The sequence below is a fragment of the Sardina pilchardus genome, chromosome 22 (genome assembly GCF_963854185.1).
Source record: "Sardina pilchardus chromosome 22, fSarPil1.1, whole genome shotgun sequence".
Taxonomy (NCBI): Eukaryota; Metazoa; Chordata; class Actinopteri; order Clupeiformes; family Clupeidae; genus Sardina; species Sardina pilchardus.
In genome coordinates, this window is record NC_085015.1 from 6,540,644 (window position 1) to 6,612,732 (window position 72,089).

General features: G+C 40.0%; 2 protein-coding genes across 3 annotated transcripts; both read left to right on the forward strand.

Moving 5' to 3' along the window:
- Nucleotides 1–16,964: 16,964 nt before the first annotated feature.
- Nucleotides 16,965–29,154, forward strand: LOC134070392 (complement factor B-like). The gene is made up of 18 exons (XM_062526732.1): nucleotides 16,965–17,098; nucleotides 17,372–17,569; nucleotides 19,613–19,798; nucleotides 20,513–20,686; nucleotides 21,101–21,184; nucleotides 21,875–22,017; nucleotides 22,254–22,401; nucleotides 22,784–22,915; nucleotides 23,092–23,187; nucleotides 23,414–23,548; nucleotides 24,206–24,318; nucleotides 24,478–24,616; nucleotides 25,342–25,480; nucleotides 25,904–25,983; nucleotides 26,845–26,936; nucleotides 28,163–28,292; nucleotides 28,487–28,536; nucleotides 28,744–29,154. Exons 1-18 carry the CDS (start codon nucleotides 17,038–17,040, stop codon nucleotides 28,915–28,917), a joined length of 2,274 nt encoding a protein of 757 aa, XP_062382716.1. The 5' UTR covers nucleotides 16,965–17,037; the 3' UTR covers nucleotides 28,918–29,154.
- A 1,684-nt stretch (nucleotides 29,155–30,838) lies between these two features.
- Nucleotides 30,839–55,983, forward strand: LOC134070393 (complement factor B-like). 2 transcript variants are annotated; one of them, XM_062526735.1, is made up of 18 exons: nucleotides 30,839–30,988; nucleotides 34,061–34,276; nucleotides 35,455–35,640; nucleotides 36,311–36,484; nucleotides 36,880–36,957; nucleotides 38,218–38,357; nucleotides 38,650–38,794; nucleotides 41,384–41,515; nucleotides 41,625–41,708; nucleotides 42,195–42,329; nucleotides 48,560–48,660; nucleotides 48,907–49,042; nucleotides 50,374–50,506; nucleotides 52,347–52,426; nucleotides 52,674–52,768; nucleotides 52,937–53,069; nucleotides 55,460–55,509; nucleotides 55,685–55,983. In XM_062526735.1, exons 1-18 carry the CDS (start codon nucleotides 30,928–30,930, stop codon nucleotides 55,832–55,834), a joined length of 2,229 nt encoding a protein of 742 aa, XP_062382719.1. In that variant the 5' UTR covers nucleotides 30,839–30,927; the 3' UTR covers nucleotides 55,835–55,983. The 2 variants fall into 2 exon arrangements, with proteins under 2 accessions (XP_062382719.1, XP_062382718.1); XM_062526734.1 differs by lacking the exon at nucleotides 30,839–30,988 and adding an exon at nucleotides 32,074–32,228.
- The last annotated feature ends 16,106 nt before the right edge of the window (nucleotides 55,984–72,089 follow it).

Sequence of the window (72,089 nt, forward strand, 5' to 3'; positions counted from 1 at the left end):
TGACTTGGAAAAAAATAGGATTTGTAAACTGTCGGAATGGGGGTACTAAAATGTGTCGGATTGGCAGCATGTCTAAATAGCAGCATGTCGAAATAGAGGCATGTCTAAATGGAAGCATGTCGTAGTGGTGGCATGTCTGAGTGGCAGCATGTAACCACTTTGCCAACCTAAGAGATCTGCTGACACAGCTGGATATTCAAATGAAACCAGCATGAAGTCTCAGTCCTTTCTCTTGTTACAAGCCCTATTTAAGAGTGCAAAGACATAGCAGCCCTCAGTTGGAGAAAGACTAATCATAGAATAGAGCAGGTCTTGACTGTCATTGTCACAGGTGCAACGAAATCACATCATGCAATGTAAGTAACTTATAACCTATCAATGTCGATGGAAATACTTGCCAAACTCTACATGATTATAGTATCCCACCAAGATGCCAGCTTATTCTTTGTGTTTTATATTTTATCGAAGGCAGATGACTCCAAGACTCATGATAAAGTCTGAAGATGTGGCTGTGAACTTCACCAGCATTGTAAACCACACTGAAAAGATAGACCTCTTCTGCAACAGCATGCTTGCGGGTCCTTTGGTATGGGGTGCCTTCAGTTTGCCCATCTCATTGGTTGGTGTGTTTGCTAGCCTTTGGCTTCTGTGGGTGCTCGTTCAGAGGAAGCGTAGTGGCTTGTCCAACGACATTTACATACTCAACCTGACCATCATGGACCTGATCTTCGATATCTCTGTTCCTCCATACATCTTCAGTTACTTCTTCTGGCAAAGTTACGTTCATTTCAAAATGTCAGATTTTTTCTACTGTCTCAACGTGAGTGGACGGCCTCTGTTTATGGCCTGTATCTGTGTGGACTGCTACATGGCTGTGGTTTTCCCTGTTTCGTACATGAATTTGAAGCATTCACAACATAGGCTTGTGGTCTGTGTATTAGTCTGGGTCATTACATTGTCCTCTGGGATTATAAATGTCTTCGATTTTTATATAGATTATCCTATTCTATCAGTGACGCCGTTCATCTTGTCCCTTCCAATCATCACCTTCTGTGATCTCTCCATCCTCTATAATCTGAGAAAGCCGGATCCTTCTGGAAGGAGCGACGTTCACCCACAGAAACAAAGAGCTCTGCAGGCCATTACCAACAGTTTCATCGTGTCTGTAGTGTCTTACCTCCCTCAAACGGTCACGTATGGCCTCTCACCACTACTACCGTTGAGTTCACAGGAAGCCTTTTGTTTTATTGGTTATCCTTTTTCAATTGGAAGTGCGCTTGGTAGCGCCATCATGTCTTTGCTTCACTTGGGGAATTTGGGCAGCTTAAAGCTAAAGAAGTGTGGGTGTATCAAAAGAGTTTAAACTAAAACTTGTTTTAACTTAAATTCCAGATGTTTGAGTTTCTGCAAGTAATATTGACCGTGTAGCAGTCATGTACTACTGATGGTCAAGATTGTTTCTTTTTTCTTTCCCGTCATCAATTTTTGTGAATTTTTGGTCACATGAAATTTAGTAGGCATATAGCACCACTAAACGTTTGTGGAAAGTTTTCGTTTGGTCCCCATTTTTATGGTAGGTTTGTCTTAAGGGACCACATCAACCTTTAGCCCATAACCACTCATTTGTGATTTGCACTCTTCTGGTAAAAAAAATGAAAATGCAATATTATACTGCTTCGATGACCGTTTTCTTCAGTTGAGATGGAGGTACCATATGCCAAGTTTTGTGGAAATCTGACCTGAGGGTGTCGTACAGTAAATCAATGGCAGAGACTATTTGCACCCGGGTGTAAATAATGAACATTACTATTTACACCCGGGTGCAAATAATCAACATTACTATTTACACCCGGGTGTAAATAGTATAATAATCAACATTACTATTTACACCCGGGTGTAAATAGTGTAATAATCAACATTACTATTTACACCCGGGTGTAAATAGTGTAATAATCAACAATACTATTTACACCCGATGTCTCCATCCATGTTCTCTGTCAATAGGCCTGTGTATTTACCAGCTCTACAGTAGGCTAGGCCTAATTTAGTTTTGAACAGTTTTTAGCTGTTTTGCCATGTCTGGGTTACTTGGAAGTGATTATACAAATATTAGGCTAATGAGTGGTCATGTGGTAGCTTCATCAAAGACAAGCTACTTTAAAGAGTTGTTTTCTGAGTTGTCTTCCAGGCAGCGCTGCCACTGTTGACTTAAAAGCACTTAATCCTACTCCTAACCTTAACCCTAACCTTAACCTAACCTTAACCTAACCTTAACCCTAACCTTAACCTTAACCCATGCCTAAGCGCCTTCCAGGCAGCGTTGGGGGCTCAAAGTCAAAACACAACCTTTCTGCTAACAACTACTGAAGCCTACTTATACTTAACTGTACTCATAACTGAAATAAAACCAGTCAATCTTTGACAGGTTCAAAAAGCACAAACTCTTATTTGCCACGAGGTAACGTCATCTAAGAAAAAAGAAGTCATCGTGCGTACTTTGGCAGGCAAAAAAAAACACGTTTCATCTGAGATTTAAACTCAATACCTCGAGCATGGCAACCCGGTCACTTATCCACTGTAGCTACTACGCCCCGATGAAGAAGAGCGGGAGAATACTAATTATTGACTCACTTATTGTGGTTGCTAGGTAACGGTAAACAAAACTACAAGATCGTATTTCTTGATTTTGCTTGCAAACGGACGGCTTTACCCGTTCACTGAATAAAGTTTGTGGAAATTTAGCACCACTTTCCCATCTCAAATATAGTTTTAATAATCCTAACTTGTTAGATTTAGGTAGGCCATCTCCTGCCAAGATGGTCCCGCTATGTTGGATAGCACGCATTTCAGGTTTGGGTGCAAATAAGAAAATGCCTCCATTCCACTATTTACACCCGGGTGCAAATAATCACTCCGTAAATCAATTTATGTGTAGTGACTCTGCACCCATCGGCCTGTAGGTGGTGGATTGGAGCAAAGGGTGGATTGTAGAGTTGATGTTGAAATGTACAAGACATTTTGTTTACACACACACACACACACACACACACACACATTCATAAATTCAACTATTTTTGCGAAGGGAATGTTCAGGACTGGGCAGCAGTCATAATTTGTACCATTCTGCGGTACGTCTAGTTGTGTTTGGTCTTTAGCTCTTTTTTGTAGCTGTTGTAGTAGTTGTTGATCATGCAGTGCTGCAGCATACAGTTAAAAGGGAAGATGGATAATGAGAGCAAAGGCAATAGAGTTCCAGCAATGTCTCTGCTTGGACTCCTAAGATAGGCAAAGTATATAGAAAGTTAAGTTAAATATAGTAAATAAATCATTATTGCTCAATATGACTCACTCTTCTCCTATACTGTATATTCATTGTTTATTTTTCATTAGATTATTGCTTGAATTTATATTGTTTATTGTTTATATTGCTATTCTCCCTACAGTAGTCTGAGCAACTTTTTAAAATTGTTCACTGTTAAATTAATTATTGTATTGTTTTTAATTTGTATGTCGCTTTGGACAAAGGCGCCAAATAACCATAACCATAACTGTCTAGCGTGGCATTTCTAATGTGTGCATGAGAGCTTGAGATTGATGCTGAGTGTCACACCAATATGAATCATCAGGAATTGAGTTCATAGTCTTTCATTACTTCATGTACAGTATGAACAACACGTCAACTAAAGCATTGGTGGGTAGCATAACATCATAATAATTTATGATTTTTCATGTCTGTCATCATCTCCGTGGTCCCTCAACTAAAGTTGTGAATGGTTAAATGTGTTCAGAGAATGGCAACAGACCAGACCAACTCAGAACTTGACCAGCGATGACCACATTTTTAGCAGAATAAGAAATCATCATCACACTTGATAAATCATTATGATGTGTCCACTGAACCTAAAGCTTTAGTTGATGTCTTGTTCATGTATGAGGTCATACATTTACATAGCACTATATCAGACAGATGCTATTCAAATCTAAACGTTGACAGTCTACACATATCAACCGATGTGTCTTTACTTCTGGTCATAACCTGCATGGGCTATCGTACACCAGGTAAGGTGAATACAAGTGCAGCTTCACAATTCTAAATTATTGAGGGAAAAGTTTGGGCTTGCTTAATTTGCTTTATAAGCCAGTCTGTATTTTGTTCAGCATTAGCAAGAAAGTGTTTCATTGTAAATGAGATCAACCTGTAATAACTCCAGTTCCCATGTCTTAATGATATTTCAACCTGTAAGCCAGTTCACCTTACCCACAACATAGAATGGAGCTAGCTGTTTCAGGCTAGATACATTTAGTATACTGCATTTTTAGTGCTACATTCAAACTTGTATCATGTGTGCAGGTGTTGCCATGGCCACTGAGACATTGCCCCCAAACTTCACCAGCACGGAGAGCAGCGTTGTAGCTTTTGACCCCTTCTGCAAAGAAAGGCTTGTAGGTCACTTAGCTATGGCTGCATTTTGTGGGCCCTCAGCATTGGTGGGTGTGCTTGCTAGCATTTGGCTTTTGTGGGTTCTTGTCCAGAGGCAGCGTAGCGGATTGTCTAACAACATATACATGCTCAACCTCACCGTCATGGACTTGATCTTCAGCATATTTTTAATTTTCAGTTTGCTGAATTTCTTTTTCTGGCAGAGCACTCCGATGCTAAAAGCAGGCATCGTTTTTGAGTGGTTTAGTCTTGGCGGGCGCCCCCTGTTTACGTCCTGTCTTTGTATGGACTGCTACATGGCTGTGGTGTGCCCCATCACCTACAGGAAGGCCAAGGACAGCAAATACAGGGAGGCTGTCTGTGTGTTGGTCTGGATATTCACCTTAGTTTATGGCCAAACCATTGTTTTGAATGGACACAATGTTAATGTCCTCCATCTTGTGATCCCATATGCAATATACCTTCCGCTCATCGCCTTCTGTGACATCTCCATCCTCTGTGCTCTGAGGAAACCTGGTCCTTCTGGAAGAAACGACGTCCACCCACTGAAACAGAAAGCTCTGCAGACCATCACCAACAGCCTGGCCATGACGGTGTTGTCCTATCTGCCTCCTCTTGTGTGGCTCTCTGTGGTGTCCTTGCTGTCCGCAAGCCAGGAGCTTCGGTGTGACATGGCCCCAAGCTTGATCGCCCCGTGCCTCGGGAGTACCCTCATGCCGCTGCTCCATCTGGAGAATCTTGGCAGTTTGAAGGTTCTATGGAGCCATGTAAGATGTGGGTGACTGATCACGTACAACTTGGGGTGACCATAGTGGCCTATCTCCCCTCCAGTGGTCGCATTCGGGTTCTCAAGGTTTTATGGAGACATAAGAGATCTGGATGACTGCTTATACGGTCTTATACATATATATATATATATATGTATATATTTATATGTGTGTGTGTGTGTGTGTGTGTATATATGTACAGTATATACAGTGTATATATATACATATATGAATATAATGCATGTTAATATTTAAATTACATTTATTCATACATTTTTAAACAACAATTATGCAGTTGTTAGTATAATGTGGATGTTGTAAAAGCATATGCCTCTTTTCTTTACTTTTGGTGATTGTATGTTATGCTTTCCGGTGTTTGTAAATGATCATTGTGAATTGTGTGGTGTTTAATGTTCTTGCCCATCACATACAAACTGTGATTTCTCAACATTGATTGTATGTACAGTAGTAAATAAAACTGATTGATATTGATAGACACACCCAATCGTATTTTGTTATTTACTGTAACCTATCCAAGGGCATAGGAAGAGTCATATACAGTATATATATATATATATATATATATATATATATACTGTACATACTGTATATACTATTTTCATTTTCAAAAATGTTAATGCTCTATTATTATTATTATTATTATTATTGTTGTTGTTCTCCACAGTCCATGTCAAATGCTCAACCCAACACCGCTGTTGTTATTAGCCTATAACTATAAATAACTATAAAACACTTTTTTTGCTGTAATTACTGCTTTGTAAAACACACATTGTAAAACCTACTGTATATTCATGCCAATAAAGCTCATTGAATTGAATTGAAATTGAATTGAATATGAACGCCACCTCAGTCAAAAATGACATAACAATGGTGAATGAATGCTCTCCACACATAGTATGCGTGAATCAAATAATTTAGCTTAAAACCAAAGGGACACTTCACCAATTAGCTTTAAGCTTTGTATCTTTAGAAAAACAGTCATGTTTTGGAATGGTCGTGCATCATTCCCTCAGTTTGCCTTGAGATGGGAGAAATATGGATTTCAATGAAACCCACGAATAGGACTTCCTGCTGTCAATGATGTAAAATGATGATTTGTACGTCATTGAAAGCAGTCTAACATTGACATCTGTATTTCTCCCATCTCAAGGCAAACTGAGGGAATGATGCGCGACCATTCAAAAATATGACTGGTTTTCTAAAGATACAAAGCTTAATGCTAATCGGTGAAGTGTCCCTTTAAAACCCATTAAATACCACTCTCCTCCTGGTCTGAAATATCGACCTGTATAGGCAAAAACATATAAAAAAAAACAAAAAAACAATAAAAAAACAAAAAAATATATAATCTAATAGAAAAGTGGTCTGACTGATGTACAGGGTTTAACATATTCATGTAACTAAAAGGCCAACAGGGGAAGTGAAAGCAAAAGATGAAACAAACAAAAACATTAAGATGTAAAACTCATCAAAAATCATCAAAGGACATGTTTGTGTGCACTTCAGCAAATAATGGCAATATTAGCATGGCTGGAAAGTGTGACACAAGCATTGCTATGATGGGTCATTGATCAGCCAGTACAGCTGATGGATGGAAAAACTCAATGTAAATATGTCCAGAATCACAGGGGCCTTACATTTGGTATGAAAAGCTGGTGACCCTTGGTGATTTACATGACATGCGTCTGTCATGGACAAAGTCATCGCAAGCTGTTGCTCCAGGCAAAGCATCAGCCATACCACATTATGTTCCAGCCACTGTCAAAGATCAAGTCCAAGAATGAACATGCGTGTGAAAATAGCCTATGCATGAGGATGTGTGTGTGTAGTTTGTATTGTTTTGCGGATGTGTACAGATAACCTACAGTACAGTACAGTATAGAGTCAGGCATACTGTACGTAAACGTGGGTGCTTTGCTCAAATGCACTTACCGTAATTTCCCAACTTAGCCACGGCTTATACTGTACATTGATTTTGCTAAATTTCTTCAGCTATGAGGTTAATATAGGTGTCAATAAGTGTGATGATCATATATTGTCTGTCCTGTGAAACTCCACAATTCTTCAATCAGCAATCACTGATCAAATAGGTCAAAGGCACATTTACTGTATTGGCTTTTTGTTGAAGGCAGTACAAAAGCAAACAGTCCAAGAAGTTTGTCTACAAAAAAGAGCTACCATCTTTGTCCATATAAGGGGATCCGGTATCTTGAGAATTTTCCTATGGGAAAATGATTTTGAATAATCGCACCAGTTAAAGGGATATTCCACCATTTTTGGAAATAAGCTAATTTTCCATCTCCCCTCGGGCAAAACAATTGATATTTAACTTTTTCCCGTTCATCCAGCCATTCTGTGAGTCTGGCAATACAACTTTTAGCTTCAGCTTAGCGTACTGTAGATCATTGAATTAGACCATCATCATCTCGCCTGCTAGTATCATGCTTAAAAGTTACTAAGATTTCTGGTCATTTCCCATTTAAAACTTGTCTCTTCTCAAGTTAGAAAGTGCAATGAAACCTGCCGAATTTCTAGGCTGATCTGTCATGGAACCACACTCTCATCTGGCGTAATGATCAACGCACCATGGGCGCAGCCGCAGTGATATCACAAGTTGTGGCTAATCGTTGGGATATTATGGTAATGGCAATGCACACTTGCTCAATGTCTTAATCAGCGTCTTTGCCCCTTATGTGCTCCTGGATATTCAAATCCGAGGCCACTGTATGTTCAGTCACTATTTTCCACTTGTGAAACACCTGATCAGTGGCCATCCATCAATGGGCCTATTCAAATGAAAACATACAGCCCTGTAGCCCCCTCCCCTGCCACAAGCTCAGTGCTCCAGTGAGGGGGGACGCAGGAGTCGTTCACCAGGGAAACCTGCACAAATCCGGTAGGTGTTCTGCTATGTTCAATCCTAGTATGGTTTGTGACGTGACTCCTCAGTATTTTAGTAACCTTGGTATATCCAAAATGCATTTAAAGAACCTCGTTCTTATACTTTACACACATCTGCCACCCTTGTAAATATGTTATATCTCCCTACAATGTTATGATTGTCAGTTATTGTTCTGTAAGAATGATATTTTATGTCACGTACATGTGTATTTTCAGACAGACGAAACCTATTGGTCGAACAGAATTCACTATAAATCAAATTTTGCCATGAGAAGGAATACGTGTCAAAGTTTACATGCACTAGAATACATATTTGCTGCATGCCTTTTTATTTGTTCCATGTTACTCCATTAAGTGTGATGCACCTCTGTCCAGGTGGGATTATGGCTCTGGACCCTCTGCTATCGAACTTCACCATCACTGCGAACGATACCGACAGACTTGATTTCTATTGCACGGAATATGCTTCGCCTTTGGTGTGGACCGGCTTCGGCGGCCCCTCGGCGTGTGTGGGGGTGCCTGCTTGCGTGTGGCTTCTGTGGGTCCTCGTCCAGAGGCAACGCAGGGGCTTGGCCATCGACGTCTACATGGTCAACGTCACCGTCGCGGACCTGATCTTTAACGCTTCTATTCCTCTGGCGATCGTTAACACTTTTGTCTGGAGAGACGATTTGTTTCTGGAGGCGGGAATGATTCTCTTCTGTCTCAACACCGCCGGGAGACCTCTGCTTACTGTCTGCACCTGTTTTGACTGCTACGTGGCTGCAGTTCACCCCATCATATACATGAAAATGAAGCACTCCAGATGCAGGCAGATCTCCTGTGCATTGATCTGGGCTCTGACCGTCGCCTATGGCCTGATATATGTCTGTCAAAAGCAACTGATTCATTCTCCACTATTCATGACACCTTTTATTGTGTCTCTCCCAACCATTGTTTTCTTTGATGTGTCGATCCTTCGTGCTCTACGGAGGCCAGACCCTTGCGGACGGCGAGGTGTCCACCCGCAGAAACAGAAAGCTCTGCGGACGATCACATGCAACCTGGCGGTGACCACAGCGGCCTATCTCCCTCCAGTGGCCGTGTTTGGGTTCTCATCACTGATGCCCATGAATCCGCAGAGCTTCTTCTGTTACCTAGCAGTTCCTGCTGGCATCCCCCCAGTGCTGATTAGTGCTATCATGCCTCTGCTCTACCTCAGCAATCTGGGTATCTTGAAGGAGGTGATGGGGATGTTTACAGAGTGTTTACATTTAAAGTGGCTGCATGGCTAAAAGCCACTAGAATTTGAATGTTTCCCTGTGGAATGACGACAGCTGTAATGCATCTTGTATAAAAGCGGGGCGCGAGCGGGAAAAAATAGCTCAACCTTTGAGGTTGTTGCTTATAGCTAAGTTATGGAGATAGGTAGCTAAATACGATGTGTACAGCATCATAACATATCATGCTGAGGTGTTTTTCTCTGCTCCCACAGTATAGTATGGTTTTCACCATACTAAGCTCAATCTTTTCAGATTGAACATGTCTGGCGAGGCTGCGCTTTGTTTCTACTGCACTTCGCGTCGTTTCGTTATCGTCATGTCACCAGCCAATAGCGTGCCAGGACTAGAGTATGGCCATTTCTGATTGAAGCCAAAGGTTCTGGCAGCCAAAATTCAAATACCCCGGAAGTTCAGGCAGGGTTCACCCAGCCTACAAATTAGAGATTATTCTATTGCTAAACAACGGAAAGGGTGTGTGTCAAGTTCTGAGAATTCTCATTCTGCTGAATCTAACAACTCCAACATATTCCAATGACTGTAGCAATTACAGCAAGCTTGCCTAGAGGTCATGAGATGGATTTCACATCATAAAATCAAATCGAGATGAGATATGAGTCCTGTGAAATGCCGCCTGTCAACAATGAAATGGGAAGAAGTTATCATTTTGTTGTGAATGTCAGGTGATTGTCTAATTTCATTCCAATTTTGCAATGATCATGGAGGATAGGCTGTGAACACCAGACCACTTCTCAAATCTCAATTGTTAGCAGGTTTGTCTGGGTTCTCCCAGGCTACATACAGTAGAGGATGCTCTGATGAAGAATCAAGTTGTCACCATCATTAACACAGCCAATTCAGCGATGGAAAAATGAACTTCAAGATGGTCCACACATTATTACATTTACGTAACTTCTAAGAAAAAATATATCTTATTCACAAAGTCTCATGTAAATTACTTGTCTCAGAGTTCCACTTCACAGGGCCAAAACATAGAAAGGGTCTTACAAATCTTTGGGGTTTTTAGGTGTGTGCGTGTCTGTGTGTGTTTGTGTGTGTCTCTTTGTGTGTGTGTGTGTGTGTGTGTGTGTGTGTGTGTGTGTGTGTGTGTGTGTGTGTGTGTGTGTAATGCTATCAGAATCCACAGCAGTGGAACAGAAAGGAGGCACAGTAGTTTGGCTGCCTGCAATGAAAATTATACTTACCTCCCAACACCTCCGAAACACTCATTGCGAAAATGACTCAAGGATGGAGTTAATGACATGGTTATGAAATTGTGTGTGTGTGTGTGTGTGTGTGCACTGTATGGTTTAGAACAAATAAATATAACTAATAAGTCTGAACTCAGTCTGGGTCCTCTACTCACTGCTGTAATCTATACTGTCTATCTGGCTGGCTTCCATCAACATCATGACAGTTCTCATTTCATGTAAATCGTTCAGGCCTGCTCTTGAAACCTCATGCTTTCCATACTCAACCCAATCCATCATGCTTCTTTAGTTGACATGAAGCTTGTCCTATTCCCTCATGATGTGCTCATAAGCGATGCAAAACAAGATGATGCAAGGCCATTTAAAACTTTTGAATAAATATAAATATCTACCAGAGTCGAACTTTAGTTTAAAAGCATAATAAGTAATAATAATAATAATAATAAGTGATACTTCAAGAAAGGTTTCACGTTATGTAGAGCCTTCTTAGTGCTTTGAAAATATCATTTTTGATGTGATCATGGAAGTGCCCCTAGCACTCCCATTCAAAAGACCATTTGACAAGAAAACGAAACTACGGTCAATCTAAAAAGTGGCATCTACGTTGTAATGCTTGTAAAATGCGTAATTATGGTTTTGAACGAAAGTCTGACTTGGGTACAGTCACAAAAAGACCCTAGGTTGCATTTTGGCGCGAGTGTTGCTTTGACACAGGACACTTCACTAATTAGCTCGTCTACCTGGCTGAGGAGTGCTAATTAGTGTCAGCTGATTTAATGACTGGTCGGAGCAAATATGTGGCAGGACTTTTGTTGCGTTCGACGGCATATGGGACATTGGACTTATCCTACCTCCAACTAAGAAAGGTGCACTGGAATGCCTGTCGAAGTGGAACCTCCAACTGGTGAAGTCGGGGGAGCTCGACCTACCCCAACCTACCCGACCTCACCAATCAAATTGGAGGTTAATGGCGACGCCCATGGAGTCACTCATCGTGAGAGATAAAACTTCAACGAATAGGCTATAAACGTTATTTCTCTACGTATAGGGTTGTTTTAGACAATGCAATTTTAACATAACATATGGGTAAAATTTTACCAAGTTACCCTACATAGCGATATGCAGCGCTTTTACGGCTCCAGAAGAGTTGGTGAAGATGTTTAAGTTAGAAGACCGCTATCTGTCAACCAATGTTACCTAGTACATCCATGCTTTTTGTTAACATTCCACTTCAATTACTTGGAACGCTTCATTTTGGCCTTTAATTTCTGGCCCCTCCCTGCCACAGCTTACTCGATCTGCAGCATAGGCTATTTGATTCACAAAATGCGTCCCCATAGGCTGCAGTGGGAATAGTGGATTCAAGGCTAGCTGTAGGCTAGGCATGTTGCTTCTAATCTTAGGTGTAGTAGCAGTAGGCTAGGCTACATTGTAGCTAGATGGGTAAATGACGAAAACAAATGGCACCAGGAGACCAAAAATATTTATTTGATCACGGCAAATAAGTCATTTGCTTAGTGAATCGGCCCGGACGATGGCAGCGCAAAGCTAACTTGACCTTATGTGACTCAAACAAATTGTGTAACATACATGATGCTCTCAAAGCTGTCCTCTTTTTTGCCTACAGCACTTTGACATTCAAATAGTGTAAACGTGAAATACATCCTCACTCTGCACTGTGCTCTTACAACAAACCCAGTCAGGAGCGTACAAGGACTGTCTGCTGTCTGCTAAAGCTAGCAAACACATCAGGATCACGTAAGTCAAATGGAGAACCAGAGAAACAGTTTACCACTCTAAAGGAAATAATCAGGTCCATTGATATACAATCAATGCTCTCTTTCTCTCTGACGAGAATGATATATATCGTACATAATTTCCCAACTATTAGCTGCGGCTTATACATTGATTTTGCAAAATTTCTTCAGCTATGAGGTTAATACCCGGGGGCAGTTAATATGGTATTAAAATGCTTTTTTTTTTTTTTTACTTGCATAAAACACCTGTGGCTTATACACAATGCGGCTAATACACAGGAAATTAATGTATATCGTACATATCGACACCTTATTAAACTTATCGCCGAAGTCGTTTTTTTTGCATAAATCTTATCCTCTTTATGCCTGTCACCTCTGGTGTCTCCTGAAAAGTTGGAAAAAATGGCTTGGGCGATTAGTTTAATAAGGCGTCGATATGTAAGTCTGAGGAGATGGGTATGTATCGTACTGTACTTGTGTAACTCTGGGGTAGGGGATAAATAAGCTCATTGCCCTAAAAGTTGGCGTGTTCCATTGAGTAGAATCAGGAATCAGACTGAAAAGCTAAACAATCTTCTGCCTTCAGTTATTTGTCTGCTAAGCAATCACAACTGTAACCGTAACTGTAACCATAACCGTAACCGTATCCGTAACTGTAACCGTAACCTTATTTGTGGGTCCTTTGGTTTGGGGCAACTTCTTTGTGTTCTGTGAATGTGTGGGTGGGTGTGCCAGCGGCCAGCATGTGGCTTCTAACAATAACTTGTCACTTTTTAACTCTCAGTATTTTATTGAATAATGTTCCCAGGTTTCATCATGGTGACACTGTCCACCAACATCACAAGTGTTGCAAACAGCACTGAAGCTATTGATTACTTCTGCACCGAGCTGTTGGTGGGGCCGCTGGTGTGGGCCGGCTTCAGTGTGCCCTGTGCATGTGTGGGCATCCCTGCCAGCGTGTGGCTTCTGTGGGTGCTCTTCCAGAGGCAGCGCAGCGGCTCTTCCAACGATGTCTACATCCTCAACCTCACCGTCATGGACCTGATCTACACCGTCTCCAAGATTCCAGATGTGCTCAATTATTTTGTTTGGCGAGACACCTCGTTTTTACAACTAGCCGTGTTTCTGGAGGGGTTAAGCGTCACTGGACGGCCGCTGTTGATGACCTGCGTTTGTGTGGACTGCTACTTGGCCGTGATTTTCCCTATTCCGTACATGAAAATGAAGCAGTCTAGGCATAGGGTGCTAGCCTGTGCATTGGCTTGGGTTTTCACAGCGACTGAACGCCTACTGTTCATGTTTGTTGGGCAGCTGGAGCACAGCTTTTACTGGGAGTTCCCTCGTCTCTTGCCTTTTTTCGCCATTGTCTTCTGCGACGTCTCCATTCTCCGAGCTCTGAGAAAGCCAGATCCATCAGGAAGGAGTGATGTCCACCCACAGAAACAGAGAGCTCTTCAGACCCTCACCAACAGCTTCGTCATGGCAATCCTCTCCTATCTTCCTCCGTTGGTCTCACAGCTATGCTCGTTCCTGATCACCAGTAGTCTGCAAGAGGTGTATTGTGTCATCAGTACGCCTCTTTTGATTTCAACCATGCTTGGGAGCACCATCATGCCTTTGCTGTACTTGGGCAATCTGGGGAGCTTAAAGGGTCTTAAAAGACTTGTGAGGGTTGGTAGTGTGTAAGACCTGTAATGCATTCTTTTTATCTGTGGAAGCGAGTGTACTGTGGGGCATCTGAGTAGTTGTAGGGGCAATTTCTTAGTTTGTTTGTTGTTTCTGGAGTTGTGAGTCAATGACGCAAGACTTCTTTAACATTTAAAGAGGACATAGAATGGATGAATTGAGTATTGTACTGTGTTCTCTGATGATAAAATATTATTCAACTTGAACTCAATTGCAATTTTACAAGCCCAATTAAAACCTTATATTTAGGCTGGGTATTGAAATGGTGCTTTTGACTAAATGGTGCCGCTTTGTTCTAATTCGCCCATTTTTAGTGGCTATTTTTAAGTTCAAGATTTTCATATGAAGGAGGGCACAACCATGCCTCATGTTCATGATAACTATTTGGTTATCCACAACCACTCCTAATTAATCAAAACCAAGAAAAAAATGGTTTCCATTCTATGTCTCCTTTAAGTTAGTAACGTAAAGGGTAGGTTACATTACAGATACTCTGTAGCAATGTTACAAACATATTCAAATTCCGTGCAGTCACTGTTGCGTTCTAAGTCTAAGTCAGCATCGAACATTTTTACGTAGTTACGTCAGACAGTTGCCTGTCATCCAACAACCAAATAAGGACATAAACATTACACTGTTACAAACATACAACAGTCCTTTATTCCTAAACTTAAATAATAATATAGACATTAACACATTTATTTTACATTATGGCTGTAACGGTAGTTATCATTTTTATATTTATAGCATTATAGAGATCATCAGCCTTATCATTAATAAAGGAATAAATAATATAAAATAAAGAGATGTACTGTAAGTTGTGTGTGTGTGCGTGCGTGCGTGTGTGTTATAAATGTATAATGTGTTAAATCCTCTCAGTTGAGATAATCATGTTGAGAGTGTTCGTTACTGTATCCTTCCAGAGTACTACTGTGCACTCTGGCCTATATGTCCTCTTATACTGCACTACCTGTCTGTATAGTGTTCACCAGGGTTTCCACGGATCATGGCATTTCTGGAATATCATTTGCAAAGTCTTTTGGAAGTCAGAAAAATGTTGTGATGGGATATTAGGGAATTTCGATGAAGCAGTTTAAAACTTATTTTCCAAAATGCGTTAATATGAATATATTTCCACACATCATCTGTTCATTAGGTTTACTGCTTGCTTGAGTTGCCCAACTTCTCAACTGTTCAATACATCTCTGGCTTTAAAAAAGTAAAAGAAGGCACCAACAATCTTTCCCAAATCTCGTCAAAGTCTACTGATGTATGGGTATGTATACTGTAAGTTGGAAATGAGTGTGACAAGGGTGAGTAGGTGACTGGCTTTATACCAGTGAACAGGATCCAGTTGTCTTTATCGCAGATACATTTGTGTGCGTGGTTTCCCAGGAAGGAAACAAAGGAGTACAGGCTTCAATCCGCAATACTGAAAACCACATTACCTACAGTACATGCCCGTGGTAGCGTAAAAACAGTTGTAGGTTCATTTCCCGACTGCCATTGTTGCACCCAACTCTGAGTTGTTCTACGTTGCTAAGTCGTTAAGTTCAATGGGAGGGATTATGAAGAGCCTAATAATAATAGCCAATAAATAGGAGTACCTTTACTGCAACACAGTTCTGCTAAGGTCGCCCGAATGGACAGCAACGGCCCTCGGGCTTACAGTTAATGAACATGTGTGTTATGTCTGAACGTTAGGTTACTGGGCTTCCCTTACAATTGAGGACTTTTTGTGTTTTATACAAATGTCTCATATACCACTCCAGCAGCCTTTATTCGGTACATGTATGTGTACCTGTTTACAAATGGGTTACGATCATCTCTGATGAGCCATGTCGACTGAAAGTGATGTCACATGGTTTCTAACAAACTACACAATTTCTATTACACAAGTGCTGTTAAGCAATTTGTGATTCTCCAGGTCGGGGGAAAGCACACTGCAAGGGTGGCTCAGTGTAGAGAGGAAGGCCTGGGCTGTGGCTGTCTTTTGCAAGTGAACTTAATGTGACCTTCCCTAAACGATTGAATGTGCATGTCCAACAGTTCAATGTTCCAGTACTGAAATGTACTTTCTGAAACATTACATTTCACCCAAAAGTCAAATATCCCTAACTTTTAGCGAGAAGTGTAGGATTCCTGCATTGCATTGCATCGACAATATATTTCAAGTGACTAACGTTAATTCAAAACAATAACAACAGCAATAACAACAACAACAACAACAACAACAACAACAACAACAAGAGCCAGAACTAGAAGAATAGTTGTTTTTCTAATATTGTAGTATTTTTTTTATGTTGATATGAAAGTTTTGTCAGAGGTAGTTGAAGTTATTGTTAAAACCATTGCTTGAATGTATAAAACACTAGATGTTGAAACACTAGAATCAGGGTTGACGGTTCTCTTATAAGTGTGTATTGCTTCATCAGAGTTTTTTGGAAAGGACAAACGGGCAGCTCAGATGCCAGATTTAATTTGAGCTGTAAAGCACACAGCCTCAAGCATGAACACAGTCATTGCTTTATGACGCTGTTTGTAAAAGGGATTGGATTTTTTCGGGAATAGATAAAGTGTAACTTGACGTAAACAAATAATATTGGCAGAATTGGCCCAAAAAAAAGAAGGGAAAACGATGATGATTTCTCCCTCTCACTACTGTTAACATCAATGGTATTTTAAAGGGTCATGAGAGTGTTAAGCCTTCTTTGGAATTGAATAAATATATTGAACTTTAAGTTACCATTAAGAAATTAATTCTCTCTCTCTCTCTCTCCCTCTCTCTCTCTCTCTCTCTTTGTCTGTGTGTTTGTGTGTGTTACTGTGTCAGTTACTGATCAGCCTTGTGCAAACAATTGCCACATGACCATAGGCATGTTCCTCTTATCTTCTGGAGAGAGAGAGAGAGAGAGAGAGAGAGAGAGAGAGAAATATCAGTGAATGGCATAGTCTAGCCTGTTCATTAGTGGGGTAAACCGAGAAGGAGACGGTATGGCACTCAATTCGTTGTGTACTTTATTGGCTTTAATCACAGGAGCTTCCATATTATCAGGTATGCTTGCTTTTAAATGATTAAATCGTTTGATTATTCAAATTGTATTTAATATCTGTGCTTTTGCAGTAGCTTACACTCTCATTCAGAGAGACTCACAGAACACAATTGATGGGACACACAGATCTCATGAGGAAACTCAGGACACGTTATAAGCTGAATTCTATCTCATTTGCACTCACAATGTAGAGGATGCACTTTTTTAACCGCATTTAAAGTGTATGTTGGTAATGCATCTGAACAACATCTCTCCATAAAAACCTGTCAATCTAGGGGTACTATCACAGAAGAACTGCACAGACACTGGCCTGTCCATTAAGAATGGGACTTATTCCCTTAGCAATGGCTTTGAGACCAACAGCGTGCTGACCTACATCTGCCCATACGGATACTACGCTCCGGTTCAAAGCCGTCGCTGCCTCGCCAGTGGAAAATGGAGACCATTACCAAAGGGCCGCTTTGAGTGCAAAGGTAAGTAGTGCCCATGTTGAGCCATGTATTAAATGGCCGTGTTTCCCAGATTCGTTAAGAGGCTCTTAAAGGGATATTCCGCCATTTTTGGAAATACGCTCATTTTCCACCTCCCCTCGAGCAAAACAATCGATATTTACCTTGTTCCCGTTCATCCAGCCATTCTGTGAGTCTGGCGATACAACTTTTAGCTTCAGCCTAGCAAAGATCATTGAAACGGATTAGACCATTAGCTTCTCGCCTGCTAGCTTCATGTTTAAAAGTGACTAAGATTTCTGTGAATTTTCCCATTTAAAACGTGTCTCCTCTCAAGTTAGAAAGTGCAATAAGACCAACTGAAAATGAAACCTGGCGTTTTTCTAGGCTGATTTGACATGGAACTACACTCTCATCTGGCGTAATAATCAAGGCAACTTGCAAACTACTGGCACTACTACTGCTTGTTGTCTATGGGGACCATTTTCAGATGCTGCGTACGATATCACTGTGCCTATGCACGTTTGCAAGTTGCCTTGATTATTACGCCAGATGAGAGTGTAGGTCCATGTCAAATCAGCCTAGAAAATCGCCAGGTTTCATTTTGAGTTGAAAAATTTTCAAAAAAAAATTCCCAGAAATCTTAGTCACTTTTAAACATGAAGCTAGCAGGCGAGAAGCTAATGGTCTAATCCGATTCAATGATGCTAGGCTGAAGCTAAAAGTTGTATCGCCAGACTCACAGAATGGCTGGATGAACGGGAACAAGGTAAATATCGATTGTTTTGCTCGAGGGGAGGTGAAAAAGGAGCGTATTTCCAAAAATGGCGGAATATCCCTTTAAGTGCTAAGATCTTCTGCGGAGCGTTCTTAGAAGATCTTAGCACTTAAGAGCTTCTTAACGAATCTGGGAAATGCGACCATTGTCTGTTACAGTGCCTATTACTTTATTTAAGTTCCGTTAAGTAATTAGTTTAGACTTACTACTTCAGCAACATAAAATCAAATTTTAAATGTTAAAATCCAAAAACTCAGAGCTACAGTATGTTTTTATCTCACCCCCTCTATTGAAGAGAGTAATCCTTCTATACTCAATATACAGTATACTATTGTTTAGTACTTTGAATACTGTATTTGACCAAATGGGACCGTAATACACTCAGAAACAGTGATATGAATCAAGCCTTAAAGAGACAGAACACTGTTAATTTTCACTGTGTAATGACAGTGGCTGCGTTTCCCAAAGTCGTTAAGAAGCTCTTGACGCTAAGATCTTCTTTGGAGCGCTCTTAAGAACGCTGTGAAAGAGGAACGTGTTTCCCAGAGTCGCTCTTAGCTTAAAAAGATCTTTCACTAAGAAGAAAACGTAAGATCGAGCTGAAAATTTCATTGAAATCCATTCATTGCTTTTTGAGTTATCTTTCTAACAAACAGACAGACAAACAAAAAGACAGACAGACAAACAAACCCTGATGAAAACATAACCTCCTTGGTGGAGGTAAAAGCGGGGACATAGGTAGTTTTTCTGCATTTTCCCGGGGACGGGCAACCAAAAATGGGGATTGGCCCCTGAAACCGGGGACGTCTGGTCCCCCTATACAAAGAGCCATATCTGTCGATGTGTTAGCCTACTGTAATCTGCTGGTATGAGCAAATTATGTGCATAGCGCCCGCTGATAGAGGACAGCTAAGAATGACGGGGAACAAGCGGGCGATGGGGTGGGGTTGGGTAATCCAAGTCCCCATGGACACCTGCACACAAGATAGTATACATTGTAAGTGTCAAAAATGACACATTTATGTGTTAGTTCAGAGACAACAGATTTTTGTAGATTGCTGAAATGTGTCTGTCACCTTTCACCCAGTCACACAATTGTTGTGTGAAATTGACACAAAATGGTGTCGTCTCGAAGCTAACACAAAATGTGTAATTTCAACACATCACTTTAAATAAAGACACTTTAGCCAGTTGCCACTATACTCACCACCAACACCCCCCTCTCTTTATTTTAGAGTGATATTTGTCCTTCTTGCATTAGACTGTGGTTTCTTTTTTCTTTCCAACAGTGGTCAAATGTCCTGATCCCCTGGTTTTTGAAAATGGAGAAGTCACACCAGCTCAAGGCAGGTACTATTTTAATGACACGACGACGTACCGGTGCTTTTCTAACTACGAACTCTACGGGTCTGCAACTCGTACCTGCAAAGCCAACGGAAAATGGAGTGGCAGTACACCTATATGCAGCCATAACAGTGAGTCTTTTGTTTCCAATTGTACACAGTGTCTGACAACAAATGAAGTCAGGGATAATGTATTGTCTACCTAGCCTGGGTGTTCCCATCCTGCCTTGCACGGTGATTTCTGGACACTAGCACCCAAATTTTTGCCTGATGTTGGCGACCAATCACAGAACAGGGGAGAAAGCAAGACCATGATGAGCTATGCACAGACGCATTTGATAGACATCCGTGGCGCCCAATGAACGGATCTGGGCATTTTTTCAAATACGAGAAAATGAACGTCTGGTTGCCAGACCACGTCTCATTTGAGAAGTGGTAGGCACTAGCCAGGCTAGTGTCTACCGGTAATTATTGGAAAAATGAGTCCCGACAGAATGAACAGAACCCCTATACGCGCAGTAGTAACCTACTGTATTAAGTGTACTAAAGGTACAAAGTATGAACAGAACCCCTATACGCGCAGTAGTAACCTACTGTATTAAGTGTACTAAAGGTACAAAGTATGTGAGTGAGGAGTCCAGTATAATAAAAAAGAAAAGAAAAAATGCATTGGATTGCTTTAATAATACATATCATGGATAGTTCTACAACAAAACTCTTTACTATTTTATTTGCATACAGATATTTACAAGGTACTGTATATATACAAAAATATATTTACAAAATCTTTACTAAAATGTATAATATCAGTCACATGGTGGAATTCGCTTCAATGTTCCCTCCCAGCTGACCACTGCCCAGACCCCGGGATACCTGCGGGCTCCCGTAGGACTGGACACATCTTCAACATCGGGGAAAAGGTCACTTACCGCTGTGAGGGCAGCTTGAAGCTCATTGGCCCGAGGGAGCGTACGTGCAAGGAGAGTGGACTATGGACCGGCCATGAGCCTGAGTGCCAATGTAAGCCAAACTGACAACAACGCTGCTTTTTTTTGTTGTTGTTTTTTTTGTTTTTTAAGTGTACTGTTGGGGGATTTTTCTAGCCTGACCAGCCAGACCCACATCAAAGTGTACTGTAGGGTCTGGGAACTCACCGTAGGCAGGGCTCAATCGGAGGGTTGGGATAAACAGTTGTCTTGCAAATTCCCTCTCCACGCAATGGGATAACGCTAATCATCTTCTTGTTTTCAAGTAGCATGATGCGTAACCGTTGCAACTTCTAGTCTGAATATACTTAAGTCAGCCTTGAAAGTTAGCCACGCTTTGTTAGCCATTTGTCTAACCTCTTCCTGATGTACTGTATGATATGAACATTGAGGAAATTGTCAATGTTCACATCCTTACTCTGATAAACTGTATGTTTCCCCCTTGTAGTTGATTACACATACGACACACCAGAGGAAGTATCTGAAGTGTTTGGGAGTGCCATCAAGAACAGCTTAACAACAGCAGAACTGGGTGAGTTCTGTCTTGTTCGGGAATTACTATGTTTGTGTAGGTATATCTAGTTCTCTGCATTTAACCCAATTCAACCGAATTAGTGAACACACAGCACACACACAGTGAGGTGAATCACACAACCCAGAGCAGTGAGCTGCCTGCCCAACCAGCGGCGCTCGGGGAGCAGTGAGGAGTTAGGTGCCTTGCTCAAGGGCATTTCAGCCGTGGACTGGTCGGTTCGGGGATCGAACCGGCAACCCTCAGGTTACAAGCCCGAAGCCCTAACCAGTAGCTTGCCACTTACCTGTTGGTGACCCCCGATCCTGGGATACGTGTCCTGATGCTGAGTGCAATGTTCAGTGATGCATGGCTGATTGATGCTGAATGCAATGTTCAGTGATGCATGGCATCGCATGGTCACAACTACTGTAGAGAAGCACTCCGAGAGGGCAGACCTCCGCCAAGCGAAAACATAACCGCCTCCTGTATCAAGACGGTGATACAGATCAGATCACTCCCGAAATGTTATCGTTTCTTCCTTGGGTAAATTCAGACCTTTCCTGAAAATGTCATTGAAATCCATCCATAACTTTTTGAGTTGTCTTGCTAAAAATCAGACAAACAAACAAACAAACAAACCCAGATGAAAACATAACCTCCTCGGCGGAGGTAATTTTTTCACATCTGCTTTCTGCCTGTTCATGCCAGACCCCAACGAACAGGAGGGGAAGAAAATCCGTCTGGATAAGGGTGGGAATCTCAACATCTTCATCGCCCTGGATGCGTCGGACAGCATTGAGGAAGAACAATTCAAAAAGTTCATAGAAACCGTGAAGAAACTGATTGACAAGGTGTGTTGCTTAGCAAATTTCATTTCAAACACTTATCGTACACTGACCATGAATATACTTCAGTAGGCCTATCTATATTCAAAATGAAAATAAATAATAAAAAAATAATTAATTGTTTGTTCATGGATGGATACATGGGATTAAATCTGACTTTATTGCGTTTATGATTATACCTCAGTGTATTCTGTATAGTTCCAGTGTTGTTGTTTTTGTCACATTGTACTTTTATCTTACAGATCAGCTACTATGAAGTAACGCCGAATTATGGCATTTTAATATTTGCCACTAAGGTTACAACAATTGTTGACATAAAGAATTACTACACAGGCAATCCAAAAAGCCTGGCAGATGTCATGAAAGATTTGGACGATTTTAAGTTTGGTGGTAAGCAGGTTTTGTTTTTCCATTCACCACATGCATATGATAAACTGAAACTGATATCTACCCTCTGAACAGGGTACTGTAGAACAGAGGTTCTCAAAAATGTTGGTTAATTTTTAGTAAATTGTGAGTCCATTTTTTCTAAATTGTGGTGGCATTTTACTAGGTTGTGTTCACAATTTAGTATATTGTGTGCTTACAGTATTTTACGATATAAAGTGTGCTCATTTTATTTTTGTAAAATGAGCGCACAATTTAGTAAATTGTGCTCACAATATAGTAAAAATGAGCACACGATTTAGTAAAATGTGCACACGATTTAGTAAAATATATCAAAAATATCTAGCAATGACCCTTACAGGACTCCTATCATTCCTTTTGACAGAAAAAGAAAACGATTCTGGAACCAACATCGGAGCAGCCTTTGTAACAATTCTGGAGGATATGAGCTTCATAAAGACACGAAATGAGGAGCAGTTTATGGGCAGCAGCAATATAATCATCATGTTTACTGATGGTAAAAGAAATATTCATTCTCCAACATAAAAATACTCTTTGCATATGCATAGAATACATACATTTCTATATATACATAGAAATGTTCTTCTGTGTGTATATTTATGTGTTTGTGTGTATGTATGTGTTTGTGTGTGTCTGTCGGTGTTCACTGATGAAGTTATTGTGTCTTTCAAGGTGAATCCAACATGGGCGTAGATCCAAAACGACCGGTGAATCAGATCAAACATTTTGTGTACGCAAATAACAAGGAAGAGCGTCAGAAATATCTAGGTAAAGTACCCTCTCTCTAGATAGATGTGCAGGTTTCCAGCCTGACCTGCCATATCAGGCAGGGTCATTTAGTTCAGTTAGAATTCTAAACCTTCTAGATTGGATTTTTCTTCTATCTATATTTATCTATCTATCTATATCTATATCTACTGTATCTATCTATCTATCTAGCTAGCTTTGGGCACCCTGATTTTTTCAACACAAGTTGCCATTCTGTTTTCCACAGATATATACATGTTTGGTGTGGGACCCGACGATCGGGAGTTGCTGAATGAATACGCGACACTTGACAATGAAGGAAAACACGTGTTTGTGTTGAAGGATTTGGACGAACTCCATGAAATCTTTGATGAAATGATTGGTATGGCTTTCTTTTCCAGAATACATGTTCTTGTACCCATATGGAAAATAAAAATATAGAAAAAACATATATGCCAGCAATGTGTTTTATATACAAAACTTGTATGATTTACTCTTGAAAGTGGCTCCTTTCTTGTTTTCCTCATACAACGTCATATATAGTCCTTACAGGTTACAATGTTTTATATGTTTCAGGTTACACAGATTTAGCAAGGATCTTGCAATGGTTTCACTGTGAATTGCTGGCATATAAGTTTTTTCTATATCTTTTCCATATGGGTATTGGCAACATAGGTCTATTACATTGCATCCCTTTAAAGAAAAACAGCAACTTTTGGGGAAATTACCCATTTACCTCCAGTTAAATTTGAGGATAAATATCTCACTCCTCTCTGGGCGTGCAGTCTGATACGGTTAGCCTAGCTTAGCATAATTCACTGGAAGTGGGCTGCAACAGTTAGCCTAGCTTAGCATAATTCATTGGAAGTGGGCTGCAACAGTTAGCCTAGCTTAGCATAATTCACTGGAATGACACCTTTCAGTCCACTTTAACCCAAAAGTTGGTGTGTTCCTTTAAGCTCTGTGTTCCTGATGAACGAGCGGCCGATGTTGTTGTCATATTGCGTGCCCACCTAACTGTGTAGTCTTCTACACGTAGATGAGAGCACCAGTGTGGGGTTGTGTGGACTCCATAAGGACTACAACTATAATGATGGAAGAGAGTCTACCCTACGTCAGCAACAGCCTTGGCTGGCAAAGATCACGATCAATGTTAGTAGGTTTGTTGAAAAAAACTAATCACCAATAGGATGTATAGTTGTGTTTGTACAGTATATTGAATGTGTGTGTACAGTATATTTGTGCATGTATATTTGATACGATGTTTACCCCAGATAGTTGGTCTTCTTTGACCCTCGGTTCTCTCTTCAGCATGCAGAAGGACTTCCATCCAAGTGTCTGGGCTCTCTGGTCACCCCCCGCTTCATCTTAACGGCTGCCCACTGTTTCAAGTTTGGAGACACAAGCCAAGGGATTTCTGTTGACATGAACGAAGATGGAAAATTCACAGGTTCCTCAAACACCCCATTCATTCATAAAACATTGATTTAATAGCAATATATGCATGGTATGCATTGGTTACTTGACGGATGAATATATAACACATTCATAAAACCGTACAAAAATGCTTCATAAAATACAGTGTTTAGGGCTGAGGGAGGCAACCTTCATGCACTATGTTGCGTTACTGTGGAATACTGCACTATGTTGCATCACTGTGGAATACTGCACTATGTTGCATTACTGTGGAATACTGCCGGTCTGTAAGGCGATTTTCTTCAAAATAATAATCCCCTGGCACTACAGTACATGACTTGGCATGGCCCTTCCACTGTAATGCAAAATTCTGTTGTAACTGATATCTTAGGGTTTCCATAGTTACTTTTTAGATAAGTCAAAGTCTATTACAAGTCTTCTGATTTACTTGAACATGACCATGATGCTTTTATTCCTCTTTTTTAAATAGAGAAAATGCTGGATTGAAAGGCACTGCTATTTGTAGGCCTACACATCTTGTTCCTTATCAACTTCATTGATTTTCCCCATTTTATTTTGATACACAAAGAAGAAATAAAATTAAATTAAATAAACGCAAAAAAAAACCCATTAAGTGAAATGTTATTTATTTGTCTTCTAAAAGTATACAACAATTATTACACCTTTTTCCCCTACTTATGCTTACTATATGACTGGCGTTAAATTCACTCATTTTGAATTTGTTGCTTTGTGTCCTAGTGCTCAAGGTGGAGAGCTACATTCCTCATCCAAACTATGATTCATCAGCCAAGAAGGATGCTGGGATACCAGAGTTTTTTGACTATGACGTGGCACTTATCAAACTTAAGAAAGATGTCCGGATATCTGTTGACGCAAGGTTAGTTGCTACACCAGTATCAGAGTATAGAGAGAGTAAATTCAACAACAACAACAACAACAACAACAACAACAACAATCATAATAATTATAATAATAATAATAAGAAGAAGAATTATTATTATTATATTTATTATTATTATTATTATTATTATTATTTAAAATGATAAATTATATGTATGTAGTAGCTCTCATTCTGCTGAGAAAGATCTTAAAGGGCTTCTCAAGTAGACCACTGAATAAATTAAAAGAGGTCTAGCAATAGGTGAAAATGGTTAGTAGCTAATATGAAGCAGTGTGAAGAGGTGTGAAAAAAGTGTCAGACTACATTGTTCCAGATTGTTCAAATTGTTAGCCATTTTATATGTGCCAGATGAATGCTGTCAGATAGATTGCCTTTAATGTCGTTTTGTTCCCTCTTTAGACCCATCTGTTTACCCTGCACGGAGGAAGCAAGTAGTGCTTTGAAACTTTCCGGCAGTAATGTGAAATGCAAAGACCATGGTGAGTTGATCAAGGAAAATCGTCACGGATACAACTGCAACCCAGGGCTCTCTGAAGAACACCATCATAAGCAGAGGTCAAAAAGATCAGAGGGGTAATTCCATCAATCTCGCTAATGAAGGCAGCGCTTAACTGAAATAGCCTAGCTTGAACTAGCATAGACTTTCACTTGGAACTTTTATTTATTTAGTTTTGCTTGAAGGTTAACCTGCTACAGAGTTCTGTGGCATAAATTCCCATAGTTACCAAGCTGGGATTCATGTAAACCACACTAATGGAATGGAATTCTCTCTAAATTTAGTGAGACTTATTGAAATAAGCCAGGTTTAGCCTTTAGTGAGGTTGATGGAATACTCCTCATGCATGCACAGGCCCATTAATCATCTTTGCACTGTAATAGACTTCTGAAGTTTGCCTACAAAAAAGGACCCAAAGCTACCATCTTTGCCCATATAAGGAGACCCTGCAGATAACCGATGCTAACTACCGTACATATTGGAAGTTGCACTGCAAGTTCGCTCCCATGTAGCAAGTTCGCCGTCTTAGCGTACCGAAGATCACAAAACCCATCCGAAGTCAGATGACAAAATTGTGTAGGGAAAAACGTTTCCAATGTTATTTTCCCATAATATTGCAAAATACAGGATCTCCTTATATGGACAAACATGGCAGATTTTTTAAGGCGAACTTCCCAGGTTAAGCAGCCAAGGAAAAAGCAGACTAAGAAGTGCGGTGTGTCTCTGACTATATAGGTCTAGATTGGGGCATTGATGTAGTGAGTTGAGGACACAAGACCCTTTTCTCTGACATGTACTGTATGTGTAATGTATATTCTAATTTTGATACATTTGCTTTCCACAGAGAAAGTGTTATTAAATAATGAGTATGAAGATGCCAACATAATGTCACCAAATAGGGACAAGAAAAGTCTCAAAATCAAGCTGGGAGCCTCGGTGAGTTCGCACTTTTAAAATACAATGATTAAAGAGACCCTATGCAACTTTCTGCAGGAGACGATCGCTCCTTGTTTACATCTGGAAGTCTGAGACGAAGAACCACGCTTGCAATTTATATATTTAAATACAGCCTATACATGTATAAATATACACGCTAAAGCTGTCGTGGAAGCTCTGCAGAGAAAATGCAAGCATAAAACGAGCGAAAACGAACAACGAAACCGAAACCAGAGATGAAATCACCAATCCTGCATAGTTCCTCTTTAAAAATGCAATGATTAACCTACTGTACTGTAGCATTAGACCCAAACACAAAATGAAAGAGCAAACAAAGTGAGGACAAATCCTTGGTTCGTTTCAAAACTGGAGGAAATGCGTGCTGGTTCACTAGATTGTAGATCAAAGAATTTCGAACAGCACTGGTTCAACAACGAGTTCGCTGTCGATAGAAAACCGCCCAAGATGTGGTCTGGGAATCAAACATACATTTTCTCGTATTTGAGGCATGGTTTGCGAATGCCCAGAGCCGTTTATTGGGCGCTATGGATGTCTATCAATTGCGTCTGTGCGTACTGTAGCTCATAGGCTCTCCAGTCGTATCAATTAGTCTATGCCAGATGACACACTGTACGGTATTTACTGTATGTAACGCATTTTAATACTTCAAAGTAACATTTGAGAAATGAACCTTACATTTTTCAGTGCTGATAGGTGTGTATATTTGAACCAAAGCAAAATACAAGCTACGGTGTGTTGCTTAGATGTCATCATCGTCTTGCTGTCCCTCCTGTTCTGCAATTGGTTCCCTACTGTAGCTAGGGTGAAAATTAGGTCCATGGTTTCCAGGCTGTCTAGCAATGTGAATGAAATCACACGCAAGGTAGCATGGATGTACCCACGAGTTGGGAGCAACATGCCTGTATTTACTCATATTGTCCGGAGGGATATACAGATCAACTCATGAGTTTCATTTGCACATCTTTTGTTTGTTTGCTTGTTTGTTTGTTTTTCTATTTGCATAGAACCCTGTTCTGCAAATTATACACAATGTAGATAATACACAAGAAATGACTGTATTTTTAGTGCTGTCAACAATTATTCAATACAGTTATACAGTAATTATGCACAGTAGCTTCTTCAGAGGTAAAGGATAGTGTGTAAAGATGTCTTGCATGATTTTTAAGAATATAAACTTGAATGATTTATGATGTTTCACATTGTAGAGGGATGCTTGCATTGAGGACGCTAAGAGAGCAAAAGACATGACAGCTCAAAATGCAAAGGACATTGTGACAGACAACTTCCTGTGCACTGGTGGCATTGAGCCTGTGACAGATCATGTCGCATGTAAAGGTATTCTGAATTCATCTTCTTCTGTATCTCTCTCTCTCTCTCTCTCTCACTCACTCACTCACTCACTCACACTCACACTCACACTCACACTCACACTCACACTCACACTCACACACACACACACACACACACACATGGACTCATGGACTTACCTGTTTGTTTGTTTTTCTTTTTTTCTTTGTTGTTTTGCACAGGTGATTCTGGAGGAGCACTGTTTAAGGAGCGGTATTATCGAACAGTACAGGTTAGAATATATATTCATCTATACAGTAGATAATATTTCAGATGTAGTATAAGCAATCCTCAAGTTTACAGTGTGGATTCCAATGTATGAGAAATTACTGTTTTTTCTGTTTGGTAATGTTTTTGTTGTTGTTGTTGTTGTTGTTGTTTGTATGTTTTTGGATGTGTTACCTGATTGATACCTGACTGATAATCTCTGTCTTTGAAGGTTGGAATTGTGAGCTGGGGTGTGGAGGATATCTGCAAAGATAAAGCCCTTGTACTTTCCCGTGAACACACTAGAGACTTTCACATCAACCTCTTTAAAGTGCAGCCATTCTTGAAGAAGCATTTGGGAAATCATACACAGGAGGATTACGCACCTCTCAACTTTATAGACTAGAGTTTCCACGGCTTATGTGACCACAATTTTTTTGTTTTTTTGTTTTGTTTTGCATGTCAAGTTTTTAGTAGCAATATACTGATTGTTGTTCCACAGCGTTGCAATTTTTTATTCAAAGTTTATAATATATTTTCTTAATGAAAATGTGTATTGCTTCACTATAGTTCATTTAAATTGTTAATGTCATATGTACAGTATACGGTGAAATTCAATTAAAGACCGCAGTGAGTAAATGTCTGTTGTCTTTTAAGAGGTCATTCATTCATTCATACACAAATTCTGTAACAACATATTCTCACACTTTGCTTCACAAACACAGCTACTACCATCCAAAACACACATTCAAAGGCATAGTCGAATCATAGTCAAATTAGAACAACAACAAATAGGAAAACATAACATCAAACGTTGTTGTCAGTTGTCAAAAGTCATAAAAACAAAAGTGTGCTTATTGTGAAGTGAAGTGTGTGCTTGTCTGACCTATTTACCCTGTTAAAATGGGTGAGAGAGAGTCAAGTCATCTCAGAAATGTGTTTCTTTATTATTCTTAAACTACTCTGAGGTCGTCTACATAGATCAAATTTCATTTAATTCGAATATCTCTGGTCTTTGCCTGAAGTTATTTTATTTCATTAAAATAGTCATAAACAAATGCAAAGCAAAGAGAAAGAACAGATTATGATAACTAAAGTATGATTAAATAATCACTTGAACTGCCCAGTTTTCCCAAACATAATAATTGGCATTACAGTTCCAAAAATATATGCATATTTGTCCAGTTTGTTGTTGTGTACATTTATTTATTTTACTTAAAATAAAATGGTATTTTGATAGTATTTTTGCATTAGATTACAATTTCATCTACAATATAAATGTTATACTGTGTACGACTGGCTTTGCATGTTTGAACTGGACTGCATTGCTAGTGTGTTATTTTTGGTAACTTGACCGCTGGTCATTTACACATGCATAAGATAAGATAAGATAAAACTTTACTTGTCCGTAAAACGGAAATTTGGTTTACATAATCTGCCAAATGACAAGACACAGACACACAACATATCATAAAACATATCAACATACAGTACAGTCAACATTCATTATAAAGGGTAGTCTGTATTCTATTTAAAATGTTTAAAGTGTTCAGATGATCTCCTCTGGTTTAGGAGTGTGATGGAGTGTGTGGCACAAAGGAGTTCTGGTATCTGTTTCTGTGGCAGGGCACCCTAAAGCGCCTCCCAGAAGACAAAAGCTCAAACTCACTGTTCAACACATGAGCTATAGTAAAAAAAGTTTGTGCACATCCCAGGTCAAGGTGCAGAGCAAGGGTAAATCATAAAACATGGAAAAAGGTTCGCACACTTGAAATCCTTCTTTTTAGTTTTATTTTATTTTCTTCTTTAGCACAGAATAATGACGTTTCGACCGTGTGGTCTTCAGATTCAACACATGAGCTGAACATGATGGTGCTGTGGTGCTAAAAGTCCTTTTTTTGCACACACCACGCTCTCCTGTTTGTTTTCTATGGGTGCGTGATCCAGGGAACTTTTAGAAAAATAAAAGATGGTTTGCATTCCAAAAAGTTTGCTCATTTATTTTCACTAGAAAACAGAAGAAAAGTTTTTGGAGTGCGACCAATCTTTTATTTTTCTACTTATGCATGCTGACAGACTGGAGTCCCAGACGTGGACATATAGGCCTACCAGAGACACACCGCACTTCTTAGTCCATTTCATGCTTCTCCATAAGGAAAGTATTTACTAGTAAAAACGCAGCCATTTTCTAATGGTACTGTAGACACTGTCATACTGAATGCTATCTCTCTGAGGTAGGCTACCATCGGTCATTGCACAATGGCGGTTACGGGAAAGGCATCCAAACTCCAGTTGATTCACCCGTTACAGCGGGACATTGGCAGATACTAGCTATCTACAGGAAAAATTAACCTCGCACTCCAGTGGGCTGAAGTGATATTATTATGTAGGTTAGCTGTCCAGAGATTGACTCAGCATGGCGAAAAAATGTTTGTGGACTTTGTTTACTTTGATCATACTGTCTTCTCTTATGCTAGGTAAGTTTAAACTGCGCAAAATCTAAATATCAAGCCAATATCTCAATCTATAAGTATTTTAATGGTTTCATGTTTTTTGTATTAGCTGCAATCCACTGCACATTAATGAGAGAAATGGGTTAGTGGTTGACTGATGTAGTATATAGCATAATTTGTTTTGTACTCACTTTTTATTGTATTGGTGGGTAACAACATGTGCAGTATAAGGTATTGTAACAATACGGATACCTTACATCCCACCCTCCAAAATGGGTGCAGAGCTTTACCAATTCAGATCTGACTCTAGAAATAAGATAATGTAGGCATGCAGCAAAACCATTTTCTATCTCCCATGCATCTATCAGAGGCTTTACTACTGTGGGCCAGATGTACTAACGTTTTGCGCACATTTTAGGCGTAACGTGCACGTTATAGCATGGCGATGGTATGTACAAATCGGCCGCAATGAGGGAAACGCGCAGACTGCCTGCCGTGGGAGCTGAGAATGGCTATTTGCGCTTTTCCGTGTCATGCATATTAATTCCTGGGCGGATCAGCTGAAAATGGGTGTAACGCGCAAGTACAGGGGAGGAGAGGTGCTAATCGCGATTGATTAAGTATTCCGCCATATGTATGAAACAGCGCACGTCTATTTTGCGTTGAAAAACTTCCGCCTTCTGAAAGCAGGTGTAATCCAAATTGCGGTTAAATGCATCTATTAGAAAAACGTTTGGAGACAGGTGAATCAATATTCAGAGCATCAGTTTTCTTCATTGTACTATGTCAAAAGCAACCTTAACTTTAGTTTGCCTCTCTAAAATCGTGTTTTCTCTTTCACGACATAGCCTACACTTCCCAATCTGTTAGACAAGCATTAAGTATCCTTAGTCTACGTGCAGTAAATAGTTCACAAGTAGACTATTTTTTTAAGTGGATTATTAGAACTGTCAGTTACTGCAATCACTGTTGCACAACTTTTGTTAATAAATAATACATGAGTGCTCATTTTGAATGCTCCCGCTTTAAAGATACAGTTTGACATAGCGGTTGCATAATGGCTCTTTCGGGAAATGCACTGGAAACCCAGCTGAACTCTTGGTTAAAAAGTGACAGAGCCGATAGTGACAACAGTCAGTCGGCTCATGAGTCATGACACATAGAATCTCCTGCGCTGCTGTGTCCAGAGATTGTGTCATCATGGCAAGAATATGTTTGTGGACTTTCCTGTTTACCCTGATCAGAGTGTCTTGTCTTGTGCCGGGTAAGTTTTGACGAATGACAAATGGTATCCTTACTGTATGTCTGATATATCACTGTGTGATGTTTATGTCTCTCATAAGAATTATCTCATTCTTTTTTTCTTCAATTGGACACAGATCAAACGTCGTAGTACCATATAGCAAATCTTTGTCCTTTTTTCTAAAGTGCTAGATGCCGTTTTTGACTATATATGGCATGAGATATGCCTCAGGACTTTCTCCAAAACTATGTACTGTTTTTAGATGCACTTAATGAAGCTGGGATCCACTTCATCTTGATCTCACTCTTAGCACAGCTGAAGCCATCTCTTGCAAATGTGTTTTCATTTTTCACTTTTTCATTAGATAGGATAGATTAGGATAGGATTGGACAGGATAGCCTTTAATGTCCCCTAAGGGCAATTTGGTTCACCCTCAATTCACTCAATTCAGCACAATTCACTCAATCAACATAAAATGGTTTAACACCATTTTCAAAACATTTCACACAGTTCTCATACATAATGACTCCAAAAACTCTATTATTTGATTAACTGTTTTGAACAATATTTCTTCACAGCTGATCGATATTGCTTATAAAATTCTGAACTTGTAATATCACTGTGTGGATCTCCTTTGCACAATTCAATTCAATCAGCAATCGTTCATTATCGATAAGAGATAGCGTTTCTATGTGTTATTTGCAAGCGTCGAGAAAAACTGTCACTCTTGACAAAACGGCATTTTTGTTCCAGAACTCTGCTCTGTTTACAGTACACTCCCGTTACATGGCGGTGTCTTCCTGAGATACACGACACAACAGCACCGTCCTGTGCATGTAAACAAGAACACACATAAAAACTAAAATACAAATAAAATAAATAAGTGTAATAAGAAAATAAAATAATAATAATAATAAAGTCACATATTAGTCATTATTGTGGCAATGAGGTGGAAAGTTGTAGTTTAATGGCCTCCAGTCCTGAGTGTCTCTCTCATTTGGGGAGATTAACCTGCCACTGAATACACTCTTCAGCTCATCTATCATTTGGGGGATAACACACACACACACACACACACACACACACACACACACTCTTCAGCTCAACAAATCTATCATTTAGGATATGACACACACACACACACACACACACACACACACACACACACACACACACACACACACACACACATACTCTTCAGCTCAACAAGTCTATCATTTAGGGTATGACACACACACACACACACACACTCTTGAGCTCAACAAGTCTATCATTTAGACTTTTAGAGGATGACAGATGCTGCTCAGGATACTCATCAGTATTTTCCTGTATATGGTTTAGTGACAAACCTGGGTAAATTAACTCAGAGTAAGGGGCACCAAGTATATGGTTTAGTGACAAACCTGGATAAATTAACTGGGTAAATTAACTGGGAAAAACCTGGGTCAATTAACTGGGTAAATTAACTGGGTAAAACCTGGGTAAATGAACTCAGAGTCAGGGGCAAACCTCCTAATAGAAAAGTTGTATGGCTTCATTCTCCCAACAAAACAATGCTATATATAGGTCTTTTATTGTTGGAGGTTTATCACTTACTCAGACTTAACTTACCCAGGTTTGTCACTAAACCACGTACTTGGAATATCCCCCTTGTAATATCCTGCAAATGTTTGATTGGTCACATTGTGCGCCACCATGTGGACGGATGTTGTAATAAATATGGAAGCGGCTTGAAACGCTCAAGTTTGAGCTCCGATTATTCTGTTTAGTTTAAGACATTTGACTGTTACTAACAGGTAATGTTACACCCCTGTTAAACTTCAGAACTTCTCATTCTAAACTCCATTCCATAGGTGCAACCGCAGACAGCGATTGCTCAAGGGACAACCTGTCTATTGAGGGAGGACACTACACTCTAAGTAAACAATTAGAGGCTGGCAGTGTGCTTGTCTACCACTGTCCATCTGAGTACTTTTCTCCTGTCAGAACTCGACGTTGTCTGGGAAATGGGAAGTGGGATCCTCTTCCAAAGCGCTCGAGACCTAACAGACCTGGACTCCAGTGCAAACGTGAGTGCTTTGCTAAGATGACAAAGAATGATGACAAAGATGACTAACATGACAAAGTACAAACAAACTTACAAAAGAGTAGATCCACCGCGCTTCTGCAGCATTACATCTGGTGCATCAGACGAGAGAAGGGGCCGTGTAGATATACTAAAAGTAAAGACTCGGAGCAGCACAAACTGGATTTTAATTAAGGTGCACCTTACACTGGTGGCCTACGCCCAGTGCGTAATGCATATGGTGGGAGCGGCGCCATTGGTCCTGATTCGATGGATTTTTCATCATCACATCAGCTTAATCAGTTTGTTGGAAGTAGTCATTTTTATAGGTGAACTATGCAAGTTTTTTTTTAGATTAATTTTTCTTAACTAATCAGCTTCGGAGTCATTAGAATGGTTAGTTGACTTATTTCGGGTTGAATGACGGCTGTCTCGCTTCCCCCTAGCGCCTCTGAGCGGAAAAAAACATGCATGCAAGTTTGTGCCACCGGGTCCAGCCTCACGACCATGCTCATGAAAAGGCAGACTGACCAATTGGAAGTGTTGTAAAATATACACACTAAAGCAGTCTAGGGGAAGGTCTGTAGAGAAATCTGCAAGCGTAAAACAAGCAAAAATGAAAAGCGAAAGCATGGTTGCCATGGTTTCCCTTTACTGATGTGTAAAGATCAAAGATTGGAAACACAGAGGGGCGGAGTCACCCCGCGTTCACACTGTCTTCGTCCGTCGACGGATCTCGGAGGTTGTGTCTGCCGTATGTGTATTTGCATACACGTGATCTGATTGGCTGACGGATCCGTCACTGCCTGAAAAGTTGAACATTTCTCAACTTTCTTGACGGAGGCAACGGAGCTGAAGAAACGGACGGACCCACAATGCATTTCGAGTCCGCCCCATGCAAAGTGAATGAGATCCGTTGACGGACGTAGACAGTGTGAATGCAGGGTCAGAGAGTCAAAATCCCACCACAGACAGAATCTGTTCCAATCTTTCAGTCAACACACACGATTCTGATTAGCACAAACCTCCAGCCAGATAGATCCGCTGCTTGGAAAACTTGCATTGTGTTCAGTGCACAGGTAGCAATAGGAGGTTTAGCATAGCAGCAGTAGAGTGCACCTCTCTACCGTTTACTGACACTCCACCACAATCAGTGTCCTTCTCTTCTTTCTGATCCTGCAGTTGTCAGATGTCCTGACCCTCTTGGATTTCAGCATGGATCAGTCTCGCCGTTGCAGGACAAATACTATGTGAATGACACTACGACGTATGAATGCTTTTCTGACTACCAACTCTCTGGGTCTGAGACTCGTGTTTGCAAAGCCAACGGAAAGTGGAATGGTAGCACACCAATATGCAGTCATAACAGTGAGTTAAACCACACACAAAAAAACAAATAAAACATGCAATATATAATATACTGTATAATGTAATACTTATTTTCTAAAATATCCATCAAATATCAAAATTTGGTTGAAGTTTTGGGAACTGAAATTAAATGTCGCTGTGCTTTTGTTTCACGAAATCTTGCTAGATCGACGTAGGAACCATTTTAGAAAAGCAATACGCCACTCGAGTCTGTAGTGTACACTGACTCTGCTTTGAGTCATGCCTAACAACACCCCTTATAGCTGTTCTAGAATCAGTGTAAACTATGGCCTCTCTGGGCTTATTGCTTACGTTTATTTCACTAGTTCGCCCTTGGATTGCTTGAAGTGAGTACAGAGAATAGCAAGTTTGGCTTGGTAGCTGGCCACGGTCCTGGGATGCCAATAGTGGATCACTTGTGAGTGATGTCCGCTAACACCCCCTATGGATGAGGGGTCATTTGGAGCTTAGAGCTAATAGTGAAATGGAGGAGCAGGGGGGGAGGTGGGAGGCTTTGCAACTCCAGCATGACGTAAGGGGCAGCAAGGAAGGAGGGTTTTATACCCTATGTCCGGAAGTTGGGTGAGTGATGGCTGTCAATCAACCCTATGGGCTCCTCCCGAACTTTGTTTAGAAAACATCATATCTCACTCTCTCTTCTGTGGAACAGGTCATCACTGCCCAGATCCTGGAGTTCCTGCAGGAACTCGCCGGACAGGTAACGAGTTCCACATTGGTGACAAGGTCACCTACCGCTGTGAGGATGCGCTGATTCTGATTGGCTCCAAGGAGCGCATGTGCCAGGAGGGCGGAGAGTGGACTGGACAGGAGCCAGAGTGCTACTGTAAGGGACACAACATCCAGTGTCACAAACACACACACACACACACATACGCATACATATGCACGCACACACACACACACACACACACACACACTAGCAAGCAAACACACACACACACACACACACACACACACACACACACTAGCAAACATGCACACACACACACACACACACACACACATTCACTAGCAAACAAAATGTCATTCTACCTTTTCTTTCTCTTTCCATCCCATTCTCAGTGCCTGCATTATCTGTCTCCACTATGAATTATATTTCACATTACATTTGTTTGCATACATGGACTGGTTATGCCTTGGAATTGCATTTCTAATCAATTAAAAATAATTATTGACTTTAATTTACTTCAGATAGATTTTAACAATTTTTTGTTTCAGATGAGTATACGTATGATACGCCAGACGAAGTTGCTGAGATATTCAGCAAATCCCTTCAAACGTCCTTAACTGAGGAGAGTGAGTTCCAGTTGATTTGCTTTTATCCAGACAGTGGACTGTCAGATATACTGTATTACAGCAGTCATAACTAGGTGGTTCATAGGTCAAAAAGGCTGTGTCAGCCTAATAGCTGCCACTGATTCAATGATGTCACATGTTTGTTAAAGAGGAACAATGCAGTATTGGCGATTTCATCTCTGGTTTCGGTTTCGTTTTTCGTTTTCGCTCGTTTTATGCTTGCATATTTCTCTGCAGAGCTTCCCCAACAGCTTTAGCGTGTATATTCATACATATATAGGCTATATATAAATATATAAATTGCAAGCGTGGTTCTTCTTGTTCCTTACGCGTCTCTGACTTCCAGATGTAAACAGCAGACGATCGTTTATCAGAAAGTTGCAAGGTTGTAATAGCGGATAGGGACACTAGGGGCGGGAGGAAATGTTCGACTGTTTTCGATAAAATTGGTCAGTCAAGCAAAACAACGATTTCTAAGCGATTTTATGTCTATGAAAAAGTTGCATAGGGTCTCTTTAAGTTGTCTTGAAAAATACCAACCTGTAAGCTACAGTAGTTATGTTACGATAGTGAAATAAACGACTGCTTTTAGTGAAATGTATCTCTAATGCAATACACATAAGACGACAGATCCTGTTCTAGCACCACTCTGTGTTACAGTGTATATGTGACCATTCAAAGCGAAATCAGTCGTTTTGCGCACAACGTTATTTTGAGAAAATCAACAATAACAAACTTCCGGGTTAAAATGTTGAATTTCACGTTTTCGCATAATTCGACTGTATACAGTCTACAGTTTCATATCGTGAACGCATTTCACGGAAAACATACGTTTTGACTGTTAAACCCGGCGAAGATTCAACACATTTACTGTCATTCCCGTTGTGCACGCGCCGCTTAAAAAGGTGATTTCTCCTCTTCTAGCATATCGTGACAGGAGAACCATGTCAACTTTGGATGCTGTTATCTTAGCGATAGTTTGTGTAATACCCTCGATATATATATCGTTGGAAAGCTTAGTTTATGGCCATTCACATGAGCACAATAACTTAATTTAATACATTTTACCGAAAGGACTGGTTCCGCTTTACAGGGTCACATATTGCAATTATTTGTTTTTATATTATTTGAAACCAAAGGAGGACTTGCTGAATTTATTTGGGAATTTTATATTTTGCTTCTTGTTCTGTTTTATTCTGAGACCCTATTGACAGGTTTGTTCTTGTACTCGAGATAATGAGGTGTGTTCCATACTTTCAGCGAATACACAACAAGGGAAGAAAATACGCCTGACTAATGATGGGAATCTCCACATCTACATTGCCATTGATGCTTCGGATAGTATTGACATAAACATTTTTAATAAGACAAGGGAGGTCATTAAGAAGCTCATTGAGAAGGTACAATAGGATGTGCTATAACAGTACTTTTAGTATTTGTGCTCATTTTAATGTGTGCGTTTGTTGAGATTGTTTCTGGCGCTCTTCAGGCAGGGTGATTTTCCCTTTGAGAAAATGAGAGAAAATACTGTATATAGTTTGTTATTAAACTTTACATATTATTGTTAATAATAATATGTTACTGTTTGAAGTATTATTTGTAATAATAGTTGGGAATAATGCTTTTACTTGGCAATCAGAAATGATTCTTGTAAGTCAATCTAATGCTTCTCCATCTTGTATGCTCCAACAGATTTCCTACTATGAGGTGACCCCCATGTATGACATCATAATTTTTGCCTCAACGGTGACAACAATTGTAAACATAGCAGATTACTATACGGCTGCCCCGGAACTTTATAAAGTCCTCGAAGATTTGGACAGCTTTGATTATGACTGTAAGTCAAGGCTGTCTCACTCTCAACACAGAGGGATACAATTATTTATGTTTTCTTTTTGTACAATAATATCTAATAGAGTTATCCCAATCCCACCCCATCTCTCTTTCTCTCGTTCCTGTCAATCTCTTCACTATATCCTAACATAAGAAAGGCAAAAAAAGCTCAAAGAAACATACTTTAAACAAACTGTACTACTGTAATTTCCCAACTATTAGCCGCGGCATATACATTAATTATTAATTAATGTCTTCAGCTCTGAGGTTAACACACAGGGGCAGTTAATATGGTATTAATATGGTTTTGTAGGGCTTAGCGGCAACATACGTGGACAGAACATTTTAGCTCGTATGTCCACAATCGTGTTCACTACTGTATTGGGGATGCTTTGGACACGTATAGGGGCACTTATGCTTCCATCTGGTGGTTTCAGAAGTGTCTAACATACTACGGTAAAAAAACAAAATGGCGGCAAACACAAGCGAAAATTCAAGTGGCCGCTCCATACACAAACATCTTCCAGGTAAAAAATCCTGTATTATTTTATAGCTTATTCTTATTTAGGTATTTAAAGAAGCGTTGAACATTAGTCATGACAAAAAAAATCGGAAAAAAAACTGTAAAATAACAACTTAGCATGTCGCTAAACATGACGTACACGTATGTGTACGCAGGGACTGAAGTTCCTAGAGAAAAAAATAGAAAAAAAGTTTTTCTGGTGTAGCTAAAAGCTGTACATTGTCTAAATGTAATAAATAACAATTCAACAACTCAACACATATACATACATAGATTAGTTGGGTTAAAAATGTCAGTAAACCCTCTGGATCATCAGTATGCCACTGCCCCCCACACATAGCACACTGCCCCCCACCCCACCCCACCCCACACAAACACACCTGATTGCAATTCACATATACCACACTTTTCCATGCAATCCACTACACTTACAATACTTCTCAACTTTTCACACACACACACACACACACACACACGACTGCCGTCCTACCCCACCTTCACCTAACTCCCCCTACTTCACTGCATCATAGGAAGCCACACTACTTACAGACAACATACAGCCCACCAAACCACTGTATCATCATATGACACTGCCCCACATACACAGCACACTGGCAAACACTCATCCCACCCCCCCCCCCCCCCATCACACACACACACACACACTGCCCCTTACCAGCGTCTTATTAGCCACATACATACAACACACTGCCCACCACCCTCTGGATCATCAGTATGCCACTGCCCCACACACACAGCACACTGACCCCCCCCCCCCCCCCCCCCCCCCCCCACCAACACACACACTTACAGGCTCCCTCTACTAGCTCGACCCCAGGTAGTTGGGTTGGCCCCTTGAGCCGTGGATCTGCCCAAGATTTCTTCTGTCCCTTGGTGCTCCCCCCCCACACACACACACATACATCATTCACCCCCTGCAGCTTACTCTTACCACCCCCCCCCCCCCCCCCAAATGCTTTTTGCACTTGCCCCTGCCCCTGGCCAACCCCCCATCACACACACACACACACACACACACACACACACACACTGCCCCTTACCAGTGCCTTATTAGCAACATACATACAACACACTGCCCACCACCCTCCGGATAATCTGCCACTGCCCCACATACACAGCACACTGGCCAACCCCCCCATCACACACACACACACACACACACACACACACACACTGCCCCTACCAGCGTCTTATTAGCCACAGACATACAACACACTGCCCACCACCCTCTGGATCATCAGTATGCCACTGCCCCACACACACAGCACACTGACCCCCCCCCCCCCCCCCCAAATATTCAAAACATGTTTAAAAAAATGTGTGCATATATTCATGCACATTGATTCATGCAAAAGCAGTCAGGGAAGAACTGCTGGGTTCAATGTGAAATTCTATTACATGCTTGTGTTTTATGGAAGTTCGGACCCAGCGTCCACATCATAAAAATTGCATGTAAAAAAACAGCTTGGGCCTTAGGAGGTTAAACTTCCACACAAAACACTTTCCTGCGACTTATACACAATGCGGCTAATACACAGGAAATTACTGTACATAGCTCTGTTTTCCTCTTACCATGTCATCCGATCAAATAGCATTGATTAGTGATGCAATGAATAATTACAGAACTCATATAAAGTTAAACATAAATCAATGCATTGTTATAGAAAAATAAGGCAAGTCAAGAAATATTGACCAAAAGCAGTTATAGTCTCTGTACACAACTCTCCATGTAAATTGGAGCAACATGCTTATCCTACTATCCACTCATTTTACTAAATTGTGTTCACAATATAATAAATTGTGCACAAAATCTAGTACAATGAGAACACACTACTGTAAATTGAGTTGAGTGTTGATATATAATCCCATAGCAGAGAATACAGTTTGAATGTATATGTGAATTCATGGTTAATTGATGTAATGTAACATTCACTGTCTGAAACCTCAATAGCAATTAAAATGTCAGTTGTATTTCCTACATACAGTATGTTTACTTTACATATTTATTTATGTATTTTATGCATTTAATGTGTGTTCTTCTTTTGACAGCAATCAGAGATAATGCAGGAACAAATATTGCTGAAGCTTTTAACCACATTTACAATCGAATGAGCTGGTTAAACTCTAACAACGGCGCCAAGTTTATGAACAGCAGTCACACCATTATCATGTTCACTGATGGTAAACAAGCTGTTATTTCCATAACATACAAATGAATGTCTGATTATGACAGTAAGTTAACATAATCAATGACAATTACATCTAATGGTATGTCATCAACTTTTTCAAGGTGAAGCCAACATGGGTGGCAAACCGGATGTTAGAATCAAGGAAATCGAAGACTTCATATCCAAACAGAAGTCAGCGACTCTTGGTGAGAAATGCTCTAGAAAATAGAATTTCAAAGAGATGTGCATTGAGTGGCCTTAAAATACAGGTTATGTTCCAATATTTAGTGGAATTTAAATTCACAAAAGAAAATGTGCAAACCTTTCCCTTCAGGAATTCGTAATGTTGTAATCGCAAGAATTAGCGCAAATTCAACCAATCACCTTGAATTCTAGACGACCTTGCAATTTCTTACCAACACCGCAACTTTCCTGCAAATTTGACCAATCATTGTAGTTTCCCCAGAATTTTCACCTACCACAACGCACATGAATATTGAGACAGGTGCCACACTCAGACAACAGAGATCACCCTACAGTATAACTTGTTCCTCTAGTCTGCAGCTATGATGTCAGTAAATAGAAGGCTTACGTTAATGAGCGGCTGTCATATTTTGTACCACTTTGCGGTACATTTAGATAAGTAATTTGTCTATTGTCTCAATACTTAAAGCTGTTTTTCTCCCCCACAGAGATATACATGTTTGGTGTGGGTGAGGACATACAGAGAGACGATCTCAATCATTACGCAACGAAAGGCGACGGAAAGCATGTATTTTATATGGAGGACATGGATACACTACACAAGACCTTTGACGTAATGCTCGGTATGGGCTCTTTCATATTCATATTCCACTAGAATAGTACAGTAGAGTAGAATGTTAGCCTGACTGTACGTAGGCTACTACACACCGCCGTCGACTTGAGCTTCCAAGAAGCTCTGGAAAGGACGCTTGGGGGAAGCTCTGGACGCTCAGACGCTTTGGCCGCTCTGACGTGGCAGCATTCTATGTTCGTTGCTAGTCATTTGCCGCTGCACCGCCTCATAGCTCATTACCATAAAAGTTGACCCAATTTCAACTTACTGCTTGGCGCTCAAGTTGCTCGAGAAGTCCAAAACGCGAAGCAGACGGATGTGCAGCTTCTTGCAGCTGAGAGAAGCCGGCTTCCATTGAAAATGAACGACTTCCTGTATCTTTGCAAACTCAAGTCGGCGGCGGTGTGAACATACTGTACAGTTAGTGTTCTGGTATTACTGGTATGACCTAAAGTCACATCATTATTTCATGGCCATTTTCAAAGCTTATCGACCATTTCTGAAAACTCACGTTAGCATGTAAACAGGGGCAAACCTTTGGCATTGTGAGGTGATGTTCCCTAGTTTGTTTGAAATCTCTGATTGGCCACCTGTTTTTGAGCGACATGTTCATGACACCCTTCCCCAGCTACTTTTTCAGAATACCTTGCTAGTAGCTACAGATGGTACGGGTTGAGAATGCTCCTTTCTTTCCCGCACATCGGGACTCCCGAAGCATCGGGAAAACTGCAACCGCAAGGGGGCAACATAGACCGCCCTAATAATATGAAGGTTCGGCTCATGGAAAAACCCGAGGACACCGCGCTGGTGACGAGCGGAGAAAAGAGACATCACGCTCGGCATGTCAGATTGCAGTTTCAGAGTTTTTGAATGTTTTACAGCCTACCTCACAGCTGGCTCTCTCACTCGACGTAGCCTATAACTCAGTCAGTCCAGCAGAGATGCCAGAGCAACGTTTTGGTCAATGGAGAGGGAGAGAAATGCTCCGCATATCCGTCTCATTTAATCCGTCTCATTTAATCATTAAAATGAAGGTGATGACTGGCGAAATTATAATCAAACGACGTTTCAATAAACCATTGTTGAAATTAATGAAAATGGTTTTAGAAGCCTTCAATTCAACCTGAAAGACTCGATAGGCAACCTTAGATTAATTCATTAATTCATTACGGTTACAAACCGCATTTCCGTGAATAGGCTATTATTGTCAAGGCGAAGACGAAAGAGATGGACAAGATGGACATTTAGGCTACATTTATGCTAGGAATACTTAGAAATGTGTAGGCCTATAGGCTATTTTAAAACGGAGGCATGTTCATTTTAACCGGCGACGCTGGGTAGCTTACCCAGCACTTTATCACAGATTTTGTCCCCACCACTTTTGACAACTGAAAATAAAATGTATTTAACAGAAATATCTTTAATAGGCATACATGCCTATCATGTCACTTTACTTATAACCGTAGGCTACATGCATGGAGAAGATCGCGCATTTTGTAACATTGTATGGATGGTCAGATATGCGATAGGGCAGTGAGGGTGATTCATTGTAACCATCGACTAGTAGGCCTTGTTCCGCAAAAGAAGTTTCTAGCAACTTAGAATATATGGATCTCGTTATGCATGTTCATGTTGATTCAGAGATAGACATAGACTACCGTGGGCTACTGTGCGTCAATATAACAGCATTTTATCATGTGGTGAATTAATGACTAACGTCAGTTTAACATGTCAGAACTTTTGATCGGCGTTTCAAGTGCATGCTGCGAATAAATGAACTCGACTGACTGAATCCTTTATATTTCTTGGCTAAGTGCGAAGATATTGATACTCGAACGGTGGCGTAACTGGATGAGGCATCTTAATCACACGTCAGCGACCGGGGTTCAAAACTTACTCTACGAACCTCCGGAACCCATTAAGACAAGAGGCATTATTTTATAAAAAGTTTTGCGATTTTTTTTATGATTGCGATGTTTGCTGAAAAGAAAAGTTAATATGTGAATTCGTGGTTCAGCGCGCGCGCGCACACACACACACACACACACACACATTTTTACATTTACATAATAGGGCTCGGGCACACGCCTTGAACTCTAGGAATATCGCCGCCATTTGGTAGCGCACTGAACGTAATATCCATTCATTCAGATGCACAAGACAAGAAGCAGAAATATAGTAGCGATTTATTATTTTCCTCTTGCGATCGTGGGTTGCACTGTTACACCCCACTACACAGCAACATACGACCAAGAAGGCAAAAACTAAGTAACAGGAACACACTAAAAGGCGGGAGTAAATCCATAGTAATCCATAGTAAACTAAGGAGTGAAGCTGCCAATGTGGCTGTGCCCGCGAAGTTTTGATGTCATGATCCCGAGCCCTAGTGTCAGGAAGTGTCTGTCGAGAGAGAGGGGGGAGGGAGGCAATCGTCCTCAATGCAGCATATAGGTAGGCTATAATGTCTAGTGAACTGGTTAGACAAGTGTGGGGGAGGGGGAATGATCGCACAAGACAATTGCTCTTCATGAAATGGGTAGTCTCACAGACGTTTGTCGATGTTTAAACGTAGCCTACTACATCACTTGCGAAATCGGACGTGGCACATAGAATTATTAGGCTACTGGATTTAATATAGCAAGTCTATATACTTTGTTCATCCTATATTAAAATGTAATGTGCTGCGGGGAAGCATTGGGGAAGTCAGTTTAAGTTGTCCTGTAACAATTTGCCTCTTATTATAATCAAGAGTAACACGAAAAACACAAATATCATGTATTGTGTCGTAAACAGTTAATGACTTCGTGGCCACTATGCGCAACTGCATCGCGCAGTGAGCTGAAGGATAGGAGGACCGACACTTATTAACACAAAGCTTTGTAAAGCACTAACAACCACCCCTCAAAGTTCATTGTCCATAAGTCCAAACAATAAGTATAAAAATTCGACAATCCAAAACGATAACGAGATCTCCCAGAAACGAAAAACAAGTTTGTTGAGTAGGCCTAGCCTAGTCCTTCCAACAATCTCAGCTTTTGCGTTTGTTAGATAAAAGGCATTCTGTCCTGCTGTATTCCAATGAGAAAAAATCATCCACAAGGTAGGCTAAGGGTCACGGTAATGCAGCATGCAGGAATCTATATACGCACAAAACGAATGAATGGGTTATATCGGCCAAAACGAATGAATGGGTTGGGAGAGTCGTCTGGCTGTGTCAGCAGACTGCAGTCGGTCTCGAGGGGTTAAATAACGCACGTACTTGAATTTTAATCTGAAGAAGACCACACGGTCGAAACGTCATTCCTTTGTGATAAAGAAAATAAAATAAAATCAAAAAAGAAGGATTTCAAGTGTGCGAACCTTTTTCCATTTTTTTATGATTTAGCCTACTCTTGTTCTGCACCTTGACCGGGGATGTGCACACACTTTTTTACTACACTTGAATTTTAAACCAACCATCCTATAGCCATACTTTAATAATCAGATGTTATGCTCATTTTTGTAGGCTACACCTCACCGGCAAGCACGCACGCAAATGCTGCTTTTATTGCACATCTACAATATTGGCCAGGCTATAGGGAACAGGGAATAGGCTTTTAGGACTGTATTTTGCCTTCGTGCAACTTTAGTTGTGCTCAATCTAAATTATTGTCAGTAAGAATAGGTCATATTACCAAATGGCGAACCTCGAAAAGTATTTAGGATATAGAGCCGTGTCCATTACGCATGCAGTTATTTTTTAGGCTATTGTTTTATTTGAGTATTTTTGTCTACCATGGCAAACATAGTTGAAACGTTCGCTCTAAACTTATGTATTTCCAATCGGCTTTCACAATCAGCTACAGCTGCGCATGAAAACTTGCAATGTCTTTACAGAACTGCTTTCACTTCCCCGAGTCGCGAACGCAACATGCACAACAACCGATATTTAGCAAACACATGCATTTCCAGCTCTCAAAACCGATGAGGTCCAGATCTCAGTGGACTCAAAGCTGCCTACAGCCATGCATAGTAAGCCTAATGATAGCCTAATAGTTATGACATTAATAGCCTATTAATGTTTAGTGTTTAACTTTCTGTTTAGTGTTGACAACACAAAGGCCTTCACGTTGTGTGGCAGTGCTTGCTTGCCCTTCGATCCATCCCAGTTGGTGGTTTTGCACCTGTCCCTGAGTTATAGTCTATATGAGTAAGCGCTTGTGCTCTAACCGCATAATAAAAGAAGCACCTGCAGCAGTGCTTATGGCAAGGCTATTAACACCTGTCACTGAGCTATGGACAAGCAGTTATGCTCGAAAATTATCATAATAACAGACACACCTAATTGTATGGCTCTATGTTTGAACACATCAAATTAGCAAGCATTTCCTCCCGATAGCAGCAACGTTTGCTTTTTTTTTCTGTCGGTCCGCGGTTGCTTGGTCAATTGCGCAGCAAATTATCAGATGAAGCGGACCTAATTTCACTCCATGTCTCGCGGACCAGCAGCAGTCTCCACGTTTCGCGGCCCATAGTTTGAGAAACGCTGCATTAAAGTGTCATTCAGTTGTAGGCTATATGTTTAGTGTTTTCTTTGTGTGTTTTGCATTGTAGTGTGTTTGCATTGAGTAGTTCCTTAAAATACGGAACAAAGAGCGTCCCGTAGGCTATCTGTTCAATACAGAAGAAGACTTTTACTTATATATTTCTTATAACGAAACGCGAAGAAAAAATACGAGGACTGACCATCTCGCCTCTCCGCGTTTCCCCCAATATCATGGCGACAAAGAGAAATAAATGATTGGACATTTTAATGTTTGTAGCGCGCCAGTTTACCCAGTGTGTGTGCATTGAGTAGTTCCTTAAAATACGGAACAAAGAGCGTCCCATAGGCTATCTGTTCAATAAAGAAAAAGACTTTAACTATTACTTATATATTTCTTATAACGAAACGCGAAGAAAAAAAAATACGAGGACTGACCATCTCGCCTCTCCGCGTTTCCAACAATACCATGGCGACAAAGAGAAATAAATATGATTTGACATTTTAATGTTTGTAGCGCGCTAGTTTACCCAGTGTGTGTGCATTGAGTAGTTCCTTAAAATATGGATCAAAGAGCGTCCCGTAGGCTATCTGTTCAATACAGAAGAAGACTTTAACTATTACTTATATATTTCTTATAACGAAACGCTGCATTGAGTAGTTCCTTAAAATAGCCTACGGAACGAGCGTCCCGTAGACTATCTGTTTAATACGGAAGAAGACTAACTATTACTTATATATTTCTTATAACGCTGGCTGTAGGCGATTTCTATAACCATTTTCATTCATTTCAACAATGGTTCATTGAAGTGTCGTTTGAATGATTTCGCCAGTCATCACCTTCATTTTAATGATTCAATGAGATTAAGGAGTCGACTATTGACGGATATGCGGTCTTCATCATTAAATGCAGTTGAAACTTTCTGCCACCTGGTGGTTGTTTGGGTACATTGCCTTAGCCTCGAAAAAAATCGGCTTGACGCACTGCGGGATCTCTTCGGGAGTCCCGCGGGAGAAGGTGCATTCTCAACCCGTACCCACTGTACATATACACGTGATCTGAGAGTGATGTCCAAGTGATCTTTCAGACATCCTGGGAAGGATGCCATCAACATCTAATAGTCCAGAAAATCTAATATGCGAATGTCATGCTGTCTTAGGGGGGACTGTAGTTATCCATCCATATGGCTGAAGGGAAGTACCGTGAACCTTAACCCTTGTCTGCGAAGCAAACCAAAGATCGTTAAGGCGGAGCAAGATACGTCGTCGTAGTTCATGTCTATGGGTGCAAAACGGGGATCACTTCCTCTGCATAAAGGGGGTGTGTCATGTGTGTCATGTCCATAGACTTCAATGGAACAGCTCTGCATAAAGGGGGATTTTGCCCCCCCCCCCCCCTCTTGCGATTCGGGTTCCAAGAAGTGGCTTCTCATTAAGTATCTTGCTCCGCCCTTAATGATCTTTGAGCAAACTTTCTGTGGCTGTGACTCTTCCGAAATTGATAAATGAACAAGCCAGTCATTTTGACCCAGCGATGATCTGACTCTAATCTGGCTGTGTGATTATTCGGAATGGCGTTTTTCTCAAAAAGGTATTCAGACGTCAGAGAACAAGGAAGGGTCTGAGACCACCATCTTTTATTGGAATGAAGAATTGATTGGATTTAAAGGAACACTTTAATGGGTTTTTTTTGTTGATTGTTTCCTTGTTTTTTTTAGATGAGAGCAGCGTTGTAGGATTGTGCGGACTTCACAGGGACTACAGCTTTGGAGATCAAAGTCCTTTTAACCATCCTTGGTTGGTTAAAATTACTGTCAAGGTCAGTCAATGTCCTGGAAATAATCATATTTTCTTATTTTTAGATTTAGAGCATTGAGCAAGATTCTCCAAAATGTTTTCTCTTGTATACCTACATTGGCCGGGTTTCCCAAAATTGTTAAGAAGCTCTTAAGTGCTAAGAACTTCTTAGGAGCGTTGTAAGAATGTTCTAAGAACGCTCCTAAGAAGTTCTTGGGACTTAAGAGCTTCTTAACTTTTTTGGGAAACCCGGCCATTTTCTCTTCAGCATGAAGGAGGCAAAGCCTCCAAGTGTTTGGGATCCCTCATCACTCCTCGCTATGTCTTAACGGCTGCCCACTGCTTCAAGTTTGGAGATACGAATGAAAGCATCGCTATAACACTCAACTCTGGCGGAATTGCAAGTACTTGTGATTTTTGTATCCAGATAAGTGACCCTGCAAGGCAAAACCGGTTGCTTTGCCCTCGATGCTATATTGAGAAAATCCATGATAAACAAACATTCCTTTAACTAAAGGCTGGCTTACATTGCACGATTTTGGTCTGTTTTAACAGTCGGCGACTAAATTTCCAAAATCGGGCGGAAATCTTGGGAGTTGTACTAGAATCTCGGCGCGCTCCCGTCATCTACATCGTTTAGTGTAAGGTGCCAATCTTAGCGGTTTTAAGTCCGTCGGAGTCAGTCTTTTTCTAGTTTTGCCGTTACGACAATATCAAACATGTTTGATATTATCGGAAGTTTTTTCAGTCGTGGCTCATGCAAATAGTGACGTGAACATTAAAAAACAATAGTGACCTCGGTCGAACACGAAACAGGAAGGGGCAAAATAGGCGACAGCTGTAGCCTATATGATTATTTGTTATTTAATTTCTTATAATTTATTAGTCGGCTATTCTACGTGACAGAACAACTCTATGTCTGTTAGTGATGTCACACATCAAACAATGCTGCAGAAACGCGAAAAAAATACTTTGATATGAGTAGGCTATCATGTGAGTTCCTGTTGATGATGACATGTAGCCTAGTGCACGATGGAAATAATTTGAAGGAATCTAGCAGCAGTCTTGTAAATAGTGACCCACAGTCTTTGCAAAATCCTAATCTGAGACTGGCCTGTGACTACTAGACTGTGACTAAAAACTCAATGAATTGTCTTTAGATGCGAGAGGCTCTGAGACTGTAGTCTTTCAAAAACCTTTTCCAAATCTTTGCAAAGTCTGTCAATGTAAGGTAGGCTTAAGACGAGTTGATGATACATACCTCTCACGTTTCAATGCGTGCACACTCACTGGCTCTGGCGCTGGCACCATTCATTAGGATCCAAACACAGATGAAGTTAGAAGTAACCAAACACCAACACACATGGTTATCCCTCTTAACCGCTTAGAAATGCACCACGTTTTATTTTGGCTCACCATACTTTGTGTGATTACTCGTGTTACTGTATATTACAGTAATAGGGAACACATGGAAATGTTTGGTTGTTTCTAAATTCATCTCTGTTTGGATCCTAATAAATGAACTGGGCTAGCTAAGTGCTATCAAAGTAGCGCCGTTCACCAGAGCCAGTGAGTGCACACATTGAAACGTGAGAGGTTTGTACTCGTCTTAGTTAAGGGAATAATGTAGTTTACAGTAATATGACAAAACGATTAAGTGTTCCTTTAATATTGTACAGTATGTAACATCTTTCCCACATGTAATGAATGCATTATTTTGCTTAATTTCCTCTAGAGGTGAAAAAACACATTCCGCATGAAAAATTTAATATAAAATCGAAAGAGAAGGAAGGAGTGCCTGAATTTTATGACTACGATGTGGCTCTTATTGAACTAGCTGAAACTATTGAGAGCTCTGCCAAGAAAAGGTCAGTCCTTTTATCACATTTCCTCTAATATACAGGAATATAGATAATAGGTGCGTCTAAACTGAATACTGTGGAAAAGTTCATATCTTCCTGTACTTTTGCCACCTTATGTGTGTGTCAGTATCAATAGGGGGGTTGTACCCAAGGAGATATTAACCAATGAAAACGCACAATTGGAATAAAGCACACAAGTTCACTGACTAAAGGCACCAGAGGCGAGGTTCCAAAAATAAGTTGTCTTGATTATAAACATGTAAATCTCATGAACAACATACAAGACAAGTGTCAATCATACCATTTGAGAATAGGGGGAACAAGGGCTATCGGGGCTGAGGCTTAGCAGCAGGGGGTGAGATACCAGGAGATGTATCCCAAAACACCAACCAGGCACTCGTGCTTGCACATACAGACCTCGAAAACCAGATATAACACAATGGCAACTAGAAAAGCTCTCAGATAGCGCAGCTACCTCCGCCTGCCTTCTTCTTCCTACAGTAGGTTGTCATACATTTGAACCTAAACTATTCAGATCGCCACCACGTGGCCATACCATGCCATTACACCACTAAGCTAAATACATAAACGGCTCCGGAATCCCGACGGAATTACGGATCACTCCCAAAATGTAATCATTTCTTCCTTGGGTCATGCCTGACATTCGCTGAATGTCGCATTCATCGACATCCATCCATCACTTTTTGAGTTATCTTGCTAAGAGACAGACAAACAAACAGACAGACAAACACCGGTCCCCGATGAAAACATATACCTCCTTGGCGGAGGTAAAAAATGAAGATAAATCCAATCCGAGGGCACACGTGTACCACAAACACAGAGAAGGGGACACCTCCCACTAGGGGATATAGCTGCCTTCCTGCCTTGGTTGTATTTTCGTCAGTTTCCTGGCAAACCATAGGACAACATTCGCAACTTTTAAGCAACGTTCCCATAACTAAGAAAAAATGTTTCAATAACGTTCTAATAACCAAAAACTGTTAGCTGGGAAAACATGAAGTCAGGAGTAGACCAATCGTGTCGTCTACCAACTCAAGGCTACTCCAGAGTAAATAGAATGGCGGAATCATTGTGAAGGACTCAGCCTGTGTGTCTCGCCACGTGTGCCTTACCCTCCTTGTGAAGGGTGTCAATAAGTGTCTTCTGAATGCATTAGTCTATAGTCAGTAGTCTTTCCCATGTCTGTGCCTGTTTTCACTGAACCAGACTGAGAGAAGAACAAAGAATAGCATTTCTGTATTTTAAATTTGTTATTCTAATATTTGAGATACTGATATTTTTGTCATGATCTGTAAGCCATAACATCAAGAATAAAACAAACAATAGCTTGAAATATTTATCTTCATCTGCAATGAACCTAGGATATATCAGAGACTGACTTTTTGAAATAAATTATGGAAAAAGGAACTTTTCCACAATATTTTATTTTTTGAGATGCACCTGTAAAATGTAACAACTTTGCCATCTAATACCGTAATTGATTAGCACTGACCACCACTGATTAGGATTTTTTAAGTAAAGATAAATGCATCAATACATTTTGTAAAAAGTGTTTATGTGGTTTACTATAATATACTGTAGTACTGTGCAGTACTGCAAGCTTTCATGTTCCATTGACCAAAACATTTTGAGCACTTTGAACAAATGCATGTATTATTTATCAGTGGGAATGTGAAGGTGGCTGTTGAAGTGAAGTCCTCAGTCCTAAATGCATACGTGATTAGTGCCATTCTTGAGGCTCTAGGCTGCCTCTTGATAATGTGTGGTGATGATGTGTGGTGATCTGATGACCCTCTCTCCTCACCTCCATGTTCCCGTGTTTTAGACCAATCTGCATTCCTTGCACTAAAGAAACGAGCGCTGCTTTGAAACTGTCTGGCAGTGATGATACATGTAAGGGACACGGTGAGTATATTTATAGATTCAAAATAGTGCTGTCAAAAATATTGCGTTATTAACGCGAAACAATTTTAACGGCGTTATTTTTTTTATCGCGAGATTAACGCTCTTCCTGACCTGTGAGTTTTTAATAATATTAAATAAACAGTATCACAAAATAATTGTGAGTACTGTATTTTCTGGACTACAAGTTGCTCCGGAGTATAAGTTACATCAGTTAAAAAATCGACATGTTATGTGTTTTCTCCAACAGAGAAGATATTGTTGAACCAAGACCATGTGCAAGCGAGATTTGTGACAGATAAAAGTAAAATGAAACATGCCTTAATCAAGCAAGGAACACATCAGGTAAGTCCATGTTCAATTTTATATTTCACAGTTGTCCAGGGTCATCACTTGAGGCTTGCATTATTTTTTTGTTTTGTTTTGTTTTGTGATGTGTACTTGCTAAAATGTGTTACCTCTGACAATTACTGTACACACTGTGACTGAGAGATTTCTGGCTTTGCTTTGTAGAGGACGTCCTGCTTTGAAAAGGCCACATATGCTAAAGACATATCCCCTCAAGTGAAATACACAAACGTTGTGACTGACAGATTCCTGTGTACTGGGGGGATTGATCCCCAGACTGATGACGCTGCTTGTAAAGGTTTGCAAAAACATTTAGTCGCATGGTTTTCCTGAATGAAGCACACAAATAAGTTGTGAAGTAGGTTTTCAGAAAATATTGATTATTGTGATGCATCCTTGCAATCTTTGCATCCCATTTCAATAGAGCAGTTCCATGCTCAGTGTCTCTCTCAGCCAAGGGGTCCTTAGACGGGGATCACATTCTCCAGCGGCAAGCGTAATGCAACGCGCAGACCAATAATACATCCAAAACATTCTATCTCATCCTAATTTCATTCTTTGTTGTTACGGTCTTAGACAAATCTGATCGGTCTAAATACCTAAACATTCTAAATCTGATTGTGATGAGCTGAGCGTTGCGCTTCAAAGTTGAACCAAGTTCAACGCTCAGTTTGTTCAACCGTTTTGTTAACGTTACGCCAGCGTTGTCACCGGTCCACTGCTGAACCATAGAGAGCCGGAAACCTGCCGCTTGCCGCTGTGATCCCAGCCTTAGAGTATCGAAGCCATGACATGCCGTTGCCAAGGTGGCAATCTCACTGGATCTAAAATTAATTTAACCATTATGCCTGTGCGTATACTCCCTCAGGCATTTACAGTTTTTTACGATTGTTTACACACTAAAATATTTTTTTTCACACAATTAGCAAAATTTTACTCCAAGGAGCAAAACACCTCCACAGATTTGCACAACATTACACACAATGTCTGCTTCACCCTTTTTGCAAAATATTACACACAGTGATTTGTAAAACTCTACACACATTTCCACACCTTAGACACAGATAAGGATTGTGAGGTTACTTCCTTGTCATTACAAAGCCCCGGATTGCCAATGACTACACTAATGAACGAATTGGATAATCACATCCACCAGGTGTGTAAGCACACATGTGCAGAATTGAAAACGCAGCACTCAGGTGTGCTATACAGTCTTGTTGCTTTTGCAGTAGTTGCTCTTCAGAGTCAAAGTGTATGTACTTTATGCAGTAGTTTTTGTTTGTCTACAGATTTTATTTGTTCAATTGATTTCATTGTTGGTTGATTACTGTAACTGATTATGGTTAGAAACACTGTAAGTATTGAAAGAAATACTTGAAATACTCTACAAAGTCTACATCAGTCTTCAGTGTTGTACAGTGCAAGTGCAAGTTTATAGACCTATTTATGTACACTTTCCCTATGTCGAACTCATCATGAAGAATGTTGTGGGTTTGTCACTATTTTTTGGACATCTAAATGATCCCTTACATAACAATGTCTGGGCAAAAATCTAGCACATGCTATTTCCTAATTTTTCTTTTTACACATGCGTTTTGCATTTATCACTGCAGTGTGAAACTGGCTGCAATAGTGTCTGATCATTGAGGACTGTGTTTGTTAAATGACAGCTAATAGCATTTTTACAAATATGTGTATATGTTTTGACTGAAGTGTGTATGTTTTGACTGAAGTGTGTTTGTTTTGACTGAAGTGTTTCATTTTGCAAAGAATCAAAGAATTATGCAAACTGAGTGTGGCGCTTGGATACCTGTGCTTAAATTTTGTTAAAAAGAACTCGGTTTGAAAAATTGTGTGTAAGCAATTGAAAAAAACTGTAAAGGAGAACTATGCAAGGCTTTTAGCTTAATTTAACTTAAGTCTACCTTACACTGACAGACTTTGACAAGATTTGGGAAAGACTCTTGAAAGATTGTAGTCTTTCGAGTAAAGCTTGAATGAGGGGCATTAGTTAAAAGACTACAATCTCTCAAGAATCTTTCCCAAATATTGTCAAAGTCTGTCAGTGTAAAGCCTACCTTACACTGGCAAGATTTGGGAAAGATTCTTGAAAGACTGTAGTCTTTTGAGTAAAGTCTGAATGAGGGGCATTAGTTAAAAGACTACAATCTTTCAAGAATCTTTCCCAAATCTTGTCAGTGTAAGGTAGGCTTTAGGTAGGCTTTAACTGAGTTCGGCTACAAAAAGGATCCAAAGCTGCCATATTTGCCCATATAAGGAGATCTGGGTGTTAATTGACGCTAACTGCAATTGTAAGTTAGCTCTGGGGTAGCAAAGATCAAAGTGCCGTCTTCACCTACCGAAGATCACAGTATCCACTCGAAAGCAGAGGACAAAACTTTAAAATGTCTGCATTTCCAATGTCATCATCCCCGCAACAGGTGCGATAATTGCGATAATTGAAAATCCCCATGTTATTTTTCCATAGAAAAAAACTCAAGATATCGCATCTCCTTATTTGTTCAAAGATGGTAGCTTTTTTGTAGACAAACTTCAGAGGTCTATTAGACTGAATGTTCACTCTCACTTACTGAAAAATCACTAAAATACAGTATGTTGAAAGTTAACTTAGATGTGTTGCTTTTGCTATTGCTAAATCAATTCTTTGAATGTTTTATTTATGTACAGGAGAGTCTGGTGGTGCTTTGTTTCTTGAAAGGAACACCCGCTCAATTCAGGTAAGAAAGAAATCGTTCATGACTTCCAGTTTGAAAAATTGGGTCAGCAACGTGTGAATGTGAGTGTCTCTCTCTCTCTCTCTCTCTCTCTCTCTCTCTCTCTCTGTGTAGAGGGGAAATAATTGAGAGGATTTGGCCTCCTTTTACCTATTAACTCACTCATTTCTCCCTGCAGGTTGGAATTATCAGTTGGGGTGTGAAGGATGTTTGTGAAGGGGGATCAGTAAAATCTAATTCAAAACACAGTGACTATCACATCAGCCTCTTTGAAGTACAGCAGTTCTTGAGGACCAACATGAAGGATGGAGTAACATTTATAAACTGAAATTATGACCTCATATTTTCCAAAAAAACCCCTGTCTTTGTGTAATTGTCAGTTGCTTAACTTTTGTATGTATGAAGACACTTTCAATCTAACATAGTGAAAACATAAAGTGAAGTAAACAAAAAATAAAGATTACATTTTGAATTTGACTTTATTTGCATCAATCATGTACGGGATAATGGACGACACGCCGTGCGGTTATTCAAAGTTAATGCACGTTCTAGACGGTGATACGGCCCGACGTGAAGCGGAGGGACGTTCCGTCTAGAAAAGTGCATTAACTTTGAATAACCGCACGGCGTGAAGTCCATTATCCCACTTATTCCACTGTTGCCACTTACGTTGTGTTCGTTTCTGGTGCTAATTTAATTGTTATAATCGCTAGAACGGTATTGTTTGTGGAACTACTTTTCCCAGACACATTTCAACTAATTTCTCAAACTGCGGTTATAGGCCAGTCAATCTAGCTCAAAAAAGGGCCAAAACTTAAACTAATTGCAATAGTAATGGTTCATACTTTTTATTGATCCTTAAACCCTCCTGCATCACATATTAAAAATCTACCCATTTATATTTAGTGGAACATAATTATTCAAGGTCAAAGGTAACGATTTCCAATGCATTTTGCCATTGGGATTTACTACAGGTGAAATGGGTAACATTTTGAACTATAGATATCAAATTGAAACTTTCACAGTTGTTTACTCACATTAAGGCAAATATTTTTTGTGTTGCAAGTTTTCTGAAATGTGATGTTTAGATATGCAAATGAGACCAGTTTTACCTAAATATGCAATAATTTGCATATATTTCTAGAAAACTAAATCTGAACAATAGGTAGTCAGCTTCAAAATAATTGCTGCATTTTGCTTCTATATTGGATACCAAAAGCCTATGCAAAGGGAATATTAGATATTACTTCATATCACCTCAGAAATGAGGAAATCAAGTCAAGTCAAAATCAATGCGTTTCAATGGAAGTACATTATAGAACAAATGATTGTCAATGATATGGTATGATGGAAGTATCTTAATGCATGCCAAGTCACATACTGTAAGGAAGATATTGACCTTTAGACAACATATCAAGTGAGTAGGCATGCACTGAGATACTTCCATCATACCATATCATTGACAATCACACCTCACCTCTGCCTATTGCCTGACTGACATCACAAGTAGGCTTTGTTCTAATTCGCCCATTTTTTAGTGTCTGTTTCTAGTTCAAGATTGATCATATGAAGGAGGGCACAACCATGCCTCATGTTCATAATAGCTCTTTGGTTATGCACAACCTCTCCTAATTCATCAAAACCAAGACAAAAATGGTTTCCATTCTATGTCACCTTTAAAGTGAAGTTAAAGCTTGAAATGTGTATTCAGTTTATGTCAACTGAAGTTGAAAAGAAAAATGTCAGCATTGCTGGTTTTTTTTTAACAGATTGCTATTCTATTTTCTTTGCCTCCTGTAGAAAATATTGCTGCGAACTTGATAAATAGGTCATGAGATGTTTCATTACATTTGAAATATAGAAATAAAAGCTAAATGATTTTGTACACTGTCATTATCATTAAATATAATGGGTGTGAAAGGCAGATCTGCTGTTAGTCACAGCATTTACTGATACATACTCTCTAGTCTGGCCCTCTCTTGGTGCCAGGCAGAGTGATCTGGACCTCTGAAGTTAAGGTGCCACTGTAGAATATCACAACACTACAACAGAACACTACACCACACATTGGTCATAATGACACACACTTCATTTCATTCAGTATTTTATTGAGTAAATCGTAACAGTACTTTTTCCCATACATTGTGGCATTTGGATAAATATGAAACCTCCACACATACCATACACATACAGTAGCATCAACAATCAACACCTAGATATCGGGCCTAATCTAACAATCCCTATTCCAGAAAAATAGCTGTCAAGTCACAAACCTAAAGGGAACTTGTACACCACACACACACACAATGTAAGATGACATTTAAGATTTAGGATATCATCTTAAAAACAGCATTTTATGCTTATATTAAGTATATTTTACTTATTTATGTAAAAAGTATAATTATAAGTAATCTGATCTTAACACCAGCGATTTCAGTTAATGTTAAGTTTCCAAAAACCTCTATAGACATGCTTATTTCCAGATTTTTAATTTATCTTAATTCAAGAAATCTTGTCAAGTGAAATTATCTTGCATGGTCAGATCATGTCACTTGTTTTGAGTACCTTTTACCTCAGATTTAGTGTTTTTATCTTGTTTTAAGACACCCTTTTTGTAGTGCACACACGCTGTTTCAGTTTAACCATAAACATCCTCATGAGCCTCTCCTGATTTTCAAGTCTTTTCTACAGGCCTTTCTTCTTCATTTCCTGCAAACAAAAACAAAGTTGGCTACAAAGATGGTCCAATGGTACATGGTAATGGTACATGGTAAGACACGTGAAGTGCGGTGCCTTCTTGTTCGGAACATGCTGTTGTGCTGTTTGGTATTACATTTGTGAAGTCTTCAACTCCTAATGCACCTTTCAAAGTACTCAACAGGTTTGCTTTTCCCATGTGGCATTTTCTCTCATGTGCCAGCAATTCAGTGAACACGGCACACTGGGGTGTTTTGTCCCATTTTGTCTGAATTGAACTGAAACCATACCCTACCTCAAATATTCAGGGTCATAGCCTATTGTGTTTACCACTAAAATGTTTTTTGACCCGTCACATACAAATGAAGTATGTCAAAATAAAAGTCCAATATGAGCTCTGAGGTACCATTTTAAAATGTTATTTTTGTTTTTTTAATCTTGAGCACTGCGAACCACCCAGAACTCCCGACCCACCAGTTAGGACACACTGTTTTAAAGGACCTTTCTATAGTTTCTTTAACTATTTATTCATTTGCATTTATGATTTGTCATCATTTAACAGTGGCTAAAAGACATCATCTCTCTCAACCATTCCTCACACTGACCTTTATTCGGAGCCTTAGCAGAGTCATCTCCAGACGTGTTTTCTTCATTTGCAGGTTAAGACTGTCCATTTCCAGATCACACTTACTGATTTGTTTCTGCAAATGTATCTTGTTCAGAGCTGTTGGCTGCTGGGAAATGCAAATAATGTACATAACAATTCTGGGCTTCTTTGTTTCATTGTGGTGGACTGAGCCACTCTGAGCCTCTAATAATAGACGAAAAACTAAAAGGATACTGAAACTCCTTCATTCTTAGACCAGTAGGCTACTCATAATTCACAATCACAGCTCGAATTCTTGTCACATTACGTAATGCCTCAAAAAATTGTAAATATTGTAAATATTCTGAAGAATATATAACATATTTTCAATAAAATAAATAACTATGAACTGTGATGACCGATAATTCACACATTGTGTGCTGTACTGTACCTCTTTGGATATTCTGGTAACAAGTTTCGAAGGAGACCTCATGATTTCATCATTGCCCTGCAAAATAAATGATTGTATTGTTTATTGTTTGCATGTCGCATTGGACAAAGGCGTCTGCCAAGTACAATAACCAACCATAACCATAACTTCTGGTGATGTGATGACATCATCATCGGAAGACATGGAATCAGTTATGTGGTTGCCATAGTTGCCATGCAACAAGTTGCCCCATGTATCACCTAATGCAACATTATGAAACATTTGTTGAAATAATAACCTGCCAAGACTTGTCTTATTTGCCAAGACAACCTCAAGTTTCTTGAGAACTTAAATCATCCAATTGGAAGACATGAAACTGGTTATGTGGTTGCCCCGCAACATGGCTCATTCTTGGCATGCATTGGCAATGTCAAACAAAGACTTGTCTCCACTTTGTACTGTACGCTTCAGAAGTTCAGTTGTGTGCATCTCTGATACAGGATTTAGGCTATGAGATGTAACAAGGAGACAAAGGTGGTGCACCTGAATTTCATTGTAGACACCATAATGAGAATAAAGGTATTCTACTCAATGACATGACCATGGATTAGGTGATACGACCCATCTTATTGTAGGCATTACACACGCATTATATCCACCCATGGACGTGATCTCTTACGTGAGCTTTGGGCTTTGGAGTGGCATTAGCTTGTGCCTTCGCAATGACCTCGTCAATGACGTCATCCACTGCAACGAAATTGCAACAAATTACCACAGATATATGTTTTGACAAAATGGAACAATTTGGCGTGGGTCAGGTTACATGAACCCGAGTGTCAGTTGATTTGAAATAATGATGTTGGTAAAGGTGTGAAATTACATTACAGAGAGAAGGCATGACCCAAGGTTATTTCTAAAAGTTAAGTTAATCTCAAGCTATGTCTGTACCTTCATTGGTATCAACAAGAAAACATAGAAACATAAAAACATGTATAACGACAATAACAGATTTGTGCGTATAAATATGAAATATGCACTAGACCTGGCAGAGAATGTTATCAGAGCCCCTTTAGGGAGAGCCGGTCCACTTCCTATTAACTCCATTGTACCGGATTGTTCCTGCAATCTGTTGAAATTCCGCTAGGGACGTTGCCGAGCAAGTGATAAATGAATTGTGGTCTATGGGGCTAAGCGGCTAGAACTCGTTTTTTTCACAGTTGACAACTTCATTTCTTAATGTACATTGTCGTAGTAGCTACCTGAGTATAGGTTTTCCACTGGAAATGAAATAAAAAGTCACTCATGTCCTTTCTGCTTTTCATAGGATGGGCCGTTTTCCCTGTAACATGCTAGCATTTAGCTCATGGATGCTCGCGACACTCGCGACCGATTACGACCGTCGTGAAGCTGAACCTTCTTTTAGGTCTATGGCCGTAAAGTGGTTCGCTTGTGTCACGTGACATGAAAACTTTGAAAGGGTTTTTAGGAATAACAACACATATTAAAAATTGTATTGGTCAGCTGATTGTCAAGTCAAGTTATCCTGCATCGCATGCATTAAAGGGATAATCCGGAGTGAAATGCACTTTAGATCAATTTTTCGGACTATTGGGAGTACATACGTTGAGTTGACACCAAAATCATGTCATTCGGATGTATTTTGAGAAAGTTCGCGCTCACCGTTTTTAGCCAAAACTCGTTAGCCTGGAAGTGACCGGGGCGTGTCCTTTCGCCGCTACAAAACGCTATTTTTATACCTCTTCTACTGTTCCAAACAACACTACACTTACGTGGTAGTGAGTAGAGGTTCCCTAAAGCCAAACCGAAGTATCCGCACGTCTTTATGTGGTCGGATAGAGAGTCCAGAATGAATTTAATCGAGTCCGTACCTTTCCGGAAATGTTAGTAAAGTGTTGTGAAAACGTTGCTAGCTGCAACAGCGACATTTCCGGAAAGGTACTGACTCGATTAAATTCATTCTGGACTCTCTATCCGACCACATAAAGACGTGGGGATACTTCGGTTTGGCTTTAGGGACCCTCTACTCACTACCACGTAAGTGTAGTGTTGTTTGGAACAGTAGAAGAGGTATAAATATAGCGTTTTGTAGCGGCGAAATGACATGCCCGAGTCACCTCCAGGCTAACGAGTTTTGGCTAAAAACGGTGAGCTCGAACTTTCTCAAAATACATCCGAATGACATGATTTTGGTGTCAACTCAACGTATTTACTCCCAATAGTCCGAAAAATTGATCTAAAGTGCATTTCACTCCGGATTATCCCTTTAATGCAATTTCAGGAGAAAAAATTATATAACGACAAATGTGGTACTGGGGGGTTCAGCTCCATTGCTACCCATTCATTCATCACTTGCTCGCGATCGCCCTCTAGTTGCAGTACCATGCGGAAGTATTTCGCTAGTGGTCCTTCTCCCCTTATTAGACATTCTCTGATGTTATCCTACCATGCTGATGATCCCATGACCTTTGATCCCATGACCTTTGCTCATCACTGGCTTTTGCTGGCATCATATTCCCAAGTTTGGTGTAATGGGAAATCATTTCTTTCAGTTTATCCCAATCATCTTCAAGATAGAACATAGGGGTGGGGAGGGCAGGGGTTTCAGTAAGTGAAATTGTTTGTGTGTGTTTATATGTAACATGTTATTTCATGTTATTGATGATATTTTTGGCAATAAAAAATGTAATGAGAAAAAAAAAAGATAGAACATAGCATTTCATTAAACATGATAAAACCCTTCAGAGTTCAGAGACTGTATGAACAAGGCTCCATTTTCAACTTTGCGCAGATGTGTTCTCCTACCCATAAGCTTTTGTTCATCCTTGACTCTTCCTGAGTTCAGGTATTCAAGCTCTGAGCTGAGGAACTTCAAGTTCTTCAAATCGTCTGACACATCTGTAAAACATGTGTAATCAGCTTCACTTACAGTATTGCTTTTACATACAAAAATGATATCTAACCAAGTGTTATCAATCTTACTACTCTATCGAAATATCATTTTGACTTGATTTAAGAAGACATTGACCTATTTAAAGGAGTCTTATCAACGACCCGCAACAAATGTGCTTGTTTTTAAGACACATTTGCTTGTTTACAGGATGACTTCTTAAAAGAGGTCAAACACTTGTTAAATTAAGTAATTACAGTAGGTAAGTCTCTTTATACTGAAAACAATACCCTACTAGATTTTTTTGATCTTGATATAAAATAATCTTGATATAATAACACTTGGTTAGATTTTAATAGATAAGATGTTTTTGCAGTGTATGGACTTAACATAGCCTATTATTATATATATTATTAACATAGTTTGTGTTAAAGTTGTTTTAATGCTTGAACTAAAATCTTACAGAAAATTGTGTGGTTAATAACCTCATCTACCAAAGGACTTACGAGAAGTTTTATTTGTCACATGCATATCATTACTGAAGTAAAGAATGCAGTGAAATTTGTAAAATGCAGTGAAATTTGTAATATCATTAACTTACTGTACCTGGAAGAGGAAGCACATTTTCATGGATGAGAGCATGTTTTATGATGTCATCCATTTCATCTCTAAGGGTCTCCACTATATAATCCTTCCAGACGAAAAACAGAATGACAGTGTTATTCAATTCCGTGCTAAAGTTGTAAGTTAAGAGTATGCTAAGCAAGAGTCCTACCGTCAAGGTTTTAAAAAGTGTCAGCACTATCTTTTTCGCCATTCTGAACATGGCTTTCTTTGATAATTCAATGTGATGTCTCAACGCTGCCTGCATCCTTTTGAAGGAGTCTTTCCCTGTTATAGAAGAGGCCTCTGGGGAGATAAAGTTAGAATACTGTACAATTATGCTGATTGGTCAGAAGTATTTATCGAAGATGTTTCACTTTTTCACATGACATCCAAAGCAGATACATGAAGTTTCTTGAATATATGATCGCCTAAGTAGACTTTGCTGTAGGTGAAGTGTAGGTAGCTGAACTTACCAGGGTAGACTTGTGACATTGCAGACTTAATGGATTCAGAGAGTGAATTATAGATTTCCTTTTTCCTTCGAATAATTTCTTTTTGAAGCCTGGCTTTGAGTTTCCTTTCCTGTGGAAAAATGGCACATTTTAAGTTAATCATGTGATTCCTGAAATGGTATATCGTCGATATCTTGTAGAACATATGCAATAACAACGTCTCAATGTCCAGTTTGTTGTAGTGGCAGCGTTTTTGTTGTAAAACTCAACCAAAGTGTGCTCAGAACACATGAATGGCCGCTGCTCATCTATCAATCATCATGAGGCCCACCTTGACGATTTGATTGGTCGGCGAATTTTCATACGGACATAGAAGTTTGTCAATGGAGCGAGTCAAAACCAATTTCCCGACCTCAAATGTTGTGGGCGTGCTTAAAATCAAGCTGGCTTCCAGGCTACCTCTTACGGTGTGGACACATTTGCACTACATATGTGTCGGAAGGTGTCGCACGTCTTCCCCTCGTTTGTCGTGAGTGGGCGTTTCGTTTGAATTGTCAGTTAGCAGTTCATAAGCAGTTCGTTTTAACTTGTCTAAAGTGTTTCTCACAAATATACACCATTTTAGGCGTGTATTTAACAGCATACGAAAATATTAATAGCCTACACAAACTATGCAAGCCATTTTGAAATATTGTTTTATTTAAACTACTCAATGCAATCTCAAATCCTCACCAGAAACACCAACAGTCAATGTATTTCTCCAAATCCAAGTTTAGTTTATTTTATGGACAACTAGCTGGTCGTGGAAGAGTTCGTTTAAACATGAATTTGACTTGTATACGGAACCAAGTTTCACGGGCACTGTTGTACTACAACGACGAACCTACTACCTCGTGCTTTCATTGGACAGACGGCTCGCGTTCAACGGACTCATTTGCATAGAGCTGGGGATCGGCCAGCTTTTCTGTCGCGCGACAGGTTTTCAAATGCAGCGCTGCCTTCCCGGAATGCTTTGCGGGTCCGTTAAAGTCGCTTGACGTCACCCATAGGGAAATAGCGGGTTGCGACACGGCAAAGTGAAGTGTCGGAAAGATCTGGCCGTACCGTTACCCCCAATGAAACAAGATAATCTTATGCAGTAGCCTAAATAGTTAGCCATCTTAAAAGAGTAGATTGTTTTAGTCATTAGTTTTCTTTAGCTTGTTTGCCATCACTTTTTCAGTTCTTTGCATTTGTAAGCACTCCTCATATCCTGTAGATAACGTAAACGAAACACACCTGCGCCACAATGAATGTCAAGTTGAGTGGCAGGTCTTTGAATTCCTCCTCTGTGCTCTTGGTGATAACGGTGAAACTGTGGATCATGGCACCGATAGATTCATGTGATCCCTCATCCCCTCCTGATACATTCCTGCAAGATATATCACACACACACACACACACACACACACACACACACACACACACACACACACACACACACACACACACACATCAGTGTGTGATATATATATATCTTGAATTACCCCTTGGCAATCTTTTTTTTTTTTTTGAGATACAAGATACTACAGTATGTGTAGACTCACCGTGGGAAGAGTTGTTTGAATATCCTATGGATGCTATGGTACATATGTAGAGCCAGAGCCGCATTCAGATCTCTAATGTCTCCATTGGTTGAGCGAACGAAACCGTAGTTGTTACAAATGGCTCTGAGGGTTTGATGGTACGTCCGTGGCGTCTTATCTTCCTAAAATCAGAAACAGTTGAAGTTGCTATGAGGTGGGGGTTTTTTTGTTGAAAAAATAATATACACCTACTGTAGCAACAGTGTGACTGAAGAAACAACCGTTTTGACATAATGTAAAACGTCGCCTATGCTCTGCTTTTTCCAGATACCAACTGAAGTTAGCATGCAAACCAAGTAGTGCCAGGTCAGCTCTCTTGTAATACCACTTTGTGCCATGTGTGGCACTGTATGAAATACAATGCAAGTCAGTGGAACAGTGTTGTGTGGTTGCAGTTACTGCGACATGGCTCCTTCAAAGACACATAATGTTGTATTTTTTTTTACTTATTTTATGTTAAAGCACAGTAATTAGCACCTTTTAGTGCTAAAAAACAATTATTTCTTCACATCCTAGCTCTTGCTATTTCTAAGTCAATTTAAACAATAAAAATAAAATACACAAAGCATCTAAATAAAACATATCTAACTGGAAAATAGTCATTGATGATAATGAAATGGGCTCACAGGTTGTATCACTTCTTTGTCAGCTGTTTTCATGCAGAAGTCTTCCGAATCCTTGACGCCTGTTGAGAGACATTGGTCCAGTTCTCTATGCTTTCTACTGAATTCATCTTTCAGAAGGCCTATCTTTTTGTGTAGGTTCTGGCTCAACTTCCTGTGAGCCTTATGTTTGGCATCCAGCTGAAAATGGAAAATAAAACAGTAGGCCGTGAGGATTTGTATTTGACACATTCTTTAAAAAAAATAAAAAGAATCCGCACACTTCCGCACGCAAATTTTCTTAAATCTTTACTGAGTGCAAGCTTTCGGTCGTTAGACCTTCATCAGGCAAAGTCTGGTTCCTTTAATACATATGATCATTGTAATTTAGAGTTTCGGACTGACTTACAAATCTACACCTGTAACATGTACCAGGGAGAGCTTTAGTGTCAGGTCTGCATTCGAAACAAAACTCACTTTGTCCTTTGTGTGGCTGTTGGCACTGTGGATCAGAGACAGAATGCCACGAGCACCTTGAATGTAATCTTCCACTGATGTCTCATGCAGGTTGCGGTTGAGATGTCCCAGCAGTTTCCTCAAATTTGGGATCTCTAATAAACAAATAATTATCCAATAAATACATAAACAGAAAAATAATATCCTGGACAAATAATCAGTCTGCAGAAGTTTTTATGTAGCCTGGCTACGCCCACCTAGACCTCCTTCTCCGTCAGATCCCGAAAAGGTCAGGCCAATTAGCGATGCGAGGGGATTACGATAATGTTTCAAAATTGAACGTAGCTGTGGTAGAAGCAACGCCTGCAAACTCTAAAAGTTGCTGTCGGTACAATGTGTACATTTATTTAGGCAAAGTAGGAGGTAACGCTCATCAATGTGATTGGTTAGACTGGACCGATAATTGACAAGTTAATGCAAAGTTTACGCCCATCACCATGCTAGTGTTGGAAACGTACCCCAATCGTGAGTCCCCAGACTGAATGAGTCTGGTTTTAATCAGGCTAAGGATACAGGAGATCACAGAGGAACGTTAATATTAAGGAGATGGACAGAGATTCTGTATCTTTGAAGGAATTCCTTTACAGGGAACTTCCTCATTGCATGCTGCAGTACAGCACTGTGGGACTATGCACATGTTATTAAATGATTACAATTAATCGATTATAAACTAGCCAGGTCATACATGGTGGACTTTCCATTGCCCCTGACTTGATAGATTCAAATAATCTGTGTTTTCATGACAATGTGTCATGTGATTCTAAACCTTGCAACACAGTGGTCCAAATCACGCAAATACAGTCATCACCCCCCCTAACCCCCCCCCCCCCCCCCCCCCACACACACACACATTAAAATAGTGGCCTACCTGTGTCGTCTTTGTGCAGTATAGAGGGACCAGACTCATGACAGAATTCCTGTGAGCTGACTGTGAACACTTTGAAAAATTTCTCATCACATGTGAAGTGTTTCTGTGATTAATTGGAACAAAGAGTTAAAGACTCATCAAAAAAGTATGAAGCATCATTGCCTGAGTCTATACTACTTTGTAAAGTGCTAAAATGAAATACACAGCAAATACCTGCAGCTCAGTTTGTCTGGCAAACATGGCTTTAATAGCCGCCTTGGCCTCCTCATTTCTGTGCAGAATGCATGAGCGAGTAAATGCTTTGCTATACTCTCTGGCTTTTGATTTCTGGAATGCATGGAAATCAACATGATGTTGTTATTTTGTTTGTTTTCTGTTTTTCCTTATTTTGCCTACACTTAAAATGGCTCTTTCAATTGTACCTGTGCTACTTGGATGTGTAAGTCTTCATTCTTCAACTTGTGGTCTCTGAGATGAGAAAATACTACATATATGACTGCATAAAAGACTGTTTCATTTTGTAATGGTCATCAAAGTTAAAATATCTAGATGTAATTTAAAAGTGGCGTTACATCCTCTAGCAATTCACCTCTGATATTCATAGGTATTTATGATGTCTGTCTTTGTGCAGATGAAAGTAATGCTGTTGCATTCTCCACCATGAGTTATGTCTTTGATGCTCCTGTTAAGAATTTCCCATGGTTCCTTGCTACCAGCTGCCCGGTTGATATCGGCCACAATCCAAACAGTAGAGCATTCACTCAAGCACTGTAAAGATGAAGTGTAAATATACTGTAATGTTGTTGACAAGGTCAGAGGTTTGAACGTGTGAAATACTGTAAAGCAAAAAGTAAATGAGGCTGGGTGTTAGCTGTAGCGGTAGCATCAGCACCCAGGGTGTTGTTCACAGAGACCCAGATTGTCAGGCCTTTTCCGAAACGTGCCCCTTGGGCCTCACCCTACACACTCCCACCTTGTTTGCACGTTCACGCGAGGGTCCGCCACATTGAATAATCCGAAACAACATTTGAGTCGAGTGAAGTGCCTATAGGGGGAGGGGCTACCATGCCTCCAGGGGTACCCTCTCATTCAGCGTTTATACGTCCTCCCTCGCTCCTCGGGCCTCGATCCTCACTGATCTACATAAAGAAAGATAGAAGAAGGGATAGACTATCGTTGTTGCCTCCCCATCATTCTTTCTGTAGATCAGTGAGGATCGAGGAGCGAGGGAGGACATATAAACGCTGAATGAGAGTCACCTCAGGAGCGAGTCTGCATGGATGCCGACTTGGCACGCAGCTGCAACCGTTTTCACGTGTTTGTGCAGCTCGTGTCATCTCCCTGCCAGTTGTTTTTTGGACCGTATGACAGCATTTACAGACAAAAGCGTGATTTAAGCTACATTGTAACAATGTTTAGTTTGATACTCAGTAAAATGTGCAAGATCGTACAGAAGTAGGCTGTAATATTTACACATGTGCAGGTCGCATTAGCAGCACTTTTATTATTTGATGTTAAATAAAGCATAAAATGCAACTCCTCACTCATAGTAATGAAAGGAGAGAATGGGAGGAATGTATATTCTAATACACAGGGGTGTCCAGAACATCTTTATAGGCGATTTAATATACTGTATATTGCCTTCATAATTTCTATGAAAACAAATCTGACGTCAATTCCCTTCTCCCTTCAAGCACATCCGAAATGTAGCGCTGTTTTAACCCCTACCCCTTCAATGTGAGAGTTCTCCGCACCCACAAGTGTGACTTGAAAGTGAAGTTCACTTGCTAACAGAGTTGAAGTGAGTAGGGACTCTGCTTCGGAAAAGGCCTCAGACTGTCTGGTTTGTCTCTCTAGTGATTTGTCTTTTTGTCTCCCTCTGCAGGAGTTGTAAGGTAATCACATCCCCACCATCAAATGGTGCCATACCTGTTTCCACATCTCATCTCTGCTCCTGTTGTAGTCTCCAGTTCCAGGAAGATCCATTAAGATGACATTCTCCAGAATGTCTTTGCACTTTGGCACCTCAATCGTGACTCTTTTGACTAACGGCCAGTAGAAAGGCCCAGAACTGTATCCAGACTGTGCACGTGTAAAACAGCTGATCTTCGCTGAAAGATCTGAGGCCTGTGATAAATAGGTTTACTAGAATTATTTGAACATAAAGGATAGAAAACAACTGCCGACATTTTTTGTCCTAAGTATATAATTTCATGTGCCATTTCATTATTTAATGTTCAGTTTTGATGTGCAATGTAAATAAATGCCGAAATAACAGAAAACAGATAAATGAGTAGGTGTGTCCAATGTTATTCCACAAAATTTTACTTTATTTGTTTGAATAAATAGTGCATTGATTTTAGTAAATAGAGCGTCCTAAATTGTGCACTCATTTTAAATTGAGAGAATAGTTTCATAAAATGACTGCACGATTCAGCAAATGAGTACACAATTTAGTCAAATGAACGTACCTCTAGATATACATAACAAATATCTTGCAATGGCACTTCTGTGTGTGTGTGTGTATGTGTGTGTGTGTGTGTGTCATTGGTGCTCAGCCAATAAATGTACTGTAACATAAGGCAACGGGTAGTCTGTTAACGTTGATGACACAGTCACATCTTTTGACTAGCAGCCTTTATAGTCCTTTACGAAGGTGTGTTGATAATATGCATTGTGGACACGGGGTTCATAAAAATAATCAATGTGACATCACTTACACTCTGACACGAAACAGTTTTCTGTGTTCCAGAGAGAAACTCTTGAATGTTTTTAAAATTCCTGGGGTTCATGAGCTCTTCAAAACTGGCATAATCTCCAGCCTTGCCATACACAGCATGGATTTTGGCCATGTCATATCCCTCTTCCTCAAATTGATTTGATCTCATTTTTCCTAAGAGTTGAAGTTCTTCCTCCCACTCCTGAACAGACATATGCAATGCAATAGAGATGCCATAGATATTGAATTTACTTCATAATTGGCATAGACCATTCACTGTGACTAGACTGAATTCTTTCATAATTTTCGAGTGCTTTCAATGACTTGGGTATTGGCTGATGTATACATTCGTAATGCGTAAATCTATTATATGTGTCCAATATCAGTATTGCATGTTTTATATTAGCTTGATTAAGGATTGTGATTACCTTTTTGGGGATGAATTCAATTTTTGCTTTGTAATCAGAGTCTGTTGTGTTTGCCTCCACTTGAATGACAACTGAAGTGCAGGCTGTGATAGTTGATGATGGCAATAACTCCTGTTCCCCCAGTATAGTGTTGATTAGGGAACTTTTACCAACTCCAGATTTCCCAAACACACCTACTTTGGTTTTTATTTTAGAACTTGTGTCGAGGTTTGAGATCATAGTTCTATACAATTTAGAAGTCAAAAAGTGACAAGATAGCATTTAAAACAGAATAAAAGCGTTAAATAAAAAACAAAAAATGTTATGACATACAGTATATGTCGTAATTTTAAGTGTTGGCACAAAGGCCTACTTACAGTACTGTACTCACCTTACATACTTAAGGAAGTCAGCATCTTTATCGGAAAGGTCTGTTTTTAGTTTTTTCTTCACTTGTGACATGATCTGTTCCGCACATGTTAAACATTTTTGCTCTGTGGGGAAAGGCATTTCAGTTTGACACATTGACGAATATTTCCTTTGTATTATTTAATTTTGCTAATTCTGCAATTCAGTTAAGGCAAAGCCTTGAGGATCACACAACTAAAAGAAATCTTCAGAAAAAGAGCACAAAGATTAAAGTAAAATGTAATATTGAATAACTGTCCCCCCTACCAGCTCCTCTCAAAAGAAAGTCCATAAGGGGATTTTGTCACATCAGATCTCAGATTTCCTTCCTAAATCCAGTTGGTAAGTGGTCTTAACAGTCCTAAACTCTGGGTTCACTAACCACATTGTTTGCGCTTCCTTTTATGTGTAGGGACCCTGGGCAAACTACTGACAAGGTTTGGTGCTGCTTTGAACAATATTGCTGGTTAAAATGTTATATTTAAATAGCCCTTAGCTAATCTGTTTGTGATTTAGGCTATACCGGTGTAAGTTCTGTGCTTGATGAATGAAACATACTGTCTCCAGGACTCATTTGATGTGTTTTCATGCAGAAAAAGAGCCTGGGGTCACAGCAAGCTCATGTTGCTATACGTGAAGGGTGAGCTCAGCAGGGCCATATGCTAAACATTGGGAGGTGCACAACCTCAAACCCCTACAATCCACTGTGCGCTAATAGGATGACACCATTTCTATGTTCTATGTTATACTTATACTGGTACATGCATGCGTGGTAAAAGCAGGTATAATTAGGCAACAGAGAAGAAGCAGCTTACCGATCGCATTTGTCACATATAGAGCACAAATAGAACAATTGTTTTGGTTATTTTGAAAGGAAGAATTTGTGTCAGGAGACTTAACCTAACCTAATGAGCTAAGGCAGCTAATAAAGCAGACACTGGACAGGATTTGCCATTACACATGCATGCACACACACACACACACACACACACACACACACACACACACACACACACACACACACACACACACAAATGTGAGGATGTCTTACTAGTTTCTTTCTCCACTGTAAAGGATCGGCGCCGTTTACTTGGTGGTGCAGAGCGATCACTTGAAGAGCATTCCTCCTTGAAGATCCGTTTAATTCCTGGGAGCATAAGCGTGATGTCACATTGTATCACTAATATAAGTGGAATTGTGGCTTATGAAAGCTGTTGAGATATGAATCAATGATCTGTCCCGGGGCTTTATCAGGATGTTTGAATTCATCATTCATTTCAGGCCAACAGAATATTAAAGCCACACTAAAGAGTTTTTTGTACCTTACTGTATAATAATCTTTCCAAAATCTTTTCAGTGGTTCATCAACTCAGGGTGAACAGCACTTTTGCATTTGGTTCACAGTCCTCTGTCGGCTGTAGCCACACTATGTAAGTTTACTAGATAGGGTAGCGGATCTAGTTCGATGGAATGAGACATAAGAAACTACCAATTTGACTTGCTTCAATGTCGCAATACATCATACTTTTATAAAAATCATCCTACTGTACTCTACTTTGTCTGTGGACATCGTTATTTGCTGGATAAACAAATAGCAATGTAAAGAGCAAAGATAAGCTCCTTCCCTGTAGGTGTACCCCCCACCCCCCATAACCTTGGTATGAGCTGTGTCAGAGCTGTGATTTGCCCTATACTGCCCAATCAGCAATGAAAGGGGTGGCACTATAGATTCGAAACCGAAAGGGGCTGTGGGAAAGAG

Bases quoted from the DNA above. Each gene is read 5' to 3' on its own strand.
- LOC134070392 (XM_062526732.1), top strand. From the start codon at position 17,038: ATGGCACTCAATTCGTTGTGTACTTTATTGGCTTTAATCACAGGAGCT. The intron at 21,185-21,874 runs GTGAGTTCTGTC...TGTTCATGCCAG, and splicing joins CTTAACAACAGCAGAACTGG to ACCCCAACGAACAGGAGGGG. The intron at 28,537-28,743 runs GTTAGAATATAT...CTGTCTTTGAAG, and splicing joins GGTATTATCGAACAGTACAG to GTTGGAATTGTGAGCTGGGG.
- LOC134070393 (XM_062526734.1), top strand. From the start codon at position 32,117: ATGACACATAGAATCTCCTGCGCTGCTGTGTCCAGAGATTGTGTCATC. The intron at 41,516-41,624 runs GTAAACAAGCTG...AACTTTTTCAAG, and splicing joins CATTATCATGTTCACTGATG to GTGAAGCCAACATGGGTGGC. The intron at 48,661-48,906 runs GTCAGTCAATGT...TTTTCTCTTCAG, and splicing joins TGGTTAAAATTACTGTCAAG to CATGAAGGAGGCAAAGCCTC.